This window comes from Rhinatrema bivittatum, chromosome 19, assembly GCF_901001135.1.
Source record: "Rhinatrema bivittatum chromosome 19, aRhiBiv1.1, whole genome shotgun sequence".
In the NCBI taxonomy this organism is placed as follows: Eukaryota; Metazoa; Chordata; class Amphibia; order Gymnophiona; family Rhinatrematidae; genus Rhinatrema; species Rhinatrema bivittatum.
The window spans coordinates 15,154,731-15,226,819 of NC_042633.1; the positions used below are offsets into that span (position 1 = coordinate 15,154,731).

The 72,089-nt window shown below is 44.2% G+C and overlaps 1 protein-coding gene across 1 annotated transcript; it reads left to right on the top strand.

Annotated features, from left to right (window-relative positions):
- Window positions 1-22,161: 22,161 nt before the first annotated feature.
- Window positions 22,162-42,803, top strand: LOC115080261 (extracellular calcium-sensing receptor-like). Its single transcript, XM_029584416.1, has 5 exons — window positions 22,162-22,419; window positions 22,759-23,598; window positions 25,102-25,329; window positions 30,764-30,887; window positions 41,603-42,803. The coding sequence occupies exons 1-5, from the start codon at window positions 22,162-22,164 to the stop codon at window positions 42,523-42,525; spliced, it is 2,373 nt and encodes a 790-aa protein (XP_029440276.1). The 3' UTR covers window positions 42,526-42,803.
- The last annotated feature ends 29,286 nt before the right edge of the window (window positions 42,804-72,089 follow it).

Here is a 72,089-nt window from a genome sequence, read left to right on the forward strand (position 1 = left end):
ATCACTCTTTCAGATAATTCAAGGACTAGGGGGCACTCCATTAAGTTAGCTCATTTAAAGCAAATCAATGCATGATTAAGCTCTGGAATTCATTGCCGGAGGATGTGGTTACGGCAGTTAGTGTACCTGGGTTTAAAAAAGCTTTGAATAAGTTCCTAGAGCAGAAGTCCATAAACTGCTATTAATCATTAAGAATTAATACCTTGGGGTCTATTCATTTAAAGCTTGGGTACTTGCCAGGTAATTGTGACTTAAGCCTGGATTCATCATTCTTCGCAGAATGATGAATCCTGTGAAAATGGAGGACGGGGGGCGAAGGGGGGGCTGGCCTGCGAAAGCCCGCAGCCTTCGCACCACGGCGTTGCGCCGGCTGCTGGCTTTCGCACCGAATAGTGCCACCGTGAAAGGTGGTGCTATTCGGCGTGCTACTGCCGATGATAATGTTAGTAACATTTTTGCCTGCAGCGAAGCCACTGCTGACTCTGCCCCCTCCCCACCTCCGACTCCTCCCCTCCCCCTAATTTGCATTATATCGCATGCGAAAAGGCCCTTTTCGCATGCAATATGGCCTTATTGCATGCGTTAGGGCCCTAACGCACACGATAAAGCTTTAGAAAATAACCCCCTTAGTTGGCCACTGTTGGACACAGGATGCTGGGCTTGATGGACCCTTGATCTGACCCAGTATGACATATCTTATGTTCTTATGTTCACTATGTCTAGCGATCTCCCTCGATGCACCTCTCTGGTCACCCAGTCAAAGAAATTGATCAGATTCATCTGACGAGATTTACCTCTGGTAAAACCCTGCTGCCTTTGATCTTGCAATCCATTGGTTTCCAAAAAGTGCACTCTCCTCTGTTTTAGCAGCAGTTCCATTAGTTTGCTCACCACAGAGGTCAGACTAACTGGCCTGTAGTTCCCAACCTGCTCCTTAGTTCCACTTTTATAAATAAGTACCACATTCACTCTTTTCCAGTCCTAAGGAACTATTCCAGACTCTAAAGAAGCATTGAGAAGTCAGTCAGTGGAGCTGCCAGGACATCTCTACGTTCCCTTAGTACCCTCGGACGTATCCCATCCGGCCCCATCACCTTACGTTTAGTTAGCTCCGCATGAACAAACTGTTCTGAAAATCGATTGAGGTTTTTATGTGATCCTGCTCCAGGCCCTTCCATGGTGAACACGGAACAGAAATATTTGTTAAGCAATTTTGCTTTTCCCTCATCAGCCTCTACATATTCCTCCCCTTCACCTTGGAGTCTCACAATCCCATTTTTGTACTTCCTTCTATCTCTAACATATCTAAAAATGTCTTGTCCTGCTTTGCAGATTAACCCACACTGCCTCCTCCTTATCGCTCAAGCCCAGCATCGCTGTTGCTTTAATTCTGTTCCACTCTATGGAAGGGTCAAGTCTCCTTTCTGCAGTGAACATGCTGACACCTGCATGAGGAGAAGGCAGGTCTCCCGTTTACCATCCGTCCTATTTGTAGAGTCATAAAAAGTCATTTTCATTCAATCTACTCATTCCTTTAACTGTCACATCTTCTCCCCATGGCTTTGTGAAAATCACAAAACAATTAGTAATTATTCCATCATGCAAATTGCTCCTTGCGATAGGGGAGTAAGTGAAAAGTTATAAGCATCAGACCCCCGCATGTGAGCTCCAGCTTCACTTTTGAAGGATGACAGATGGAAGTGCGATGCTTTTAAAATGAGGAAATGTTTGTGTTCCTGTCACTAAGCTGAAAGGTAACAGAGACCAGAAAACTGTATATCAAGTTCACCAGTTAATTTATCTGCCCAACTCGACTCCTCCCCAATCTGCCCATTCCTTGCCCCTGTCGTAGCCAGTTAAGCCACTTATCTGGCTAAGTGGTGCCTGCCCAATGACCATAGCTGAATATTCAGCAACGCAACTTAGCCAGTTAAGTGTCATTTTGAATTTCGAGCTTCTGGGTTTTGTTTACAAAAACATTTTTCTATGCCCTTACAGAAGCAACAAGAACCAGGGAGCAGAAGCAGCACAAAGCAAACTCAGGTGCAGGCAGGAATTTTTTATTTTTTTTTGCCCAAAAACAAATCTGGTCATCAGGCCTGGCGCCACCAGGTGTGCAAACCGTGCAATTGCACAGGGCAGCACACCCAAGAGGGCAGCGTCGGGAGCAGGAAGAGGCGCGTTCTGCCGCTGGTGGATCTGATCCTACCGGCAGTGGAAGAAGCAGGAGGCCTATGCGACCGCCGGTGGACTCCATCCCACTGGTGGCAGAAGAAGCAGGAGGCCAGAGAAGAAGATGAAGCCCATCCTGCAGCTCATCCTTATGTGCTGGCCCCACGGTAGTGCAACTCTCACTGTGCTAGCACTTCCTGTATTGTAATCTCACAATGTAGGAGATAAAAAAAACAGGAAGTGCTAGCACCGCGAGTGTTGAATTACTGCAAGGCCTGTATGCAGAAGGACCTGTAGAATGGCTGCTTTCCCAAAGAAGAAGGTACAGGCTGGGTGCAGCAGCAGTGGAGGAGGTATGACTCATGGACTCCCTACTGCCTGGTCTGCATGTATGTGTGAGTTAATGGGAGGCTGCCTCTGATGGTGTGTGTGTGTGTGTGTGTGTGTGTGAGAGAGTGTGTGTGTGTGTGTGTGTGTGTGTGTGTGTGTGTGTATGGAAAGCTGCCTGTAATGGGGGGTTGTGTGTGTGAATGTGTGTGTGTGTGTGTATGTGTGTGTGTGTGAGTGTGTGTGTGTGTGTGTGTGTATGGAAAGCTGCCTGTAATGGGGGGTTGTGTGTGTGTGTGTGTGTTTGTGTGTGTGTGTGTGTATGTGTGTTTGTGAATGGGAGCCTGCCTGGGACGTGTGGGTGTGAATGGGAGCTTCTATGGGTTGTTTGTGTGTGAGAGAAAATAGGATCCTGCCTGGGTTGTGTGTGTGTGAGAGAGAGACAGAGAAAGAGAAGGGGAGCTGTCTAGGTTGGGTGTGTGTCTGAGAGAGAGAGAGAGAGAGAGGATGGGGCTGCAGGTGGATCCCAACCTGCCAGCAGCTGAAATGAAGAGGAGGACCCAGGGCTGCTGGCAGATCCCAATCTGAGAAGAGCTGGAGATGCCTGGGGGTTTATCTCAGAGGGAGCATATATGTGTATGAGCTTGTATGCATGCATGCATGTGTGTGTGTGTGTGTATATATATATATTTTTTTTTATTTGAATGTTTTATATACCATTTTATATACCCTTGCGGAGAAGCCGTCACTGCTCAGCTTCAGGTTAGAAAGCTGATTCTTTTGTAAGGGCTGAGATTTCTCTGCAAGCCACTGGTTATGGCCACTTGGAAGTTCACTTGAACATCCCTCCACAAGGCACCTGTTTCCAACCTTTTGGCAATCCCTTTGACCGTGTCTTCTGGGCCTCTGTCCCTCCCGAAACACGGCCCATGTCGTGGGACCGAAACTATTGCTTTTATCCTCCATACCGCTCTCTCTCTCACCAGTGCTGCCAGACTGGATTTGGCTACTATCTCTGCTGGTCTCATCAATGTACCTCGGTCTGCCTCAGCTCCTCCAGATCTGCCACTCTAGCCTCCAGAGATCAGACTTATTCTCTGAGAGCCAGGAGCTCTTTGCCCTGGATGCACACATAGAATCTCTTACTGGCAGATAAAAACTCATACATGTGACACTCAATGCAAAAGACTGGAAAGCCCTTACTCCCTTGTTGCTGAACTGCTGTCTTCATCTTAATTTTGTTGAGTTCTTAGTTAAGTTTAGGTTGCTAAGGGAGTTTGAATTAGAGTCCTTAAATTTAAAGGTGTATTCACTAATTAATTTGGTAGTGACCTACACAAAAGTTCCATTACCCCGCCAGGATGCCATGTTCTTGTGCCAAGACAGTTTATAAAGCAACACTTACGCATTTTTCCTATTGCACGAGTCAACTCCGTTGAGCACTTCTTAAAGGATGGGGTCTGAGTGCCTGATTTTTTCTGGTTGTGCTGTAATCATATCATTTTGATCTGGTAGATACAAGTTTAATTTTGATTTTTATATTTCTCCTTGCCTGTTAAACGAAAGGTAACACTGTAGCATGGTTGAATAACATTTGGCCTTTTCATATTTGGTTATGATGGATCGGTGAAAATTGTCTTTCATTTCTTTGTCTATCCTTTGTGTGGCTTTGTCTCTAATATTTTCTGTGGGGGAATTCAAATGTTTGAGTTTTTGTCTCAGGACCAAGTATATTTTTTAAGTGTACCTCATTGCCAAGAAGACCCATAATAAGAGGGAAGGACTTAACTTTTCCACCTTTTAATAGAGTTAAATATTGTTTTTGGATTAGTAATATTATTTTAATCATTCTTAATATCTGCTTTTACAAAGAGTGATGTGTTATGTTTACATTTTTAACTTTTAATCTTTTAACAGCTAACATATGATTTCTGTACTTTTATCTTTTTTAATTTTTAGCTGTTAATTTCTTTATTATATTAATGTATTTTCTCTTTTAATTGATTGTAAACCGTTGTGAAGGCCCCGCCGATGTGGCAATATAGAAAAATAATAAACCATAAACCATAAGCCAAACTCAAGAAGGAACCGATAAACCCACCCGACTACCTCACCCTCACGTATCTGATGTTGTGACAAAGGTATGTTGCCTTTCAGAGTGTTAAGAGTGATTTCTGCAATGGCAGTGACTAAATCATCCAAAGCCTTGGTTAGAATGGCTTTTCTTTGTCACGGTGAGGCCCGAACTAAAAATTTCAAAAGGGACAAATTTCTCTTCAGGCAGTTAGACATGCTGTCTGCAATATACCGGTCTGCATGTATGTGTAATGGTTGAGGCGAAAGGTCACTTCTTTTTATAGGGGCTCTGTGCTTTATCACGGTTCACAATGGGCCAGACGGGGAGAAGTTATCTGGCCTCAATCTACAAGTCTTGCGTCAAGGTATTTAAATCCATTAGGAGGTAACCATATGGTTTTCTAGTGGCAGCCTTGAAGGCGATGAGTAAAAATCATGACTTACCAGGCTACATCTGTTATTTGTAGTTTCTCTCTAGGATGCTTAAAAATCACCAGTATTTATTGTACTTGTGTATTGTCTATGTTTATATTGTTATTTATGATTTTATGAATGCTTTTTGTCAGACCACTTAGAAATGTAGATTTGAGGAATACAAGTTTTTTAATTAAATAAATCAATCCATTTTTTCGTTGATCACAATTATTCCCTGTAGCCCAAGTTGCTTTAAACGACATCTAGAGCACCCAAGTCATCTCTGAGGTTGCCCATCACTATATAAGGAAGAGTGCCCAACTGAGCCCCTATCTCGCTGCTATGCCAGTGTGAATTAGCATCCATGAAAATATTTGCCGTTTTCTGCAGCACAGTTATTAGAAATATTAAAAATACGTTCCAGGGTCATACTTTCTCTTAATAGGGAGACCCGTTCACTCGCTCGCTTTCATGCGCGGATTATCGGCACGGGTTCTGAGCATGGCTGCAGCCGCTTATTGAATAGGCCCTTACCACGCACACATTTTTCCGTACGTGTGTGGATTCCTGTGCGCAAATCATTTGAATAATTTATTTTTTTTACAACCCGCGGAAGTGGCAGCTTCAGCTGGGCACGGTGATCAAAACCCACGCTCATAACTAGCGCCTGTTTTGCTGTGGGTCTCATTACATCGGCCCATTTAAGAGGTTATTTTATCTATTTATTTATGTATTTATTTATTTGGCGGTTTTTATATACCTTAGTTTGGAGCAAGCCTTCACCACGGTTTACAGTGAAAACAACAGAATACATTGAACTGAGCAAATTAACTGATTACATTATAACGAGAAAAACAGATGAAATTAACTGATTACATTATAACGGGTAATAACAAGGAAATAAACAGAGCAATAAACAGTGTATTAAACAGCATATTAAGTGATAGCATTATGGTAATAAATTAAGGTGGGGAGATGGGGGAAAACAGCTGGTCATGGGATTAATACTGTTTGTATCGGGCAGGGAATAACTGTGTACATAGTATCAAGAAAATTGGGGAGTGCGGTGGACTTTATATTGCTTAGGGGGAGTGTATATTAATTAAGGATGTGAATCGTTTTTTGACGATTTAAAATATCGTCCGATATATTTTAAATCGTCAAAAATCGTTAGGGCCACGATACAATACCAATTCCCCCGATTTATCGTTAAAAAATCGTAAATCGGGGGAAGGGGGAGGGCAGGAAAACCGGCACACTAAAACCCCCTAAAACCCACCCCCGACCCTTTAAATTAAATCCCCCACCCTCCCGAACCCCCCCCCCAAATGCTTTAAATTACCTGGGGATCCAGCGGTGGTCCAGAACGGCGGCGGTCCGGAACGGCCCCCTCAATTGAATCCTTTTGTCTTCAGCCGGCGCCATTTTGCAAAATGGCCGCCGCAAAATGGCGGCGGCCATAGACAAAAACGATTCAACGCAGGAGGTCGTTCCGGACCCCCGCTGGACTTTTGGCAAGTCTTGTGGGGGTCAGGAGGCCCCCCCCCAAGCTGGCCAAAAGTTTCTGGGAGTCCAGCGGGGTTCAGGAAGCGATTTCTTGCCGCGAATCGTTTTCCGTACGGAAAATGGCGCCGGCAGGAGATCGACTGCAGGAGGTCGTTCAGCGGGGGTTCCGGACTCACGATTTTAACGATTTTTCACGATATTTTTAAAACCCAAACGGCAACAATACGATTCCCTCCCCCTCTCAGCCGAAATCGATCGTTAAGACGATCGAGGACACGATTCACATCTCTAATATTAATCTATACCTTCTCTATATGTTTGTTCAAAAAGCCATGTCTTTAGTTGTTTTCTGAAGAGTTTTATGTTGTTTTGTTTTCATACGTTTTCCGGCCTGGTGTTCCACAGGCGGGGTCCTGCTAGTGAAAATGCTCTTTCCCAAACTGATGTGAGTTTGGTGGAGGTGATTGTGGGTATTGATAATAGTGCTTTGTTGGTTAATCTTGTATTGCGTTGTGAAGTTTATAGGTGTATTACATCATTTAGCCACTCGATTTCTTTTCCATAAACTGACTTGTGTAGTAGAGTAAGCACTTTGAACTCAATTCGTTTTTCGATGGGGAGCCAGTGGAGGGCTTTTAGTGCTGGTGTGATGTGCTCAGTTTTTTTCTGTCTGGTTAGAATTCTTGCCGCTGCATTCTGCAGTATTTGGAGAGGATGTATGGTTGATTTGGGGAGTCCCAGGAGAAGGGAGTTGCAGTAGTCGAAACATGTGAAAATCAGTGTTTGAAGGATGGTTCTGAAGTCTTGTGGATTTAGGAAGGGTTTAAGGTGTTTTAGAGTTAGTAGTTTGTAGAAACCTTTTATTTTTGTGGAAATGTGTTTTTTAAAGTTTAGTTCTGGGTCGATCCAGATCCCGAGGTCTCTTACTGTATTACTGAGTTTGGGGGTTGAAATGTTGATGGTGTTAGAGATGGTGGTTTTGTTTGTTGAGGATTTTCATTCTAGTAGTATGTATTCCGTCTTATCCATGTTGAGGATTTTCATTCTAGTAGTATGTATTCCGTCTTATCCATGTTTAATGTTTAATGGAGTTTAGGTAGTTGGTTGATTGTTTGAGGGTATTTTCAAATGTGTCGCAGATAAGAATTAGTAGTTGTATGTCATCAGCATACATGAAGTAGGTGATGCTGAGACTAGAAAGTAGTTGACATAGAGGCAGAAGATAAATGTTGAACAGTATGGCTGGCAAGGCAGATCTTTGTTAGAGATGTGGATCAGAACCGGAATCGGTTCCGGTTTCGGATTCGTGGACCATCGGGAAATTATTTTTCCCGCGGTCCAATCGTTGTTTTTTTTTTATCGGCTGCACTGAGCCGATAACCCAAAAACACAGCCCGATCCTTTAAAATTAGTTCTTTAGTATCCCCCCCTCCCCAAAAAAAAATATTTAAGTACCTGGTGGTCCAGTGGGGGTCCCGGGAGCGTTCTTCCACTCTCGGGCCATCGGCTGCCAGTAAACAAAATGGCGCCGATGGCACTTTGCCCTTAGCATGTGACAGGGTATCTGTGCCATTGGCTGGCCCCTGTCACATGGTAGGAGCACTGGATGACCCGCACCATTTTTAAAGATGGCGCCAGCCGTCCATTGCTCCTACCATGTGACAGGGGCCGGCCAATGGCACAGATACCCTGTCACATGCTAAGGGTAAAGGGCCATCGGCGTCATTTTGTTTACTGGCAGCCGACGGCCCGAGAGCGGGAGAACGCTCTCAGGACGCCACTGGACCACCAGGTAGTTAAAAATTTGGGGGGGGGGGTTGGAGGGGTCCGGAGGGTGGGGGGATACTAAAGAACTAATTTTAAAGGGTCGGGCTGTGTTTTTGGGTTACTTTTCAGTGCCCTTTCTTCCCGCCCCTCCCCCCAATAACGATAAGAGAACCCACGAAATTAATCATGGGGTTTCCCATCGCTATCGGGGACCCCCCACTATCTGACGAGATTGAAAATATCGTCTGATATTTTCAATTGTCAGATAAACGATTCACATCCCTAATCCTTGTCGTGTTACTCGTGGAAACCTACTTTGCATATCTTCTACAGGACTTTGCTGGCTTTAACATGCATATGTAAGTGGATTTTAAAACATGCTCACACGAGGGACATTCCCAGTTTTTCCAATTAGTTTAAAAGTTTGCTCAGTCAATCTTGAGATTATCCAGAACCCTATGGTTCTTCAACCTGCACGTTCCCCTATTGACAGGGACCCCTCACCCTGTCATGGAAGCCCTAAAATGTGAGATATACAGACTTGCTCGTCATCAGGAGCAGCAGTAAAATAATGCGGCTAACAAGCCAACACGTGCTGCAGACTCCAGTTTTAAAATGCGAAATTACAGTCTACAAAACTCTGAGCACATTTTCTATTTTTACAATTTTCCTTTGACTTTCTTTGACGAAGGGAATGCATTGTCAGTCAAATTTTATAAGCCTTACGTGTGCCAAAGTCGGGAGATACTCAAGTATCTCGGGCCAGTGTGCGCCATGCGGATTTTAAGACGCACTCGAGTACACGCGTATCTCCGGGTACCCGCACAAATGGGAAAGGCAAACAAAGGGTGGGGCATGGGCGGGACATGAGCGATCTGGATATGTATCACGAAAATGAATGCGTACGTATTTATGCACACAAGCGCACGCCAGGGTCCCCACCATGTAACTTTACTTCTGCTATGGATGGCATATAAGTAATGAAACAAAAAATATTAGGCTAGTCAGCGGGGTTTTAAAGGTTAGGGCTAAAAGGGTAAAAGGGAGGCATATTAACTAGGGGGGTTAGGAAGTCCTATCCTTTACCTAGGCAAACTGGGAATGGACTGGGGAAACTGGTAATTGTGTCGGCACGCATATCTACTAAAATCTGCACCACTTACGCGGGCACATGCATGCATCCATATAAAATTGCACGCACATATACGCATGTACAGCTGACTTTATATCGTGCGCTCATATACGTGCCTATGTTATGAAATGGCCGCATTCATTCATGAGTCGACATAGGCACATATATGTAGCCCTGCGCAGCTGTATAAATCTATACCATGCCAATCTATTGTGTAGGTATAATGTGCTAATGTGAAGTGTTTTGTTATTTAAAAGCATTCAGTAATAGAAGTACACACGTGATTAAAAAGGTAACCTTGTGTATAAGTCTCAGAGGAAAAAAATAAGGCCAATGTTTATGCATCTTGCTTAAGCCACACACAAGTGAGCTTTACATAAGTGAACTTAATGTTATGGATTTAAGGCAGCCTTGCTGCAGTCTTTTAGACCAGAGGTTCTCAACCCAGTCCTCAGGAAACACTCAGCAAGTCTTCAGGATTTCCACAGTGAATATGCATGAGATAGATTTGCATGCACTGCCTCCATTGTATGAACATTTATCTCATGCTTTTTCATAGTGGATATCCTAAAACTTGACTGGTTAGGTGTATCTTGTTGACTGGGTCGAGAACTCCTGTTTTAGGAAGACATTGAAGTTCTAATGTATTGTTATGGGTCTTAAATATTTATGTGTTTGGAGACACCCCCACCCTCCTGTCAATTTTGTGTCCCATTTTAGTTTAGTAGCACAAGATATTCTGGGTGGGAGAGACTGCAGGATTCTCATTGCTCAACCTTTTATCTAAAATGTTATAAAGGTTTGAATCTGTAATACATCTGAGTGTCCACTGGATGGCGTTTGGAGTAAGGTGGATCAATGTGATATTGTAATGTTTGTCTGCATTGAAGAGTTTGGTGGGGCTGATGTCATTGGTGAAAGATGCATCCCAGGAAGGCACAAGTTACGGGGCGGAGACATCTTTCAGGGAGCACAGGATGGACGGCCAAAGGGACGGTGCTCTTCAGGGCTCCAAGGAGAGAAATGACAGCTGCCTTTCTTGTCCAACAGATAAGGGGTGCTCTCTCCTATTCCTGTGAGGATTTGCGTATTCAAAGAGGATTCTGATCCCTAGGCAAGGGAAAGGGTTTGTCCTGGTTGCATCCAATACCAGGGTATTTGTTAATTTCTATACAAGTGGTAGAAGATTATTTCTGAGTCTGGACGCTATAGAAGTGATAAATTGTAGTCGTAGCAGTAATATCTGAGGGAAAGGAAACCATTCAGGAGCCAAGAGAAGTCTAAGTGTTCCTGCTACACTTTCCTCAAGGTGCAAGGGGATTGTATATTGAGCTGGTGGACTAAAGACTGGTTTTGTATTTGCTGCATTTGGAGGAACTATTTTCTTGCACCATTTCCATTTTGTATGTTGGGACTACTTCTTTTGGATACAGTAATTTTACTTTTTGGGTTTGAAATGCAACTCCTTGTGTGACTATCTTTTTGGAGTTACTGTGTTACTGTATGTTTTAAATTATATATGGTACGGACATTTTCTAAGCTGCTTCAGTTCTCTAGGGAAAAAGTCAGAGTAAAAGCCTAAGAATAGATAGATAGATAGATAGATAGATAGATAGATAGATAGATAGATAGATAGGTCCTCTTAGGTCTTACAGGTTAGCCTGCCCCGTAGCAGAATTCATTTTCCATGAGTGCAATAAACTGAAGATTGCTCTGCATCTGGAATGTGGCCCCTTGTGATAGGAGATTTATATCTGTGGCTCAGGCCCTTAGTTAGGCCCCATGCTGCTAACTGGATTTTCTTACCATAAGTCCAGTTTTTGGTCACTTAATCTCAGTGATTGATTCTAATACTGAAGAGTGTACATAGTTCAGAGATCTCTTTAAGTAGAAATGTGAGAGAGGACATCTAGTGGGAGTGTGCCCTTGATTGAAAAACAGATGCCTTAGTCTCCGGGCCAGGTCCTGACCATCCACTCGATCATTCTGAGATTGTGAACCCAGAGAGCTGGTGCCAGGTTATTTTATGTGCCCCAGGGTGGAGTTACACATCTGTTTATTGCCCCTGCTTATCCTTTCTCTGCCCCTCTCTCTCCTCAGCAGTTCCTGTATCTCTGGTTATTATCCCTGTACATCTGTTTATTTCCCCCCCCCCTGCCTTTCTCTCTCTTCTGCAGTACCTATATCTCTGTGTATTGCCCCATTCACTCTGGGCATGATATTCAGCACCATTTAGCAGGCTAAGGGGGTCATTCGCTAAATTGTGGTAGAAGATTATTTCTGAGTCTGGACGCCATAGACGTGATAAATTGTAGTCGAAGCAGTAGCATCTGAGGGAAAGGAAACCATTCAGGAGCCAAGAGAAGTCTAAGTTTTCCTGCTACACGTTCCTCAAGGTGCAAGGGGATTGTATATTGAGCTGGTGGACTAAAGATTGTATTTTCCCTTTTTTTGTATTTGCTGCATTTGGGAGAATTATTTTCTTGCACCATTTCCATTTTGTATGTTGGGACTACTTCTTTTGGATACAGTAATTTTACTTTCTGGGTTTGGAACACAACTCCTTGTGTGACTATCTTTTTGGAGTTACTGTCTTATTGTATTTTTTAATTATAAATGGTACTGAAATTTTGTATGCTGCTTTGAATTCTCTAGGAAAAAAGGCAGGATAAAAGCCTAAGAATACATACAAGCCGATACAGTACAGTGCGCTCCGGTGGAGCGCACTGTTAACCCGCGGTTCGACAAGCACTTTCGATGCACTAACTTTACCCCTTATTCAGTAAGGGGTAATAGCGCGTCGAAAACGCGCATCCATCCCCCCAAAAACTAATAGCGCCCGCAACATGCAAATGCATGTTGATGGCCCTATTAGTTATTCCCGCGCGATTCAGACAGTAAAATGTGCAGCCAAGCCGCACATTTTACTTTCAGAAATTAGTGCCTACCCAAAGTGTTATGACCTGCTGCCCGCGGGGCCCCCCCCCCCCCCCGCAAGCAGAACTACTCACCCATGTTGCCTTCCTTCTCCCGATGCGGCAGGACACCGCTGTCGGCCCTCCCATGCAGCCGAAGCCGAGGACTCTCTTGCCCACGAGGCGCCGAGGCCGCATCCCTGGGCTCGAGTGGCGGCTGGAGCCGCCCCCGGGGCCTCCTGCAGTGGCTGGAGCCTCTGCCAACATTGGAGCCTGCGCCGAGGCTCAGTTCTCCTTCTTCAGCATCTGACGTCAGTGCAGGCTGCTGTCCGCGGTCCTGCACAGCTCTCCTGCTGCTCCTTAGGCGCCGGCGCGCGTCTCTCTACCTGATTTAAAGGGCCAGGCACAGGAAGTGTGCTGGCCCCACCTTTTAGTGGACTTCCTGCTTCAGTCCTATAAAGGGCTGCTCCGTCAGTCTGTTTGTTGCCTTGCATCGGAGTGTCATCCTTCTGGAGGCTCCTGCCTGCCAGAGCTCCATCACGCCTTCCTGTATTCTCCATGGAGTTCCTGTTGTCTTGCCATGTCAAGTCTTGTCTTTGTGCCTGAGGTCCCTGTCCAGATGTCCCGTCCAGGTATCCTGATGTTCCGGTCCTGATCTTCGCCCTGATGTCCTGCCATGATCATCTACGTCCTAATGTTTCTGCCTTCCCGGATGTTCTTCCCTGCGTCTTCGTATGTGCTCCTGGCCTTCTGACCTGCTGGGCCTTGGAGTGGCCAACAGGTGGGATACGTCCCTGCGCTCTGGAGCTTCTGTTCCTGCCAGCCGTCGGAGCTTCGGATGTCATTGGTCCCGACATCGGAGTTCCTGCTCGCCTGGATCTTCCCTGCGCATGTCCCGCTCTCCTCGTGGTCCATGACCAGCCTTCGGGCTGTGTAGGGCGCGCAGTGGGACAGGGTGGTCCGAGACTCAGTCCCACGGGTGGGCTGAGTAGGGCGCCCTGAGAGACTGTGCAATTGTCCTTCTTCCCAAGTGTCTTCTATGATGTCTTCGCACTAGCCCTCATCTGTGATGCCGTTGCATCCCCACTGGTTCCTGTACCCGAGTCTTGCTACAGTTCCTGTCTACTGTTCTAGTCTGGTTCCAGTTCTCAGTCCAGCTCCTGCCCTCAACCTCAGGCCGGGCCTGCTGCTCCATGCTGTTCGCAGCAGGTCCGAAAGTGCTCGGAATGGTCGGAGGACCATTCAACTTCCAACATCCTTGGGTGTTGGCTTTGGGAGCTTGCAGGCCTGGTAGAGGGTCAGCCCGCCAGTCACGCTGGAATATGCCGTCAACCCTTGGGTCAGCCCTGGGTGCACCTGGGGTCGGGCTGAGGCCCAAGGGCACACTAAACCCATCCCGCAACAGAATGCAAGGCCTTCGAGGTTGCAACACAAAGGTAGGCGCTAATTTCTCTCGGCGCCGGGAAAGTGTACAGAAAAGCAGTAAAAACTGCTTTTCTGTACACCCTCCGACTTAATATCATGGTGATATTAAGTCAGAGGTCCCAAAAGTAAAAAATAATAAAAAAAATTTAAAATCAGCCCACGGCTCGCAGGTTGAAAACCGGACGCTCAATTTTGCCGGCGTCTGGTTTTCGAACCCATGGCTGTCAGCGGGTCCGAGAACCGACGCCGGCAAAATTGAGCGGCGGCTGTCAAACCCGCTGACAGCCGCCGCTCCTGTCAAAAAGGAGGCGCTAGGGACGCTCTAATGTTCCTAGCACCTCCTTTTACCGCGGGCCCTAATTACATAATTTTATTTACTGTATCGCGCGCACAGGACACTGGCCTGTGTGCACGCCGGGAGAGCGGGCGCTCGCCCGCTCTCCCGCGTTTCTTTCTGTATCGGCCTGATAAATAGATAGGTCCCCTTGGATTGAACAGGTTAGCCTGTGCCTACAACAGAATTCATTTTCCACAGATGCAATGAGTTGGAGATTGCTCTGCATTTGGAATGTGGCTCCTTGTGAAAGGAGGTTTACATTTGTATTTATATTTGTATTTATTAATATTTGTCAATCGATTATGCCTAGGCCTTTTGCAATATAATTAATAACATACATAACTGATACAAAAATTCAAATTATTGACAGTCTTAGACAAAGAAATAAGATAAGTTTCAATTTAAAGTGAAAGCAACCATCACCAAGATCATAATCAAATGATCTGCAAGTTCAGAAGTGCTCTAACCATTAGGGATGTGAATCGTTTTTTGACGATTTAAAAAAATCGTCCGATATTTTTTAAATCATCAAAAATCGTTAGAGTGTGCAATACAATAGAAATTCCCCCGATTTATCATGAAAAATCGTTAATGGGTTAGTGTCCACTAACGGGAGTTATTTGGGGGGAGGGCGGGAAAACCGGCACACCAAAACAACCCCTAAACCCACCCCGACCCTTTAAAACTAAACCCTTACCTTCCCCCACCCTCCTGAACCCCCCCAAAACTTTTTACGAGTACCTGGTGATCCAGTGGAAGCCCCAGCCATCCAGTGCTCCTACAATGTGACAGGATCCGGCCAATGGCACGGATACCCTGTCACATGGTAAGGGCAAAGGGCCATCGGCGCCATTTTGATTAGTGGCAGCCGACGGCCCAAGAGCGGGAGATCGCTCCCCGCACCCCCACTGGACCACCAGGTAATTTTAAAATGGTTTTGGGGGGGTTTCGGGAGGGTGGATGAAGCAAAGGGGTCATTTTTATAGGGTCGGTGGGGTTTTTTTTTATCGGGCCATCTGCACCATTTTTATTAGTGGCAGCCAAAATGGCGCCGATGGCCCAAGAGAAGGAGATCGGGCCCGGGGCTTCCACTGGACCACCAGGTACTCGTAAAACATTTTGGGGGATCTACCCCTGTAATTAGTTTAAATCAACCATGTATCCAGGATCTTTTTGGTAGATCCATTGTATTGCCACCAGAAGGCGGGGTCGCTGGAGTTGATGCCCAGGAGCAGGGGCTAAACACCTTGACTAATGAAACATCTTTAAGCCCTGGTGCCCCATTAACACCGGATCCTCTGATGGGAAAAGAAGGAGGAGAATTTCTATTTGAGGATCCCCATAACCTGAACTTGAACATTTTTCCATCTAATGAACAAGGAGTGTCAGGAAATCTGTGTCACTTACCCATAGCCTCTGGGTTTCAAGGTTTGGAAAATCAGAGAGAGGAACTGAGTACCGAAACGATCCCTAAGGAGAAGGGGATGGAGGGGGGTCGGGGGGGGGGGGGGAATGGCTGGAATTCCTGTAATTGCCCCTAAAAAATTTTCATTGGAAGAAATTGGTTGTATGATCCTCTCTATGCAGAAATCAATTAGTGATTTAGCTAAAATGGTACAAGAAGGACTGAGCAATAATAAAATTTTACAAACAAAAATAGAGAAGATAGAAAGTTCAGTGAATACTTTAAGTATAAAATCTGAAGAGATAGAAAAAATTCAGTTAAATCTAATTAAATCAGAAAAAATTCATATAGAAAAATTGGAACAATTAGAAAATCAAATTAGGAGAAATAATTTGAGAATCCTGAACTTCCCTAAAACACATTTACTGTCTCCTCGAGAACTGTTCAGAAGTTATTTAATAAATATCTTGAAATATACTGATATAACTTTGCCAATGATATCCAGGATATATTATGTTACCCAAGTTAAAGGTAAATTTGGTTCAGGAGAACAGAATCAAGAAGTAGTGAAGGATGATATAAATTTGTCAGAACTCTTAGAGAGGTCCTCAGATACTGAAATAAAATCACGTGCTACACTAATTGTCCAACTCGCAGACATTTCACAAAGAGATCTTATTCTTAGATTATATTTCAAATATCAGGGTTTAAATTTTCACGGTTACCCAATTAGGATTTTTCCCGATGTGTCCTTAAACACTCAAGTTAGAAGAAAAGAATTTCTAGCATTAAGGGAAAAGGTCATGCAACGAAGAGCTAAGTTTATTCTACGTTTCCCTTGCAGATGTGTTGTTCTACATCAGAATAATAGATATATTTTTAATCAGGCTGACCAGCTACGTGCCTTCCTAGACTCCTAGCCCCATAATACCTCCTTAGTATAATATGGGGGATAAAAATAAATATGGATCAGACACATTCTTTATGTAATTTCTTTGAAACATTCTGCTCTAATTTCTGTCAACCAGTTGTGAATTGTGTTTCTAGATTTCACAGAATGTACAAGGATGTATAATATTGTAAGAAAGTTTCTTATATGTAGTAATTATGATACAAAGCTGTGTATATCTTTTAAAAAATTAAAAGATTAATAAAAAATAAATTAAAAAAAAAGTTTTGGGGGGGTTCGGGAGGGTGGGGGAAGGTAAGGGTTTAGTTTTAAAGGGTTGGGGTGGGTTTAGGGGTTGTTTTGGTGTGCCGGTTTTCTACCCTCCCCCCAAATAACTCCCGTTAGTGGACACTAACCCATTAACGATTTTTCACGATAAATCGGGGGAATTTCTATTGTATCGCGCACTCTAACGATTTTTGACGATTTAAAAAATATCGGATGATTTTTTTAAATCATCAAAAAACGATTCACATCCCTATCAGGTATTGTATTCCAAATGGAAGGCACAGTCAGAGAGAATGCACGGTCTCTCGTCACGTACAATCATGCTGCTGTCGCTGAGGGTACCTCGAGGAGGCCTCTTTACTGAGATCAAAGGGTTTGTGTTGGTTGGTAAATTTGTAGCGAAACATTTATCCACGGGAAGGAACTAGGACTGAGCAGTTTATGAGTTAAAAGTAGTACTTTAAAGAAACTGTATCTGAAATTGGATCGGCACCAATGAAGCTGCAACAGTGTCGATGTAACGTAATCAGTGCGTTTTTTTCCACAGTTTAGGCGGGCTGTAGAGTTCAAAAGCAACTGTAGTGGTCTCGGTGATAAGGCTGGCAATCCTACTTAAATGGCATTGCGTTAGTTTATTCTAGGTAACATGAATACCTGTACTACCAATTCAAAGTCATCAGTTTCTAGTAAATTCTTTGGGCCACGAAAGACCCAGGGCTTGAAAAAAACATTTTTTATAACCATTCTAATGTGATGATGGAAAGATATCTAGTCATACCCCAAGTCTCTTGACCTGTGATCATCCAAATTTAATGAACAAGGGGTTGAATCATTATTTGAATTTTGACTTTCCATAAATTCAGTTTTGGAAATATTCAAAGCCAATTTGTTGTAGTGATGCCATTGTTTAATGACTGACAGGCAAATTCCAATTAAGCTGACTGTTTCTGACCATGTAGGGAGTACATGGACAAAACACTGGCTGTAATCAGCAATTATTCTATAACCTTCACATAAACCTGCTAAGATCTTACAAATGGGCACAAGAGAAATGTTAAATAATAGAGAAGAAATAGCATAGCCTTGGGGTAAGCCAGTAGGGTTGGTAAACCATACAGAGCTCTTACCTCCTATTCTTATTTCTGAAGATCAATAATAGATACGATGTAAACCAGGATAATATGTGACTGGCAATATCACATTCCCTTAAATGGAAAAGCACAATGTCATGATCTAGGGTGTCAAATGTGGAAGATAATTCTAGCATTACTAGAACAAAGCTACAATGGCAATCTAAACCCCTTCTTAACTGCCAAGCAAAGAGACCATGTGAATTTCGCTACTTAGGAGTTTCCAAAAACCAAATTGGAATGGATTGAGGATGAGATATTCTTCCATGAAATCAAACAATTACTTGAGAACTACTGCTTCTAAAAGCTTAGATGTGAAAGATAGAGAAGAGACTGGCCTGTGGTTAGCAGGATTGGAGGAGTCCAACCCAGGCTTCTTCACAAGGGGTCTTATGGAAGATCTTTTTAGTGCAGTAGGAACAATTCCTTCTGAAAGTGATAAATTCACTAAATTGGTAAGAGCAGGAGTGATTAGTTGTCTATAAACTTTTAAAAAGGGCACACTACAAATATTTAGAGGACAGAATGAAGGATTCATCTTTGCAATAATGCTGGAGACCTCTCACTCACAGATGTATTATTGAAGGCTGACCATATAGGATCCATTAAGTATGAAGTATCTATGTGCAAGGAAGGCACCACATCTTTGGCTCAGACTCTTAGTTAGGTCCCATGCTGCTATCTGGATTTCCTGGAGTCCAGGAGTCTAGTTTTGGTCACTTAATGTCTACTTTTGGTTAAATGGTGAGTGATTCTAATATTGTAGAGTGTAGGAAAGTTCATAGTTCTTGATAAGTAGAAATGTGAGAGAGGACTTCTAATGGTAATGTTCCCTATATTGAACTAGGCTGTCTGTGGAAATGAGGGCCAATGCTAGACTCCTACATGTTGCCTGTTGGTACCTAGGAGGACCCATGGAAAACAATCAGTTATATGACCAACTACTGAATGGAATTGAACAGATGGTGAAGGAGAACTCCAATAGAGGTTCAGAATATTGTTGAGACTTGTTCAAAGTGTGTCCAACATACAGAAAAAGGATCTAGAGAAAAATTGGAAAATGTAAGACATGAACTTGTATTGCCTGTGCTGTTTATCCCTGCTGTTTGATGCTTATGAATCATCTTTATGGACATTTGTTATTGCTTGAACATTTACTACTAGTCTTTTCTCCATAACATGATGGGTGCAAAGGTTGAACAGCACCATTTTGGAAAATGGCCACCCCAACAGGCCATATGATTACTCAAAAATTCCAGCAAATTTATAAATTAAAATATCCATGAGCCCACTGGTCTGTACTGTCCGGTTAACTCTTTAGGTAGTACGCCAAGGAATACATACAATATATAAGTTGAAAGATATGCATAAGCTTGCCACATTTCACCTACAGGTTGACTCTTTAGGAAGGCTCAAAGGAAAGGATAAATAGATATGTTTCAATCTGATCTATGAACAAGTTAGCATACACGCTAACAACCGTGCTAAGTATGAATGGCACAGAACATAAAAATTATTCAAGGAGGACATTGTACATCAGTCATCAAGACTACGTATTTATCTTCTGAAGATCAGCCTCTAGACATCTTCAGGTAGAAACTGGACTAAATTAGTTTCAAAAAACTCATGTACCACCACCCCACTGGGTAACTCTTATGTTGATTGAAGTAAAAAGTATCACCACCATCAAAGAATCCAGCTTCTTCCAAGACCAATACAAAAAACAGAGCTCTCTTCTTTTAAAATTGAGGAAAGTCATCAACAGAAAAACATTTAAAGGGCAAAAACAATACCAATATCACAACAAGTATAATATTTTTAATTTTTTCATCCAACTTTACTGCTTCTGGCTTTCTGTACATAATGTTTGATGGATGTTTTATTTTTCAAAAGAAGTTGTAGGAATAAAATTAATTCACGTATTAGAATTTGTATTTGATTTACAATAAGTTTTAATCCATCTTTTCACATTTGGGAAATGTCTTTTATAAATCAGGCCCTCAGTAGCTGCAACCCGTCACAGTATCTATGGGGTAGATTTTCAAAGTTATCTAGCCTCCTAGTTATGGAGGTAGAAAGTTGGATTGACTCCTTTGAAAATTTACAGCCACTGAGCAGTCCTGGGGTGTGGCTGGGATGTGGAGGGAGCAACTTAATTGGCTAGCACAAATATTCAACGCCAGTTGGTGACTCATTGCTTAAATCTTGCCAACTTTACATTGAACACTTTACAGAAAACCAACCCCAGGACTAACCCTGTCCCTAGCCCTAAACCTTACCCTAACATTAAATCTAACCTTCACCCTAAGCCTAACCTTAACCCTAGCTATAACCATTTTCATTGATGTATGATAACCAGATTGCTTTTCTACTCTACTCAAGGAAAAAACTGAAAGAAAGACAAGTTCAGACTGACACAGCTCAGTTCAGAAAATGATGCTGATGGCAATCACTTATTCCATGATCTTGTCCATTCCTGTCTATAATGGCACTCAAGTCAGCTGTCAAGTGTGCGGTGTGAACGTAACAGGATACGTAAAGCAAGGGGACATCATTATAGGAGGGATTTTCCCTGTTCATAGCGCTAAAACTAACCCCCAGATTCCCTTCATGGAGGCCCCCAGCATCCGATCATGCAATACGTAAGTGGCAGGTTATTTTCCCCTTGCTATTTTTAATTTTCCTGAAGTTATACATTGTTTTCCATTATAAATTCATTGTGCAGGTCTTAAGGTTACATCTCAATAACTCTACCATTGTTATTATCTCTTTCTTCATCTGTCTATCCATCCGTCCATCTAAGTTCATTCTAAAGCATCAAGGAAGAGTGATGGTAGTGAATTCTATGTGAGTGAATGATGTGGGTGAATGATGAAGGAAATGGATTCTTAACGGAGTGATACCATAATAAATGAAGCTCCCTAATTCTCTTATTTGTCCTGTTTGTCTGTCTTGAATTGATTATAAACTCCACGGAACAGGGACTGCCTTGTTTGTGTATTTGTTCAGCGCTGCATATGTCTAGCAGTGCTATATTGGAAGGCTCGTTTCAGGCTTGACGTGCTGACATAAATTTGTTGCTCTTCCCAGAGTCTAAAAGCCAGTAGAGCCTCTGGTGGGCAACTGTGCAGTGCTGACCATGGTAAAGAACTGAATGAATTTCCACACACTGTCTGGCTGTTTCCAAAGTGCTGCCTTGTAGTATTTTGAGGTGGATGGCATTCATTTCCTGCAGAAGAGAAGTTAAATGTATGATAGAATTTTCCCAGGCAAATTGTATATAACCCCCCAACACCACCACCTTTACAGGCTCCATTGAATTTAGGGGGTCACAAAATTCCATAGGCTCCTCCTCTATAGAAACCTGATTGCAGAAAAAGACTGTGTAGCCCATCCAGTCTGCCCAACTGTCCAATTAATTTAGCATTATAATCCTCATCACTTCCTTAGAGATTCCCTGTGTTTATCCCATGCCTTATTGAATTCAGAAACTGTGTTTGTCTTCACCACTTCCACTGGGAGACTGTTCCACACATACACCACCCTCTCTGTAAAGAAATATTTCCGAATATTACTCCGGAGTCTACCCCCTTTCAACCTCATCTCATGACCCCTCGTTCCAGATTCTCCTTTCCATTGAAAAAGGCTCACCTCCAGTGCATGGAAACCTTTGAGATATTTGAATGTCTCTATTATAACACCCCTATCTCGCCTTTATTCTAGAATAAACATGTTTAGATCTTTAAGTCTATCCCCATATGTTTTAGAATGGAAGGACGGAGTGAGTAGAATTGTGCAAAGGGAAAATAACTTTCAATCCAGTGCATGGGTGGCCATTTTATGTCTGTACACAATGTCAGATGATTTAATTAAGCTGAAGAGACAGTATATACATTTATTACATTAAATTAAATATCTCCATCCATTTATGCATCTATCAGTTTATCCATATTTCTAGCATCTATTTATCTAAACATTTATCTATCCATCTCTCTGTCTTTATTTGCCAAAGTATATATCCACCAATCTCCCTATCCAGCTACCTGTCAATCATTATTATCCTATTCATCTATCTCTATATCTCTGTCTATCAACTTATTCATCTGTCCTTAACTATCTATGTATATATCCATCTAGCTATCTATTAGTCTGTTTATCCAGCTATCCATCCATCTATTTATCTAGTTCTCTGTATGTCTCTCTGTTTATCTGCCTACCTACCTATCCATATCTCTATCTTTATTTCACTAACTGTCTATCCAACTATATTTCTATATGTATATTTGTATATGTATACATTTGTTTATCTTCCACATACCTTAGACTGTTTCATTGTATTTTTAGCCTACAATTAAATTATTATCAGCATATGCAAGCAATGGTGTTTGCCATAGAAGAAATTAACAGAAACAACTTCCTACTGCCCAACATCTCCTTGGGGTTCTGGATATACGACTCCTGCGATACACAATTCAGATCTCTGCAAGGCACAATGTGGCAACTCACCGGGTACAAAGACCCCATCCCAAATTACACCTGCCGGGGAAAATCTCCTATGGCTGCGGTGATTGGAGATGACAAATCTCGAATGTCAATAACCATGGCTCAGCTCCTGAGCATCTATAAACAGGCACAGGTATGGATCAGTCAAACGAAAGCCAGGAATATCCTGCTGCTCTGATTAGTTCTAAAGGATGTTTCAATGCTTTTTATGGGGATCCTACAAAAGCCACATTGGAGATGTAATTTACTGATTTTATGGGAAGTCCTCATCATCAGCAAAGAGGATGAATGGGTGGTGGTGAAGAGGCTGTTCACCTACAGTCTAAGAGAAACTGTGAGGAATAGAAAAAATATAGGGAAAATTGAGACACACTTTATGGGAAAACAAAAAATAAAATGCATGTTATTACTCTCCTAAATATATATCAAGGGGAAGAGGAGTTAACAAATGTTGTTTATGAAATTCTTCTAGATCAGCTATGCCTCTTCTGTAGCCGCTCTTAGTGATAAGAATCGATTTCCCTCTTTCCTCCGCACTACTCCAAGTGATGAGTATCAGTCTCTGGGCATCACCCGGTTGATCACCTTCTTCGGTTGGACCTGGGTCGGAATCCTTGCTGAGGACAATGACTATGGACAGATAGGGACTCAGATGCTGAAACAAGAGCTAATCAAAAATGGGATCTGTGTAGCCTTCTATGAAACCATCCCCCTGTTTTACTCTGAAGAGAAAATCAAGCACATTGTGGGGGTAGTGAAAACAACAACCACTAGAGTCATTGTGGTCTTTTCCACAGCCAACAATCTCTATCCAGTGATGCTGGCAATTGCAAGGAGTGAGGTATCGGGGAAAGTCTGGATTGCTACAGAAGGCTGGGCTATGTCACCAATATTGAATAAAAAAGATTTCTCAAAAACTCTTACGGGAACCATTGCACTCTCTGTTCCTACAGGCAATATTCCAGGGTTCAAAGAATACCTTTATGACCTTCATCCTTTCAGAACTACAGAAGACATCTTTGTTGGGCAGTTTTGGGAAGAAGCTTTTGGCTGTAGGTGGGCAAAACCCAACACTGACCAGGCCGTTCTTCCAGATCTAGGCAGAGAAAAGAAACTCTGCACAGGAAAGGAAGACTTGAGAACTCTTGATATTCGTTTCTTTGACATGACAAAACTGGGGTTCGTCTATAATGTGTACAATGCATTGTATGTGGTGGCTCATGCCCTGCATGCCATGGATTCCTGTGAACCTGGAGCAGGACCTTTCTTCAATGGCTCATGTGGGAACATCAAGCACTTTGAGCCTTGGCAGGTATGGGCCAATATTTGTTTCAGGTATGTGACTTTAAGGAACCATAGCCCATACAGTATGTTGGATTCTACTGACACAGCTTTTACTTCTTTGCAGTGTTGAATATGCAAATGCATAGGACATTTCTAAGCTTCTGTTTTTCTTTGCAGGTTGTGCTACCCTCTGTTAGGCTAAAATAACAATTACCCAGATAAGTTCTTATGTTTCACCAGAAAGTCCAATAAAAGGCATGCCATCCTGCAGTTTTTGAAGGTCCTATGATATCAACAGGACTTTCTGCTCCTAAGTGTCTGCAGACAAGCCACAGCATAATCCATTGCTTTTCAGAGCTGTCCACATATTTCTGCTGAAACCAAGAGTATTTTAGTGGCCTATGTTATATTTCAATGAAACAAGAACAGTTATATGAGCATCCAGTGAAAAACATCTCTGCAAATCTTTTATCCCTTCCTCTTTTGGCATTATTCTCATCATGCTGGGAACATCTGAGCTAGAGTCTAAGCAACCATCTTGCACAGATTTAATTTCTAATCACCTCCTAGTCCCTAGGATGTGTTATTGTGGTCCAGGAACCAAAGGTTTGGCCAACAGCAGTTGTCTTTCTTCAAACAGTATTTTATATCATTTGGCTTAAAAGTCAGTCAGAATGAAAGCCACCCATTGGATCTAATGATAAATCACCAACTGGCTCCATGTCTAAAGTATAGTCCATACATGGACTTGTAGTTCTCATTTCCATAGGCAGAGCTGGATCACAGGTCCATGCATGCAATGGGATAAAACAACAGTGGGTCATCCTAACCAGCAGAAATGAAGCCAGTCAGTAATCCTATTTAGAAGGCCATGCTGCAGCAGAGGAAACATATCTCTTTGCTAGAAAGACCTTTTCCATCCAAGCTGGAGATTAGCACACATCTGAGAACTTAATACTCTCTCTGGACCTGTTCCAACACCCTCCCTAGACTATCAAGGAGCCTGATACACTCATTTCACTGGTTGGCTCAGAAGGGGGTTGGAGATGGGTTCAAAATGTCTTGATTTTATGAAGAAAATAACTTTTTATTTTAAAAATACACCTTTTCTCCTAAAGGTGTTCAATTCATTACATCTGCAGGAAATCTGACATTTTGAGTCAAGCAATGGCACGGACATAATATTTAAAACCACACACTAGATGTCTAGACCAGAACTTATTGGGGAATCTTGTATTTGGATAATGCATCAGTTTTCCATCTGGATATACATTGCAAACTTTGGATAATATTGTCAAATAATGGAGGGTTGAGGTACCCCCATAAATTCAGGCCAGTGCTGGAAAACCAATGCACTTATATTATTGAAACTGTATATGTATGACGTATTCTTTGTAATCTATATTCAAAAATAACATCATAAATTACAGAATGCTAGTAATTTATGATGTTATTTTTGAATATAGATAAACTAGCATTCTGTAATTTAAGAGGAAAACCAATGCAAGCATGTCTCCTTTTCTCTGCACAGCTCCTGCATTATGTATGGAAGGTGCGTTTCCAGAACACCATGGGACGGGAGATTTTCTTTGATGAAAGGGGCAATCCACCAGCTTCTTTCAACATTCTGAACTGGCACCTATCTTCAGATGGTTCTTTCTCTTATATAAACATCGGCCACTATGACTCTGGAGCTTCTAGACATCGAGACATCAAAATCAACACCAGCACTATCATGTGGAGTGAAGGCTATACACAGGTTAGATGACCCCTGTTTCTTCATTGAAAATTCTCATACATATTAACATAGTAACTGAGTATGTGATGGCACATAAAGCTCCCTCTCAAGTATCCAGTCTGCCCAAATGAATTTTATCCACTTTGAGTAGAGGCATATATAAACTGCCCTATGCAAGTTACGCCAATGCCTGTTATGTTTGCCAGTAACCGCACCAATGCCACAGACCACCACACTCACCCTTGCCTCCGGGCTTCCCTGGACCACGCGCTTTCATGGCCTGGACATCTCCCATGCCTGCCTGCTCCTCCCATACTGCTCACCTCTGTGCAGCCTCAGTGTGCTCAGACAACATGGCCCAGTGCCTCCCCTGCTGCCACTGACATTGCTTTCCGGGAAATGCCTTAGGCGCTTACACGCCTCTTCCTGCTGTTTAGAGGCCCTACAGTGGAAAAGGGGACTGGGTGCTCTCTGATGACATCACAGTCTTGTCTGTATATAAGAGCTCTTTCCCTATGCCTCAGGGCCTTGGCAATAGGTTGACAACCTTTTGGGTAGAGTGAGTTGCCATAGCGTTGTTCCTTTGTTTCAGTCTCCTTCAGCATCAGCTTCTGTTCCTGTCTGCAGTCACTGTGTCCCTGTTTCCTGTGTGTTCATCACTGGCAGCCCGGTTTCATCTTCCCTGTGGTTAGTCTTGTCCTGTGATGTCCTCCTTGTTAGTGTCCCCCTCTTGGTCTCCCGCCTTATCTACTTCATGGTTGGACCTCCGGCTTTGAACCTGACACTGCTTGCTTTCCACCTACCTCTGGCCACTCCGTAGACATTGACACTGAGTACTGCTACCTGCCTCTGACCACAGCCTGGACATTGTCTCTGACTTCGCTGGCTGTCCCTCTCATCTAGTTTTCCCCTAGCTGAGTGCCTTCTACTCCTGTCTGGTTCCTGCCGCTCAGCTGGCTCATCTACTCCATGCTCCTATCTGGACCCTGCATCTTCCTGGAGTCCAGGATGCAACATCTACCACTTCACGACTCATCACAGAGGCCCGCACCTAAGACCAACCGGCGCCGGCACCCGAGGGCTCAATCTAAGGGGAATGTGGGCTAGTATTTGTGAAGCTCCAGTTGGGTCTCTGCCTCAGTCAACTCTGCCTGCCAATGGTGGGGACCTGCAAGGCCTCCCTGCAAGGCCTCCCTGCAAGTAGCATCAATCCCGCCTCGGCTCAAGGGTCCACTTCGCCAACAATACCATCCCTTCTATGTCTTATTACAAAGTTTTGAAATTGTAACTCATGGATGGTATAAGACCCAAAGGAACATAGAAATAAAATAGATCCTATTTTCACCAGTTTTCACAGATATCTTATTATTTCTGAGGTGCAGGGCTCCCTGTGGGGGAAAGCACAGTTTCAAGGTCCTTTCGCATTAACCAAAGTACACGGCCCTTTTCCAGTCCCTGAAAAGAGCACTATTTATTTATTTATTTCAACATTTATATACCGCCAATGAAATTCTCTTAGCAGTTTCCAAAAGTATATTCTGGCTGATAATTTCCACAATCTATAGCAGCGATAATCACACTAAGATGTAATGTGGTTTCCTACTCCTTTACTGATATTTGATAAAATTGACTCAAGATTCTTTACAGCACTTAGGTTTTAAATAAAGATGATGAACAATAATGAAGAATAAAGATTAATAAATTTGTGACCTCACGCTTCTAGTAAAGTGAATTTATGGAAGTCAATTCCTGAACAATTTATCTCCTCCTTTCAATTACTCAGATTGAAGAAAGTGAAATCCTTCTTCCAACTCCCAAATATCTCAGTCTAGAATGGTCAGAACACAAGCCCCAAATCTCATACCTTTCCTGCAGTCTTTCTTGAATATCTTAGATCTTCTTCTGGAAGTGCCAGAGTGGCATTCTCCTCTAAAATGTAGAACACTTGGATCAATAAAAACAACTTTTGAACAATAACTTCAACTGCTTCCCTCTGGCAAAGCACAGGAATCCATTCGTCTCTGATGAACTTTCCACTCTTCAGGCTCTTCCTAGTTGAAAGACACATCTTCTTCATAATGATTAGAAATGTGGTCCCTGGTACCAAAGGCAATTGGTCCCAAAAGAACAAAAGTGGACTTTGACTCAAAAAGGGGAAAAACAAACAAGAGTCATGAAGAGTGAGAACACTTTCCTGTCTCTAAATGAGAAGATAGTCACTGAGGAAAACAACTCAAAATTGAATCTTTTCTGCATGGGGGTCACTGATTGATCTGTCCACTTGACATGAGATAGAGAGCAGCAGAATCTCTCCTACCCCTTAGTCTAATCTTACACAAATCCTCTGTGAAGGGGGATCAAAGTTCACACAGGGAAGGTTTCCCAAAATGGATAAAAAAAAACACATCACATCAAAAATCAATCAGATGGTTGACCCAAGGAGGGTAATTCAGGAGAACACAGCAAAACTCCAACTGGGGGGGTCAAAACCCAAACCTCTCTTCACTAAATCTCTCTGAACCTGCCCAGGTAGATAGTACATTCCTTTTGGTAAGGGAACCATACGTTCCTTACATAATAATTCCCAGTTACTTTGTCCAGGTTACCCCACAACAGTCATACTGCTGCTATTTTGGGATGAACTGCAACTCCACGCAGGTTACCCCAATGAATTAATATCTTCATTGCCATTGGGGATCCTTTGTGCTTATCGCATGTTTTTTTTAAGAACATAAGAACATAAGAAAATGCCATACTGGGTCAGACCAAGGGTTCATCAAGCCCAGCATCCTGTTTCCAACAGTGGCCAATCCAGGCCATAACAACCTGGCAAGTGCCCAAAAACTAAGTCTATTCCATGTTAATATTGATAATGGCAGTGGCTATTCTCTAAGTGAACTTAATAGCAGGTAATGGACTTCTCCTCCAAGAACTTATTCAATCCTTTTTTAAACACAGCTATACTAACTGCACTAACCACATCCTCTGGTAACAAATTCCAGAGTCCAATCGTGCGTTGAGTAAAAAAGAACTTTCTCCGATTAGTTCCAAATGTGCCCCATGCTAACTTCATGGAGTGCCCCCCAGTCCTTCCACTATCCAAAAGAGTAAACAACCGATTCACATCTACCCGTTCTAGACCTCTCATGATTTTAAACACCTCTATCATATCCCCCCTTAGCCGTCTCTTCTCCAAGCTGAAAAGTCCTAACCTCTTTAGTCTTTCCTCATAGGGGAGCTGTTCCATTCCCCTTATCATTTTGGTAGCCCTTCTCTGTACCTTCTCCATCACAATTATATCTTTTTTGAGATGCGGCGACCAGAATTGTACACAGTATTCAAGGTGCGGTCTCACCATGGAGCGATACAGAGGCATTATGATATTTTCCATTTTATTCATCATTCCCTTTCTAATAATTCCCAACATTCTGTTTGCTTTTTTGACTGCCGCAGCACACTGAACCGACGATTTCAATGTGTTATCCACTATGATGCCTAGATCTCTTTCTTGGGTTATAGCACCTAATATGGAACCCAACATTGTGTAATTATACCATGGGTTATTTTTCCCCTATATGCATCACCTTGCACTTATCCACATTAAATTTCATCTGCCATTTGGATGCCCAATTTTCCAGTCTCAGAAGGTCTTCCTGCAATTTATCACAATCTGCTTGTGATTTAACTACTCTGAACAATTATGTGTCATCTGCAAATCTGATTATCTCACTTGTCGTATTTCTTTCCAGATCATTTATAAATATATTGAAAAGTAAGGGTCCCAATACAGATCCCTGAGGCACTCCACTGTCCATTCCCTTCCACTGAGAAAATTGTCCATTTAATCCTACTCTCTGTTTCCTGTCTTTTAGCCAGTTTGCAATCCACGAAAGGACATCGCCACCTATCCCTTGACTTTTTACTTTTCCTAGAAGCCTCTCATGAGGAACTTTGTCAAACGCCTTCTGAAAATCCAAGTATACTACATCTACCGGTTCACCTTTATCCACATGTTTATTAACCCCTTCAAAAAAGTGAAGCAGATTTGTGAGGCAAGACTTGCCTTGGGTAAAGCCATGCTGACTTTGTTCCATTAAACCATGTCTTTCTATATGTTCTGTGATTTTGATGTTTAGAACACTTTCCACTATTTTTCCTGGCACTGAAGTCAGGCTTACTATTTTTATCTCCGCCATCTCTCTCAGAGTCCATTCCAAGCATCCAGCACCTTTTCTATGATTAAATATTTTCAGATGTTGCTCCTGAATCTACCCTCTTGAGACTCATACAGTGACCTACTTTTCTAGCACATTCTTTCCCCTGGAAAAGATTTGCTTCTTGTGCCTTATACCTTTTAAGTATTTCGCTTCCCCCTGAATAGAACGAATATGGCCACATCCGTTGCGGATTGCCAATACGTAGGGACCGAATGCACACCCCTAGGAATGATGGTGATTTGCAGGGCCAAGAGGAGGCAGTCCCCTCTGCAATATGGAGTGGAGGAGTAGCCTAGTGGTTAGACCATCGGGGCTATGACCCAGGAAAACCAGGGTTTAAATCCCCCTGTTGCTTCTTGTGACCTTATGCAAGTCACTTTACCTTCCTTTCCTCAGGTGCAAAATTAGATTATAAGACCTGCGAGGATAGGAACATTTCTCTAGTATCTGATTGCAATCTGCTTTGAAGTGCTGATAAGTGAAATATAAAAAAAAAATCACATGCAGTCAGGATGAGGCTGCTTTGAAATAAGTGAATCAGAGAAGGAAGAAGAGGAGGTCTGTTCCCACCCTGAGCTCAACTGCACTCACACCTTGTCCTATCCATCAAACCAAAAGGACATTTTCTTTCCAGGGTTCTGCCTACTGCCCATCACCCACCAAAACTGCTCACAAACTGTTCTCAGCACACTTCAACTATCTGACTATGATCAGGGCCTGGGATCTGGGAAGGCAGCAGCCAATCGTAGCCATTGCTGCATTGGGTCTGGCTGTCATCACCAGGTGAATTTGGCTGGACAAGCTGCAGAAAGGTGGAACGCTGGGGCTGGAAAAGGAGATGTCACTGAGAAAAGGCACGGGTTGGCAGGGATCAATGTCCGTTCAGAAATGGAAAGCAGCTTGATCCTGGTACTCCATCCCTAGACACACGTCTACTCTACCTCATTGGAAATCCAGCCCTGGGGATTTCAATCAAGCAGATCCCTCAGAAATCTTTTTAAAATGTTTGCAATAACAGTTAGTGGCTTTGTCTTATTTAAAATAATTGTATTTACCCAAGGGAAGTCCTCTACATCCAGAGTATTAATCACGAACTTCGCCCCTCACCTGAATGTGAGTCTCAGCTCAGGGTCACAAGTCTATGCTCAAAGAGTTCAAGCTATACCACTTGTCTAAACCATAGTTAATTATTCACAGATAAATGTACTGAGTCTCCCTTCACACTTCTCTCCATGAAGGCTCCCGTCTCTGTCTGCAGCGAGAGCTGTGGTCCTGGGTTCCGGAAGGCCATTCTGGAAGGGCAACCTGCCTGCTGCTTTGACTGCGTCCCATGCTCTGAAGAAGAGTTTAGTAACCAAACAGGTGAGTGCCATGAATTTCACTGTAATGGGCATGGGGGTATATTTATGTTAAAAGGCAAGGTCTAACGGGTTCTGTCTAAATTAGTTCACCTGGCAAGAACATTACAGGCACTGCTGTTTAAATCGGAGCCGATGTGTATAAAGTGACTTCTTCCAATGAACGTATTACCATCTTAGTGTGGCAGGATCCCCTAAAAATGGGTGTCCCCCATCTCCATGAGCTTACCTGGTTCTAAGCTAAGCAATGGAATCAGGGACATCAGGTTGGCAGGGCATTGTCTTCTTGTTCCACTAAAAGCAGAAAGCTGTCAGAGAGGGGCTGTCTCAGCTGAAACCCTGGAAATTGACTTCTGCTGGAGAAAGGCTGTGTTTCCAAATGTCTCCAGCACCTGCAGAGTTAACAAGTTGAAAATACTCACACAGTGCAGAGGGAGAGAGAAACTGAATGCAGGAGCCAATGAGCAAAGCCAAAACACCCAGGAAGGCTGAGCTGAGCTTCCTGCTCTGGGGTTTGAGCCATTAGTTTTTCTTCAGAAAGTGAGAGACTGGAAAAAAATCCAAGCCCTGCTGAGAACAGGAGGAGAGCACAACTCAAGCAGCAGTTGTGAGAGCCAAGAAAGAGGAGACAGACAGACAGAGAGCCAAAGAAGAGAGAAAGAACGTCCTCTGCTCCTGAAGCACAGGAGGAACAGAGCGGGATCTGCCAGCACCAGTCAAGGAGCTGTGGTTCACTGGGGGAAGACATCCTGAGATTTCCCGACCAGAAGCTGCGGTGGCCGAATTCCCTATTGAGAAATGACTAAGATAAGTAAACAAAGAAAACTGGGAGATAAATACAAAGACTTTCAGAAAAACAGTTAAGAAATAGAGAGGAGAGGGTTGTTTTCTTTACCTGCCTTAGCAATTACTGCAGGAGTTCTGTTGCATCCGTTGGTCGCAGAAGGCTGCGACCGCTCTGCCTCACCTCTTTTTTGCCTTTCTCCACCTCCATGGGCAAGATGGATGCCTCCAGTGCCGAGGGCCGAAGCCCTTGGCGTCTCCAACTCAGCATGGGCGTCCCCGTCCAAAATGCTCCTTCCCGTGGCCTCCTAGGGCGCACAAGCGCATGCTGCCTACGCTTATCTAGACGTCGTGGCGGGAACCTCGGGGGTGTCCCCACGCATGACGTCAATACCTCCGGGTATTTAAGCCTCCGCTCTACTCAGAACAAATGAGTTAGCAAGGACTTCGGTTTAGCTACTCTGTCCGCTTCTAAGCTGTACGCTTAGACTCCTCGCTACCCTCCAGGGTATTCGCTCCTGAAGAAGCTCTGGGCACCCGCTCCTTGGGGGCCTCTCGCTTCCATCTAACCGTTCGGGGTTTTCTACTACTACTAAGACAACCTTTCCTCGGGGGTCTTTCCTCTTTTATAGGATCATCTGTGCTTCCTGGTACTTGCTCCTCAAGGGCCTATCCAGCTCAGAGGTATCCTGCATCACGGACCGCTGGTCCCAACTTTCCAACTACCAGGGGGATTCCTGCACTACTCTTCAGTGAGTACCTCTATGATCCAGCTCTCCATTTCCACCCACCAGGTTCTGGTTATCCCGCTCTGCGGAACACTACCAACCTTGTACATCTGGGTGAGACTTTCCATCTGAGGCTGTCTGAACGTATTGGCACCTTGCTGATCTTCAGTGCCATCTCTTCCTGCATTATTTCCATCTACCAATAGCAGTACAATAAAACTTTCCATCTCCAGTGTCTGCTCTCTGAGTCTAGCCTATCGCTGTGGTTCCCCACGGTGCCTCTCCCCGTGGGAGGAGTCATCTCCACAGCGACTAAGAGTCCACACTATGCCTCACCCCAACAGATTGCTAACTCCATGGACTCGGCTCAGCTCGCAGCTTTGCAGGCCATTCCTGACCTAGCCCAGCGGATCACTGAGCAACAAAGGTTTCTGGAAAGCCTAACTGCTTCCTTTAATTTGTAACAGGAACAACTGAATGCTTCAGTGATTCCAGTAAAGGAGTCGCTGTCTCCAGTGGTGACCATCAAGACCACTGTTCCTTTATACACACCTACCCGCTTCACGGGCGAAGCTAAGATGTGTAGAGGGTTTGTTAATCAATGCAGTATGCATTTTTCTTTACAGCCTACCCTCTTTCCCACAGAAGCATCCTAAACCACTTACATCCTAACCTTTCTAGAAGGATGAGCCTTGGCTGGGCTTCACCGTTACGGGAACGTGAAGATCCTATCCTGAATGACCTACCAGGATTTCTAAAACTTTTCAAGTCTGTTTTTGATGACCCAGCTCGCCAGATCATCTCTGAATCTGCCTTGCTTAACCTCCAGCAAGGTAATAAGCCGCTCACAGATTATGTGATCGAATTCAAGATAGCATCCGAATTACATTGTGACACTGGATGCCTACGTGCTTTCCTCAACTCTCGCTTAAAGGACGAATTGGTGGCTCTTGATTTGCCTGATACCCTTGAGTCTCTGATGGAACTGGCTGGGAGGATTGACCGCCGTATTCGAGACTGAACTCAGGAGGCAAAGAGTCCACAAAAACCCACTGCAGGGACTAACCATCCTAAACCTGTGCCTATTGCCTCAAGCATACCATCAGTTCCTTTAGAAGAGGAAGAGCCTATGCAACTAGGCTGAAGCCATCTAACTTCCAAGGAGAGACATTTTCACAAATGCATGGGGTTATGCATGTACTGTGGCCAATCGGGCCATGCCGTCCAAACCTGTCCCATCTGTCCGGGAAACTGACAGGCCTAGGATCTGCAGGAGGACTTCTCCTAGGCCTCACCTCTCCTACTCCTCCATTATCACTTCCAGTCTCTCTGCTCTGCGAAGGTCTTGAATTTCAGGTTCTCACTCTCATTGACTCCGGAGCCGGAGGTAACTTTATCTTGAAACGCTAAGTAGAACATCTATGGATCCCTACCACACCTATAGCAAAGCCATTGCTGTTATCCTCTATCCATGGGGAACCACTTCCTGGAGAAGTCTCATTAAGTAACCAGGCCATTGGCCTGCGCACCGGAGCTCTACACTCTGAATCTATCTAATTTCTCATATTGGAAAAGGCCATGCACCCGGTGGTACTTGCACTGCCTTGGCTACAAGATCATATGCCACAATTTAATTTGGCCACATTGGAATTGTCCTGGTGGGGGCATGACTGTCATGATCGATGCCTCGCAGAAGTTTCACCGCTCATCTGCATGCCCACAACACCATCGTTACCTGGCCTACCTCCTCAATACACCTCTTTCCAGGATGTTTTCTCAAAACAAGCAGCAGATATACTTCCACCGCACAGGGTTTTTGACTGCACCATAAACCTGAAACCCAATTCGGAACCTCTCAAAGGAAGAGTTTACCCTCTTTCTGTAGCTGAGACTAAGGCCATGTCCACCTACATTTATTTATTTATTTATTTATTTATTTAGTATTTTTATATACCGACATTCTCGATACAAATATCAAATCAGGTCGGTTTCCATAGAACAAAACTGTCGCGGTTAAGGTGTTACATTAAACAGAGTTTCAGAACATAAGAACATAAATATTAAATATTTAAATATTAAATAAATAGACTACAATAACTCTTCAAAGTAACGAGAATAAATGTAGGGCGTAGCTAAAAAAAGAGGGTAGGCTAAATAGGGATATACAGGTAACAGAGAACAGTGTTGATGTTACATACAAGAGAACATTCAGAAGGGATTCATCAGACCTTCCAAATCCCCTGCTAGTGCAGGCTTCTTCTTTGTAGGGAAGAAAGATGGCACCTTACGCCCCTGCATCGACTACAGGGGTCTGAATGAGATTACCATCAAGAACCAGTATCTCCTGCCCTTAGTTTCTGAACTGTTTGACAGGCTCCAAGGAGCCAAGATATTCTCCAAACTGGACCTGAAAGGAGCTTACAACTTGGTGCGTATTCGCGAAGGAGACGAATGGAAGACTACTTTTAACACTCACGATGGACACTTCAAATATCTCGTCATGCCCTTCGGTTTGAGTAACACACCTGCAGTTTTTCAAAATATGATGAACGACATCTTACGGGACTTACTATATCAATGTGTAGTAGTATATCTCGATGATATACTGATCTTTTCTCAAGATCTGCAAACTCATCAAGAGAATGTCAAGAAAGTCTTAAGACGTCTGCGTGAATACCACCTATACGCAAAGCTTGAAAGTGCGAATTTCACAAGGAGTCTGAACCTTTCCTGGGCTACATTGTTTCTAAGAACGGGTTTCAGATGGACCCCAAGAAATTAGAAAGTATCCGGGATTGGCCCCAACCTACAGGCCTGAAAGCACTGCAACGCTTCTTGGGCTTCACCAATTACTATCGTTCTTTTATTTAAAAAAAACTACTCTTCATTGACAGTCCCTCTAACTGCTATGACCAAAAAGGGAGCCAATCCGCCATCTGGTCTCCAGAAGCCATATCAGCCTTTCTGATGCTCAAAGAAGCTTTTCAAAAGAAGCCGTGTCTCCATCATCCTGATCCGCATCGCCCATTCATCGTCGAGGTCGACGTATCAGATGTTGGCGTGGGAGCGGTTTTAAGCCAGTATAGCGAATCTAATGTGCTCCATCCTTGCTCCTTCTTTTCAAGGCAGTTCTCACCTGCCGAAAGAAATTATGGAATCGGAGACAAAGAGTTACTCACAATCAAGCTGGCCTTTGAGGACTGGCATCCTTGGCTAGAAGGCGCACAACACCAAATAGTTGTGTACACTGATCACAAGAATATGGAGTACCTCAGATATGCTCAAAGACTCAATCACCGTCAAGCCAGATGGTCTCAGTTCTTTAACAGATTTGACTTCCTTTTAAAGTATTGTCCGGGAGAGAAGAACACTCGGGATGATGCCTTGTCATGATCCTTCTCCCCTCAGGATGTGCCAGACGAATGCCATTACATCTTGCAGCCACTCATGTGGTGCCCGCTGGGAAGACGGTTGTGGCCAGAAATCAAAGGAAGAAGCTGTTGAAGTGGGTGCATGATTCCCGTCTGGCCAGCCATCCGGGATAGAGTCATACTTTGGCTATGCTACAGCGGTACTATGGGTGGCCAACCATGAAAAAAGACGTACAGGCTTATGTGGGTTCCTGTGCTGTTTGCGCCAAGCAAAAACCACCAGCCGGACATCCTTGGGGTCTGTTACAACCTCTACCAGCACCAGATGAACCCTGGACACATATAGCAACCGACTTTGTGGTAGACTTTCCACCATCCAATGGAAACAACACCATTTGGCTCACAGTTGACCGCTTCTCCAAAATGGCACATTTTGTAGCATTTCCGGGATTACCCTCCGCTGTGGAGTTAGCGAAACTCTTTATCAGACACATCTTCCACTTTCATGGAATGCCTAAGCACATTCTATCCGACAGAGGAGTACAATTTACTGCTAAATTTTGGAGAGCTTTATGTCAAAACTTTGACATCGCATTAGACTTAACCTCTGCCTACCATCCTCAATATAATGGTCAGACTGAGAGAATGAATAGAACGCTGAACTGGGCTGAACTGTTGCCATGGGCTGAATTTGCTATAAACTCTCATCCTGCTACTTCCACGGGGTCATCCCCCTTCCAGCTCATCTATGGATGACAACCGCTTCCTCCTCTGCCAATTCTACTATCAGTGGCCTCGCCTGCCATCCAGGCTACTGCAGCAGAGTTATCCCAACTTTGGAGGCAAACGAATGAGTTACTCCTTAAAGCAGGACAGAAAGCAAAGAAGATCTACGATGCTCACCATCGAGAGGCACCACAATTTCAGCCTGGAGACAAAGTCTGGTTGAGTACCAATTATCTCCATCTTAAACTACCATCAGCATGTTTTGCACCTCGTTATGTAGGACCCTTTGCTATCCTTCGGCAATTGGGAAATCTGACGTACAGTTTGAAACTACCTTCATCAATGAAGATGCACAACGTCTTCCATGTCTCTCTGTTAAAACCCTTGATGCTCTCCGAGTTCTCTAAAAAGACACCAGAACCAACTAATCTGGATACTGAGGACAATATCGAATATGCCGTGGATGACATCCTGGATATGAGTAACAGAGGCAAGACAAGGGGAGTACCTCATCTCCTGGGAAGGCTATGGACCAGAAGAAAACTTGTGGGAGCCTCTGGACAACATCATGGATAAGGACATGGTACGTCAATTCCACCTTGCTCGTCCACAAAAACCTAGACCACCAGGAAGAGCTCCTGGAGGGGGGCCTTTGAAGGGGGGTACTGCTGCATCCATCAGTCACAGACAGCTGCAACCGCTCTGCCTCACCTCTTTTTTGACTTTCTCCACCTCCATGGGCAAGATGGCTGCCTCCAATGCCGAGGGCCAAAGCCCTCGGCATTCCCAATTCAGCATAGGCGTCCCCGTCCACCATGCTCCTTCCCGTGGCCTCCTAGGGCGCACACGCGCACGCTGCCTACTCTTATCTACACATCATGGCGGGAACGTCGGGGGCATCCCCACCGCATAACGTCAATACCTCCAGGTATTTAAGCCTCCGCTCTACTCAGAACAAACGAGTTAGCAAGGACTTCGGTTTAGCTACTCTGACCGCTTCTAAGCTGCACACTTAGACTCCTCACTACCCTCCGGGGTATTCGCTCCTGAAGAAGCTCTGGGCACCCGCTCCTCGGGGGCCTCTCGCTTCCATCTAACCCTTTGGGGTCTTCTACTACTACTAAGACAACCGCTCCTCGGTAGTCTTTCCTCTTTTATAGGATCATCTGTGCTTCCTGGTACTCGCTCCTTGAGGGTTATCCAGCTCAGAAGTATCCTGCATCACGGACCGCTGGTCCAATCTTTACCAACTACCAGGAGGATTCCTGCACTACTCTTCAGTGAGTACCTCTATGATCCAGCTCTCCATTTCCACCCATCAGGTTTGGGTTATCCCGCTCTGCGGAACACTACCAACCTTGTACATCTGGGTGAGACTTTCCATCTGATGCTGTCTGAACATATTGGCACCTTGCTGGACTTCAGTGCCATCTCTTCCTGCATTATTACCATCTACCTACAGCAGTACAATAAAGCTTTCCATCTCCAGTGTCTGCTCTCTGAGTCTAGCCTATTGCTGTGGTTCCCCACGGGGCCCCTCCCCATGGGAGGAGTCATCTCCATAGCGACTAAGAGTCCACATTATGTCTCAAACCCAACAAGTTCAGCTCAGAGTAAACATAGCCATTTCCACAATTGTACCCATCTGGATTTGGTAACAAACGTGTTTCCTCATCCTCAGAAGGCCCCAACTTTCGATATGATATATATATATATATATATATATACACACAAAACTACCCCCAAAAAGATGGAGAATGGAAAAAAGCACTTTAGTATGTCTTAATAAACACATACATCAAAACGTTTTGATAATGTATTAAAACAAATTTTATTTCAAAAATGAGTTTAATAAAAACATTTTCATTTCCAATATAACCTTATGAATATAATCCACTTAAACATACATCAAATCATGTGCAAAGCTGCATATACCACTATTCATAGCCCTTACCTCTATACTATTGCTAGACTCGATCTAACCCTCAAATATAGTATATCTCCTTTTAAACCATGCAATGTTGGTCACTGTTGATAAATATCATTTGACTGAGTAGAATTATTCATTCATCATCATATCCACATGATAACACTGTTATTAACAATCAACATTCATTGGAAAAAAATTTTTTTAAAACATAACCCCCATTTTACAATCTATAGTTTAACATGTGAATATTTAAGATGTAACACGTAGTTCAGCTCTCATCTGTGGTGTTCCTGATTACATTATATCCTTTCCCAACAAGGCCCTTGTTTCACCTTCCCGGCTTCTTCAGGGGAATATTTCAAATAGGAACGATCAACAGTGAGTAAATCACCCCAACCACTTGATTCGATAAAATACTGCTAAGGTCACCAGTATTTTGCAACGGAGCTGTAAATCAGGCATGGACAATGGATTTGAAGATGACCTCAAAGCTGGACAAGAGAAGTTCCAAATAATTGTAAAGTGCCAAGGCTTAATGTTTACAATCAACGCTCTGTTCATCAGCTACCCCGGTCACCACGACTTAATATTTCCAACTCATACTCTTTCCATAAGTGATCCCGGTTAACCGTCAGGATGCTTATTCTTTCAATATGTACCCAAGCGCCAAGCACAACGTTGTTGTGAATAAAACCTTTTGAGATCGGTAAACGCCGAAAGAATGCGCTTGGGTACATATTGAAAGAATAAGCATCCTGACGGTTAACCGGGATCACTTATGGAAAGAGTATGAGTTGGAAATATTAAGTATGAGTATGAGTTGTAAACATTAAGCCTTGGCACTTTACAATTATTTGGAACTTCTCTTGTCCAGCTTTGAGGTCATCTTCAAATCTACTGTCCATGCATGATTTACAGCTCCGTTGCAAAATACTGGTGACCTTAGCAGTATTTTATCGAATCAAGTGGTTGGGGTGATTTACTCACTGTTGATCGTTCCTTTTTGAAATATTCCACTGAAGAAGCCGGGAAGGTGAAACAAGGGCCTTGTTGGGAAAGGATATAATGTAATCAGGAACACCACAGATGAGAGCTGAACTACGTGTTACATCTTAAATATTCACATGTTAAACTATAGATTGTAAAATGGGGGTTATAATGTTTTTAAAAAAAATTTTCCAATGAATGTTGATTGTTAACAGTGTTATCATGTGGATATGATGATGAATGAATAATTCTACTAGTCAAATGATATTTATCAACAGTGACCAACATTGCATGGTTTAAAAGGAGATATACTATATTTGAGGGTTAGATCGAGTCTAGCAATAGTATAGCGGTAAGGGCTATGAATAGTGGTATATGCAGCTTTGCACATGATTTGATGTATGTTTAAGTGTTTTACTTAAAAGAATAGGTGGATTATATTCATAAGGTTATATTGGAAATGAAAATGTTTTTATTAAACTCATATTTGAAATAAAAATTGTTTTAATACATAATCAAAAAGTTTTGATGTATGGTGTTTATTAAGACATACTAAAGTGCTTTTTTCCATTCTCCATCTTTTTGGGGGTAGTTTTGTGTAATACAATAAGCACGAGATAGGTAGATATATCCTGGGTGCCCAGGGGTAAACCATTCTGGCGTATTTGGGGGGGGAGGTTGCTTGCATACTTAATATTTACATTAAATCTTCAGCCCATATAGGGAGGGACCTTAGCAGCAGCTTTAACCATCAGTATTTCTGTGTTGTTCCAACTCTATTTGTGTTAATTACAAACTGCCAGAATTTGCCTTCTAATAGCAGCGTCTAACTGTTGTCTTGTAGCTATAAACACAATTGTATTTTCATTGCCAAATATGCATGGGTTTCCTTACAGTTTGCTAGTCAAATTATCAACTGGTTTTCCTTGGTGAGTTAATTGCCTATGGTAAATGGTGCAACCAATAAGGAGTGACCTGAAAATGCCTCTGGGTATGGTATCAGGGTTTGGGGACACTGGCTTGACCCCCCACTCTGTGAACCTGAAGGCATATCTGTCTGTTTCTTGTAGGGTGATAGTCCCCTTCCCCTGGACTAGGGGAAAATGCAAACCTCAGAAGGAGAATGACATTGGCAAATGCATTCCCCAATAGTGTTTGTATGCTCCAGTAGAAGCATAACTATATTTCCAGTGATGGAAGAAATATTGTAATCCATATGTAAGTGAGGTAATATTGGGAAGTGCCTCACATTTACATCAGAATATATCCATTTAGATAGACGTTCATGTGGCTGGACATGAGGTTCATATTCAGAAGCATTTCACCAGCTAACTCAGAAGCTAGCCAGCTAAGGGCCAGGTTCATTAAGGCTTCTCCCATTTTGTGTCTATGGGAAAAATCCTTAGTGAATCAGGTACTAAGAGGTGTGCTGGGGGGGGTGGGTAGAACTGGGAGGAATTGAGTTAGCTACTTGGTCAGGGCAAATAGCTGTCCTAATGTTGGCTGGCTATATTCAATATTCTGGCTTCACTACAGAATGCACCTTGAAAGTTAAGCTGTGCAATATGGCTTTATTGCTCTTTCCACAAACGAGAGAGAGAAAGAGAGTATTTATAAGGCCCTTATAGTAGTTAGGTATTTATACCTCTATAGAGGCACAACTAGGCATTCAAGGTGAGGTTTAGGTAGTAGGGTAGGGGTTAGGGGCCACTTTGACATTCAGAGTGAGACGTACAAAAAGAACAGTACACTCTTGTGAAGATTTGATTCCTTCAGAGTGATTTGTACAATGTTGGACTCTCAACCTGGGTAATATCAAGCTATGTTGAGAGAACATTGTACAAATCTCATCTTTGTGTGACTTTCCTCACGGCAAAGAACATCAAATCTTCACAAGAATGTACTGTTCTGTTCGTACGTCTCACTCTGAATGTCAAAGTAGCCCCTAACCCTATTAGGTGGGCCTCCTATAGAGGTATAAATACCTAACTACTATAAGGGCCTTATAAATACGTTCTCTCTCTCTCTCCTCTCCCCCCAGTGGTTGCAGGATAGGAGGTATCCTTAATTTTGCCATCAAAGTTATTCTTTCATTCAACAACAAAAAACAGGCATATCAAAGTATCTAGATAATTTCTTAAATGTAATGATTTTCCCTAGTTAAAGCCACATATAAAATCACTTCTTCCTACAGATACCACTGAGTGCATGAAGTGCCCTGATGACCAATGGCCCACCATGAGACAAGATGGATGCCGGAAGAAGTCCATTGAATTTCTGTCCTATCAAGAACCCTTGGGTATGGTTTTGGCTGCTTTCTCTGTGCTTGGTGCCCTAATGCCAGCTGCTATCCTTGATGTCTTCATCCAGAACTGCCACACCCCAGTTGTGAAAGCAAACAACCGTGAACTCAGCTACCTCCTGTTATTAGCCATCATCCTGTGCTTCGGGTGCTCATTGGTGTTCATAGGCCACCCCACAACATTGACCTGCATGGTGCGTCAGATGGCATTTGGTACTGTATTCACCATCTGCATTTCTTGCCTGCTGGCTAAAACCATCATGGTGGTCATAGCCTTCAAGGCCACCAAGCCAAACAGCAACCTGAGGTCATGGATGAGACCAGGATTTCCCAACGCCCTGGTGCTCTCCTGTAGCCTGGTCCAAGTCCTCATCTGTATCACTTGGCTGATTGTGGCTCCCCCATTTTCCCAAATGAACATGAAATCCCAGATGGGGAAGATAATCATTGAATGCAATGAAGGGTCTGTGACTGCATTCTGGTGCATGCTGGGATACATGGGGATTTTGGCTTCTATCAGCTTCATTGTAGCCTTTTTAGCTAGAAAGTTGCCCGACAGCTTTAATGAGGCTAAATTCATCACCTTCAGCATGCTTATATTCATTGCTGTCTGGATCTCTTTCATTCCTGCGTATCTAAGCACAACAGGGAAATATACGGTAGCTGTGGAAATATTTGCAATTTTGTCCTCCAGTGCTGGGTTGCTGGGTTGTATATTCTTCCCCAAATGTTATATCATCCTAATCAGACCAGACATGAACACCAAGGAATTCCTAATGGGGAAAACCACAGGGAGCCTCAAAAAGGCAAGGTAATTTCATTGTAACTTATTGATCAATACGTATCTGAGTTTGTGTGATGTAATCTTGATTTCTGCAAATACTTTTCTTCCAGCAGCAGGCCTAGTAAATAAAAAAAAACTGAATCTGATTGGCAGATAAACAAAAAAATGAACCCCCTGAGAATGTGAACATTAGATCTTGGAAGTAACATGACTTACTGACCAAAGTCTGATAGATCTAGATTACATCCTAATGTTCACTTCATCCATCCTCACAGCCAGGATTTCCCAAAGCTGTTCTGGTGACTCCACAGCCTGTTGGGTTTCCAGGATATTTATTTATTTATTTATGTATTTATTTATTGTTTTTGTTATACCGAGTTTCATGACATGCATCACATCAACCCGGTTTACAATTAACAGAGTGTGTAAAGCATAACGTAACGTAAACAATGTTCTCAATAAACGTAAACAATGTTCTCAATAAGAACCTTGAACTTTAGATATAGTGGATCAGATAGAGGATGTGAGAAAGTTACAATAAAATAGGGAAATTAACTTGGAGCTGGAAGAGGGGAGAGATAGAACCGAGCAATATTTACATGCATGAGACAAGCAAAGAGTGGAAGGGGAGAGGCAGAATAAATGAAAAATGGGCCTGAGTTTGTTTCACTATGGATATGCATGCGCCTACTACCTGGAATGATGGCAGGCTGAAAAGGGGAGACAAGGAACTCAACGCGCACAGAACGGTCTTACGGCTGCGTCAAGCACCCAGGGAATGGTAACAAGGTCAACCCGCATGCTTCCAGGTATAACTAGGGGGAGATGACAGGCTGCCTACCATGGGCGAAGGGATGATTGGTTCACTTCCCAGCAAGCAGAAAAACTCAAGGAATTGTAACCTCCTTTGGGCAGTTAAGTTTCTAGAGCTGAAAACTCAGATAACTCCTTTAATCAGAAGGCAGTAGTAGAACCTAGGAAGAGGTGATGACTAAAGCAAAAGTAGAATAGTCAGAGGAGCACTGTCTGAGTTTTACTGTAAATTTTATTTTTGTTTGAATTTTGTGTGTTATGTTTATTGCTTAGTAATGTATTCCATAATATGCGGGATATAAATATTTTTAATAAATAAATAAAAATATAATGTGTGAGAGTGATATCAGTGTCTTACTTTCAAACATAATTGCTCCAAGAATGCAGCAGAATCGGTATATAAAAAGTAATAATGATAATAATAGAACTGCCATGTGCAGTGGAAAATTACTATGGCATACTCTCCAGAACAGCATCTAGAGTTTGCATCCATGCCTTGGGGAATTAGGGGGGACATTTTCCAACACTTTGTTTTTTATGTCCTGCTTTTTGGCACTTCAAAGGGGATTACATTCAGTTAGTATAGGTATTTCTTTATGCTCACAGGGTTTATAATCTAACTTTGTACCTGAGGCAATGGAGGGTAAAGTGACTTGCCCAAAGTCACAAGGAGTATCAGTGGGATTCAAACGTTGGTTTTCCAGAGTCATAGCCCACTGCTCTAACCACTAGGCTACTCCTCCACATCACTAGGGGCCTCTACACTGAACATAAGATACATAAATTGACTTCAAAGACTGCAGGTGCTATGCAGCTACATCTTGTTAACCGTTACCTTAGTTTATAAACTTTATGGCGATCAGTCAAGTCAAATAAATAATAATAGCAACAACATAACTTTATCCATTACAAAAGAAAACGAAAACTTTTGGAGTCTGCCAACAAAAATGAAAGTAAAACACTCCCATACTGTTGCGCCCGTCGGTCGCAGGCGGCTGCGACCTTTGCTGCTCACCTCATTCTACCCAGTAGTTCCAATTCTGGCTAAGATGGCCGCCTCTGCCTCTGCATGCCGACCTCCCTGGCATTCCCGGGACGGCGAGGGCGATCCCAGTCTCCATCTTGTTTCTGGTGTGTCCTAGGGCACGCACGTGCGCGCACGCCTGCCTCCTTCTTGTGCGCGTCATGGCGGGAACCTTGAGGGTGTCCCTTCTGCATGACGTCACTGCCTACGTGTATTTAAACCTACCAGACTTTCCTACCTACGAGTTAGCAAGGATTCCTTCTTGCTTAATTCCTTTACTCTGAGACACTTTGCATCACTGTTCCTGTGTTCCAGGCTGAGTGACTCAGGTACCCGCTCCTCGGGGGCCTTGCTGCACTCAGGGCTATCCACTCCTCGGAGAGCCTCTTCTGCCTGTCTCACCTTCACCAGCTAAGTGAGTTCTCCTGCATCGGATCTCCGCTGCTGCAACTACGAATTCTCTACTGCCTTGTGAGTACAAGACCTACTCTACATTACCACATCTGTCTTGCTGTGTGGATCTTCGGGTTACTCCTCTCTCCGGACCACTACCAGATCCACACTGTCCTGTGCAAAGTGTCAACACCTACCTCCGGGATACCCCATACTGCGGACCAGTACCAGAGCTACAATGCACAAGGTCTACCAGAAGCAAGTACTTTCCGTGTTACCCCGCTCTGCGGACCACTACCGGATTCACGCTGTCTTGTACCAGTTACCTTTATCTGTCTCCGGCCTACCCCGCACTGCGGACCACTACCGGAGAATCCATCCCAGGTCCTCTAATTCCAGGGCTGAGTTTACAAACCCGCTCCTCGGGTTCCTCTTTGCTGTATAATAAACATTCTCTAACTCCTGTGTCCATCACTGCTGAGACCCCGTCTGTCATGGAGAGTCCCCACAGGGCTCCTCCCTGTGGGTGGAGTCAGCTCTCTCCACGACCCAAGGGCCCACAAACCAAGTTAAAACATAACACATACCCTCCCCTGTTCCTTTCCCTCACCCCTGGATCCTCTTAATCTCTTGTTGATAATTTCTTCTTCAGAAAGGAGTAATCCCCAGTGGGTCCTTTTTTTTCTTATTCCACATTTCGGCACTTCAATGTGGATTACATTCAGGTACTGAAGGTGCTGATATCAGTAATGGCACCAGCAGACTAAGACAGACACCGTTGTTAATTTTCGTTATACAAAATGGCCTCAGCCAAGCTCAGGTCCAGGCCAGCTCAACTGCTGTCCAACTGGCCATGTTCTGTAGGAGCTGCAGATGTGTGGTATGTAGCTTTTCTCTGGGTATTCCAGATGTGCAATATGCAGCTTTTCTGCCACCTTCTACCTCCTGAGAAGGGAAAAGAAAACATATTTGGTTAAGAAGAGCAATCAACAGCACTCACCTCCCAACTAAACAGGAAAGCAAATTACTCAAGCACGCACATAGGATTCAAATTTTCAAAACAAAAGGGAGCGCTAAGCTCAACACAAATTATCCTTCCCTGGGCACAGTGAAGTTAGATCAAAATATAATTACTCAAATTAAAGATGAGAATGGGGTTGAGTATGATAATCAAAAGGAAATTTCGGGCAACTTCACCAATTACTATTGAAGTTTTATGCCCAGGAATAGTTGAAGATCCCTATAAAGCTGTGTTAAAATGAGAAGGCCTCTCTGGATCCTTCTATTTCTAAGGAGAAATTTGGGGCTGCATTGCAACATTTTAGTAGGTACGGCAGTTGGCCCAGATGGGTCGCGAGAGGAAGCAATTCTAGATCTCATTCTCAGTGGAACAAAGGATTTGGTGAGAGAGGTAACAGTGGTGGGACCGTTTGGCAATAGTGATCATAATATGATCACATTTGAATGAATGACTGGAAGGGGGATGGTAAGGAAATCCATGGCTCTAGCACTAAACTTTCAAAAGGGACATTTTGATAAAATGAGAAAAATAGTTTTAAAAAACAGAAAGGAGCAGCTATAAAGAATAAGAGTGTGCAACAGGCATGGACATTGTTAAAAATTACAATCTTAGAAGCACAGTCCAGTTGTATTCCACGCATTAAGAAAGGTGGAAGGAAGGTCAAATGATTACCGGCATGGCTAAAACGTGAGGTGAAAGAGGCTATTTTATCCAAAAGATCTTCATTCAAAAATTGGAAGAAGGATCCATCAGAAGAAAATAGGATAAAGCATAAGCATTAGCAAGTTAAATGTAAGACATTGATAAGACAGGCTAAGAGAGAGTTTGAAAAGAAGCCTGCCATAGAGGCAAAAACTAATAATAAAAACTTTTTTAAATATAGCTGAAGCAGAAAGCCTGTGAGGGAATTGACTGAAACATTAGATGATCCAGGGGTTAAAGGGGCACTTAGGGAAGATAAGGCCATCGAGGAACGACTAAACAAATTCTTTGCTTTGGTGCTTACTGAAAAGGATGTTGGGGAAATACCCATTCCGGAGATGGTTTTCAAGGGTGATGATTCAGATGAATTGAACCAAATCACAGTAAACCTGGAAGATGTGATAGGCCAGATTGACCAACTGAAGAGTAGTAAATCACCTGGTCTGGATGGTAAACACCCCAGGGTTCTGAAAGAAATAAAAAATACAATTTCAGACCTATTTCAGTTTTATAACCTATCATTAAAATAATCCATTGTACCTGAAGACTGGAAGGTAGCCAAACTTTGCTCCTGAGTCTGCTGGCGGGGTGACAGGTGCTGGTCCAGCTCCCTCCCTCCTTCAACACCGGTCTCCTACAGCCTCTGCCAGTGTCTTCAGGGAAGTATCCCTTTCTATGCTTTACTCTCCGTTTTCCTTTCTCTGGGGCTCTTGATAAAGTTTAAAAAAAAAGAAACGATGTGGAGGCATTTGTTTTCTGCAAGGCTGTGCAGCAGAAAGATTTTTTCTGAGACTAGTGCCCGGGAGCTGTTTTACAGCAAGGTGGGCCGTTTTCTTTTACCCTTCTGGGCTTTCCTCCCTCCTCCCATGGCTGCCGGCGCCTGTCCCATGTTTGCTCTGTGGTACCATGCTGCACACGAGTCGGTGCTCACGCTGCGGCAATCGGCTTTCCAGCTGTGCTTTGTCTGATTGTTGCACCTGTTGCTTCCCCAGAGGGAGGGCTCTCCTGGCACGCCCACGGTGACAGGTTTGCAGCAGTGCAGCGCCAGGAGGCTGCTCGCTGCTCCGGAGCCCCCCTACTGACCCATTCCCACAGCACGAGAATGGTGACCATTTTGGGTGCTTTTCGCACTGCGGAGAAAAGAGCTTTGGGGGGAGGGGATCTTCCTCCAGCCCTCTCCCCTGCTATTTCCAGCCCAGTAACGGCTCGAGGGGCCATGGGTGAGCCCCCTGATGTGGACCCTGACCCCTTGGAGGGTACATCCGTGGGTCCTGTGCTCTTTTCTCCGGAGTGTACTGCTGATGCACCAGGCTTTCCTAGCCAGCAGTTCTAGCAAGAGGGGGGCTTCTGGCCTTCAGGGGTCTTCAGGCCCACAGGGTAAGACACCCAGAAAAATGGAGACACTGGCAGCTATTTGGATTTAGCGAGTTCAAGCCTCTGTGGTACAGGGGACCGCCCGGGAGATCTCTTCGGATGATTTGGACTCAGGGGAGGGGCCAGTGGACCCCAGTCTGCCCCCGGACATCATGGACCTCGGCGCCATGCCTGATCACATTCCCCCGGTGGAGGGAGATGACCCTAAGGTGGTCTGCTTATTCTAGAGGGATGAACTAGTGCCTTTGATTCCTCATGTCCTTGCGGAGCTGGGCATTGCGGAGTCCCTCTCAGAGCCAAGTCCAGACACGGTGGATCCAGTCCTCGCGGGCTTGCGCAGCCTGCTAGGACTTTTCCCCTGCATGCCATGCTGAAACAGATGATGCTCTCGAGGTGGGACTCCCTGAAGACAGGCCTCAAGGTCAGCAGGGCAATGGATAAGTTGTATCCATTGCCTAGGACGTGTTGGAGCTGCTGAGGCTTCCTAAGATGGATGCGTCTGTCTCCGCGATTACCAAGCGGATGACCATTCCTGTGGTATCCGCTTGGCATCGCAAATTGGAAGGTTATCTTAAAAAGATTTTTGAAGTTTCTGCCCTGGGCATTTGTGCTGCGGTTTGTAGCAGTTATTTGCTCAGAGCGAGCCTGCACCCACCTGGACATCAGAGACATTATCTCCATTGGTGAGCACTAAATCGAGTATTGTTCCCTCCTTCATGGGTTCTATTACCATTTGTTTGAACAGAGCCCCTTGCAGGGTATCCACTATGTCTCTACTCTTGTTAGATTCCACTGAAGGGATTCTCCAGTCTCTATCCAGCAGATTAAAATCTCCAACAATCACCACTTCTCCCACTTAGAGAAGATAAGGCCATCGCGGAAAGATTAAATGATTTCTTTGCTTCGGTGTTTACTGAAGAGGATATTGGGGAGGTACCCGTAATGGAGAAGGTTTTCATGGGTAATGATTCAAATGGACTGAACCAAATCACGGTGAACGTAGAAGATGTGATAGACCTGATTGACAAACTGAAGAGTAGTAAATCACCTGGACCGGATGGTATACACCCCAGAGTTCTGAAGGAACTAAAAAATGAAATTTCAGACCTATTAGTAAAAATTTGTAACTTATCATTAAAATCATCCATTGTACCTGAAGACTGGAGGATAGCAAATGTAACCCCAATATTTAAAAAGGGATCCAGGGGCAATCCGGGAAACTACAGACCGGTTAGCCTGACTTCAGTGCCAGGAAAAATAGTGGAAAGTATTCTAAACATCAAAATCACAGAACATATAGAAAGACATGGTTTAAAGGAACAAAGTCAGCATGGCTTTACCCAGGGCAAGTCTTGCCTCACAAATCTGCTTCACTTTTTTGAAGGAGTTAATAAACATGTGGATAAAGGTGAACTGGTAGATATAGTATACTTGGATTTTCAGAAGGCATTTGACAAAGTTCCTCATGAGAGGCTTCTAGGAAAAGTAAAAAGTCATGGGATAGGTGGCGATGTCCTTTCGTGGATTGCAAACTGGCTAAAAGACAGGAAACAGAGAGTAGGATTGAATGGGCAATTTTCTCAGTGGAAGGGAGTGGACAGTGGAGTGCCTCAGGGATCTGTATTGGGACCCTTACTGTTCAATATATTTATAAATGATCTGGAAAGAAATACGACGAGTGAGATAATCAAATTTGCAGATGACACAAAATTGTTCAGAGTAGTTAAATCACAAGCAGATTGTGATAAATTGCAGGAAGACCTTGTGAGACTGGAAAATTGGGCATCCAAATGGCAGATGAAATTTAATGTGGATAAGTGCAAGGTGATGCATATAGGGAAAAATAACCCATGCTATAATTACACAATGTTGGGTTCCATATTAGGTGCTACAAACCAAGAAAGAGATCTAGGTGTCATAGTGGATAACACATTGAAATCGTCGGTGCAGTGTGCTGCGGCAGTCAAAAAAGCAAACAGAATGTTGGGAATTATTAGAAAAGGAATGATGAATAAAACAGAAAATGTCATAATGCCTCTGTATCGCTCCATGGTGAGACCCCACCTTGAATACTGTGTACAATTCTGGTCGCCGCATCTCAAAAAAGATATAATTGCGATGGAGAAGGTACAGAGAAGGGCTACCAAAATGATAAGGGGAATGGAACAACTCCCCTATGAGGAAAGACTAAAGAGGTTAGGACTTTTTAGCTTGGAGAAGAGACGACTGAGGGGGGATATGATAGAGGTGTTTAAAATCATGAGAGGTCTAGAACAGGTAGATGTGAATCGGTTATTTACTCTTTCGGATAGTAGAAAGACTAGGGGGCACTCCATGAAGTAGGCATGGGGCACATTTAAAACTAATCGGAGAAAGTTCTTTTTTACTCAACGCACAATTAAACTCTGGAATTTGTTGCCAGAGAATGTGGTTCGTGCAGTTAGTATAGCTGTGTTTAAAAAAGGATTGGATAAGTTCTTGGAGGAGAAGTCCATTACCTGCTATTAAGTTCACTTAGAGAATAGCCACTGCCATTAGCAATGGTTACATGGAATAGACTTAGTTTTTGGGTACTTGCCAGGTTCTTATGGCCTGGATTGGCCACTGTTGGAAACAGGAAGCTGGGCTTGATGGACCCTTGGTCTGACCCAGTATGGCATTTTCTTATGTTCTTATGTTCTTTCCCATCTTTTGGATGTCTTCAACCAGATCTCTGTCAAGCTCTTCCATATGATTTGGAGGCCTGTAAACTACTCCAATAAAAATGGATGCCCCATCATCTTTTTTTAGGACGACCCATAGTGCTTCTTCTTTGCCCCATCTTCCTTGCAGCTCAGATGCTTGGATATTGTTTCTGACATAAAGAGCCACTCCTCCCCCTTTCCTGTCCTCTCTGTCCTTTCTTAACAAGTTATAGCCTGGTATTGCTGTATCCCAATCATGAGATTCCGTGAACTATGTCTCCGTGACAGCAACAACGTTCCGCCTCTACCATTAGGGCTTGCAGCTCTGGGATTTTATTGACTAAACTACGAGCATTTGTGCTCATAGCTTTCCAGCTTTTCTCATTCAGGTTACAGCTTTTCTTGGACTCCTTTTATGTCTTATTTAGTTGAATTTTGTTATCCACTTCACCCTTTTCCTTTGCATTTGTATTTGTATTTGGGGGGTGACATTTCTGTATGCATTGGGATTCTTCTCTCTTTTCGGATATCACTTCAATTTCTTTCGCAAGAGCTTCTTCAATAAATAATACAGAGAAGGCTGTATTAGTTATTGAAGCCTTTTGTGGATTGCAAGCTAGTTAAAAGATTGGAAACAGAGAGTAGGATTAAATGGTCTGTTTTCACAGTGGAAAAAGGTAAACAGTGGAGTGCCTCAGGGATCTGTACTTGGACCCGTACTTTTTAATATATTTATAAATGATCTGGAAAGGTGTACAATGAGTTAGGTGATCAAATTTGTGGATGACACAAAATTATGCAGAGTAGTTAAATCTCAAGCGGATTGTGATTGTTACGATTCTGGCTGCTGTGCTATCTCCTCACTACCAGAGGCCCCCCCATGAGTACTCGCTCTTGGCTGGTCCGGCCTTCCTTGCCTATCTGCTACATATCCAGAACTCACTAATTAACCCCACCTAGCCCATGCCTTGGTGCTTCGGCATCAAGTTCCTTTGGACTCCCTGCTTTAGTCAGCTGTTCCTTGCCTTGCACGTATCCTGCTTTCCTTGCTCTGTGGACTATTTGCTGATCTTTCTCTGTGATCTACTGGCATTCTAGTTCTTGCTTGCCTTCTTGTCCCCTCTCTCCCTGAATCCCTTTGTAGCTGGGCTATTACTCTTCGGCTTCCCCCTGCTTCCCTCGGACTTCTTTGCCTTACTGCCTTCGGGCATTCTGTTTTTCATGTTTGATGTGGTCCTTGTCCTGGTTTGTCCAATCCTGTCATTGTCTGTCTTCCTTGCTCTAGCTCATGCTTACCTACATCCAGCATGATGCTTACCTGCACACTGTTCCTGTATTCTGCTTTCACCCAGTTCCAGTGTAACAATTCATGCTTACCTGTATTCACATCCACACATACCCACATACTGTTCCAGTGTTTCCGGAAGTTGACCCTTACCACCACGCACCCAGCCCCAGACTCCTCAGCCTGCACCCAGATCCAGAGACCCTGTCAGCCAGAGACTCTTATCAGCCTGCACCCGGTCCCAGAGACTCTACCCAGCCTCACCAGATCACCTGCAATTGCTCCCATCCTCCTGTCCTGTGTCACTTCTGAAGGTGCTGTTCACTACACCAGGCTACAGCCCAAAACCGTAACAGTGATAGATTGCAGGAGGACCTTGTGAAACTGGAAGATTGTGTTTCAATTGGCAGATGAAATGTAATGTGGACAAGGGCAAGGTGAGGCATAGAGGGAAAAATAACCCTTGCTGTAGTTACACAATGTTAGGTTCTATCTTGGGAGTTACCACCCAGGAAAGAGATGTAGGCATCATAGTGGATAATATATTGAAATCGTCGGCTCAGTGTGCTGCAGCAGTCAAAAAAACAAACAGAGTGTTAGTGAAGGGGTTCAATTTCGTGACCCCCCTGAAGTACGAACGAACAACTGAACATCCTCCGACTAATCATGCCAGCAGTGAACCGCACAGCCATCTTGAACGTACTAATATTTGCAACGCAAATGATACGTAATGCGTAGTGACGCAGTGGCGCACTAACTTTTAGCGTAACGTAACGTAACTCCATTTTGGAATAATACTTTGTATTGTATTAATACGAATGCCGATGTAAAATGTCTAACACGTCAATTAAATGACGAAACAATAGTCTGATCATAAGCTACACCTACTAGAGGACCACGCTAGCTAATGCTTGTTCAGCAATTTGTGAAATGTTTGTTCAGCAAAAACCAGAACGCATGTGTGAAAGATAAGAGTTGTAAAGTGCATAAAAGTTTGCTCCGAAGGGGGCGTGGCATGCAGTTGTACTGAGCCTTTGTCTTAGCTGCATCTTGCTGGCAATAAAAGTCTATCTTTACGGATCAGTTGTCTGGACCTCCTTACTGACTAAAAAGAGACGGTTACATTTGGCGAGCCAGCCAGGAGGTACCGGGGACGCTATTTTAGCCCCCCAGTTGGTCCGGTAGTTTGGTGGCGGAGCAATCCCCCAGACGTACCTGGTGAGTGGCCACCGCTGAGTTCAGCGATCAGGTTTCTGAGGGGACCGTTCCACAGAAATTCTTCTGAGACCTCTGGGCTGGTGATCCGGGAAGAAGGCTTTCGTGACGATCGGAAGAACCCTGCAGGCGAGTATTATGGGGAACAGTGAAATAAGTGAAGAATAGATAAAAGAGTAGCAAATAACCGGTCCCTCCCAGGCGGACCGAGGGGGCTTTGATCACACCCCAAGCGGTGGTTTGGTAGGAATTGCATTCCGAAAGCCACGCGCATAAAAGGAAAGGAAAAAATATAAGTAACGCATAGAATAGCGGGAATAGGTTTCTCGTTGTGTGAAAGAGAGTGAATGGCCTCGCAGTTCTAGACCGGGCGACCGCATTCTAGTCGGGGCAAGTGTGACCCTTTGTGTCTGGCAGATACGGACCCCTTACCTATCCGTCTTCCCTTCCCTCCTTTGTCTGTGATTCTATCCTAATGGGAGGGGGCTATTCAACTCCACTAAAAGTTATGACGGAACCCTATAGTGAAGTGTTCGATAAACGTAAATGTACGAAGCCCGGAATGATTCAGCGATGCACCCATAGGTGGCCCGGTTTGTGTGTAAATTGGCCTCCGGAAGGAACTTTCAATTTCCAAACGGCCACAAGGGTCCTGAAAATAGTTGAGAAAGAAGAGAATCCGGGTTGCCCTGAGGATAAGCCATACATAACTGCTTGGATTGCAGTTATTGAGAATCCTCCGAAGTGGGCAAAGAAGTTAGTGGAGGGAGCCGCCCTCGTAATGGTGGCGCAAGTGAACAAAATGGGAGACCGGAAGTCCCCAAACCGGAAAAGAAAGGGAAGGGCGGGCATCTTGGGAATAAAAGACCATGCGTCATCTGCGGCGGCCATGTTTGTAGTGCAAGGGAATTCACGGACTCAAGAAAAAAAAGTTAAACCCCTGCCGCCTGCAGTACTGCCTGACGCAGAAGATCTTCTGCCGCCACCCTATGCCCCTAGCTACCCTCAATCGTATAATGCGCCACCAGATCCCCCAGCTCCTGCCGATGCCCAAGTTGATCATGAAATAATGCCGGTTCCCGAAGTACGGCTTGAAGCGGAAGCGGCGGCGGCAAAAGTTGAAGACGGCGGCGAGTCGTCCGTGTCAGGCGGCACTCGCAGTAAAACCCAAGCCGCAAGTTTGCAACTACCAATTAGAGAAACAACCACCGTAGTTCCCGTGGTCCCTACTGAAGAAAACGAGTATAATACTACGCAAACTATAAAGTTGTTTACTTACATACCTTTCACTTCCAGTGATCTTTTTAACTGGAAACAGCTTGGCCCCTCTTACGCTGATAATCCAGATCAGATGCTAGATTTTTTACGAGGAATTTTTGCAGCCCATAACCCTAACTGGGCTGACATTCGGCATCTCGCCTCCATCCTTTTTACCACTGAAGAACGCCAACAAATACAATGGAAGAAGCAGCTCGGCTGGGAGCCGGGTCAGACGGTAATCCAGATGAAGTAGTGAGAGAGCATGCCCCCGTCGCCGATCCCAACTGGGATTTCCAGACGGCTGCAGGGCGAGCCCGCATTGCTGCATATCAAGTCGCCTTTCTCGGAGCTTTAAAGAAAGGAAAGCAGAAAGTCATGAATATGGGGAAGATCCACGACGTGGTGCAAGGGAGAGACGAGACTCCCGGAATCTTTTTGGAGAGATTGATGGATGCATATCGGCAATACAGTCCATTCGACCCAGAGGACCCCAAGAGTCAGTCCGTCATAGTGATGAGCTTTGTCGGACAATCCTGTCCCGATATCCGCCGGAAGTTACAGAAATCAGAAGGATTTGAGGGAATGACTATTAGCCAGTTAAAAGCCATGGCTGACAGAGTTTATGTAAACCGAGAGCCGGACGGAGACAAGAAGGAAAAGAAAGAAAGTAGAAAGTTAAGAGAAAGTGTTAGTCTGTTAGCCGCAGCGCTGGAAGAAACTAATTTCGGAAGCTCGTCCAGGCACTATCAGGGATATCCTGGGCCGAGAGGAAGGGGCAGGTCGCCCTCCAGGGGACCGCCCAGAGGACGAGTAAGAAGAGGAGGATCGTTTAGGGGAGGGAGGATGCCGTTGGGAGCCAATCAATGTGCATACTGCAGACAAGAAGGACACTGGAAGTCTGAGTGCCCAGAGTCCCTGCAAATGAAGCAGGAAGGATATACTCCGTCCAAACCAAAGGAAGCTGAATGGCAGATGGCTGTAGGAGAAACCTCTGGCGAAGACAGTAGTGAAGCATGACTAGAGAAGGGAATTCTTCCATTCGATCCCTTAGTAGAAATCAAAGTAGGGACTGAGACATTTAAGGGATTGTTAGATACCGGGGCACAAAGATCAGTCATGACTACCGCTATTACCACGCCCACGTCGAAAAACATTTCTATTGTAGGGGCCTCTGGAAAGCCACTTATCGCTCCCTTTCTCCAGAAACGACAGGTTCGAGTGGGAGGACAATTAGTATCCCATCAGTTTCTCTACGTCCCGGGATGCCCAGTTCCCCTCATAGGGAGAGACCTTCTTTGTAAATTAAGAGCCAACTTACAATTCGAATCGACTGGAGAAATCAGAGCATTCTTCGCTGACAACCCAGTCTCTCTCATTTGTCCACTCCAAGAAGAATGGAGATTACATCTCCCCATAGTCGAACATATCACTACGCACCGATATGGAGAAAACACCGTCCTCAACGAAAAGCGCAGACAGCTAATGGACAGTATACCTAAAGTATGGGCTGAACAAAACCCAGGAGGAATAGCCATCAACGCTACCCCTATTTGGATCGAGATGAAACAGAATGCACAGGTGATAAATCAATCTCAATACCCCATTCTGTATATGGCCAGACAAGGAATCCAGATACACCTGCAAAGACTGTATGATTTGGGCATTCTCCGGCGAATCCGATCTGCTTGGCACACCCCTTTGTTGCCAGTAAAGAAGCCTGGATCTAATGACTATCGACCAGTACAAGACTTAAGAAAAGTGAATAGTCAAGTAGCAGATCTAGTAGCCCTCGTCCCAAATCCGTACTCAATCCTGGCTCAAGTCTCTCCTGCATCAAAGTGGTACAGTGTCATTGATCTCAAAGATGCCTTCTTCTCCGTCCCGGTGGCGGAGGAATGTCAAAAGATTTTTGCTTTCACATGGGAAGATGCACATACTGGAGTAAAGCAGCAGTACACATGGACTCGGTTGCCTCAAGGGTTTAGGCACTCACCTACGCTGTTCGGTGAGCAACTGGCAAAAGACTTAAAGATGTATCAAGTAAAGTATGGGCCAGTCATACAATACGTGGATGACCTTCTGTTGTTTCGAGAGACGTACCTCGAATGTGCGGTATCCACTCTTCAGCTGCTAAAGACGTTGTACTCAAAAGGGTATCGTGCAAGTAAAAAGAAAGCGCAAATCTGTGAATTGGAAGTAGAGTATTTAGGCTTCCAAATACGTGGAGGAACCCGTTGTCTGGGAGTTTCTCGCACCAGTTCTATAAGAGATCAACCTGTACCCACTTGCAAGAAAGAGCTCCGAGCGTTCCTTGGAGCTGCAGGATACTGTAGGCTGTGGATTGCTAACTATGCAGTTATTGCCCAACCCCTGTACGACAAGCTGCGGGGTAAAGAGGCAGAATCTCAACCCTTCCAATGGGAAGGAAACGAACTGGCAAGCTTACGTCAACTAAAAGAAGCCTTAATTGAACCACCTGCCTTAGGATTGCCAGATGTGATGAAACCATTCCATCTATTCGTCGACGAGAAAAAAGGCATGGCCATAGGGGTATTGACTCAAACCTTAGGCTCATGGGAACGACCTGTTGCATATCTGTCAAAAGGAATGGACAATGTGTCAAAAGGATGGCCGGGATGCCTCCGAAGCATTGCTGCTGCATGTCTACTGATACCCGAAGCTGTTAAGCTAACATTTGGACAAACTTTACAAGTAACAACTCCTCATACTATCCAAGGACTACTAGAAACTCATGGGCCAAAATGGATGACAAATTCACGTCTTGTAAAGTACCAAGCCTTATTATGTGAAACTCCAGAAATTCAAATACAGGACAGTAAAAATCTGAATCCTGCAACTTTACTCCCAACCCCCACTTCAGTTACTCATAAATGTGGGGAAATTATGGCAACAGTACATTCCAGCCGACCCGACTTACGCGACCAACCCTGGCAAGGAGCTTGGACTTTATTCACTGATGGAAGCAGCCAGGTTATAAATGGAATCAGGGTCGCTGGGTATGCTGTAGTCTCTGAGGACGACATTGTTGAAGCCGAACCCCTACCCCCAGGGACATCAGCGCAAAAAGCTGAACTAATTGCGCTCACAAGGGCTCTGCAGTTGGCAGAAGGAAAAACTGTAAATATTTATACTGATTCAAAGTACGCTTTCCTTACGATCCAAGTGCATGGAGCTTTATACAAGGAACGAGGATTCCTAACTGCAGAAGGGAAACAAATAGCTAATGCATCGGAGATACATCAATTGCTAGACTCTGTATGGGCACCAAAGAAGGTAGCTGTCATGCATTGTAAAGCCCATACAGGGAGAACTGATCCCATTGCCAAAGGAAACCAATGGGCAGATAAGACTGCGAAAGAATCAGCACGTGTGCAATCACCACATACTTCAACTCCCACTTGCCCACTTCTACAGTTCACGAATGAAACCCCCATTTATTCAGCGGAAGAAAATGATTGGGCACAAACTGAACAATTTCATCAGCAGGATGGGTGGTGGATTGTACAAGAAGATAGGGTGTGGATACCCGACGCACTGGCATGGACTGTTGTCAGAGAAGCCCATAATAAAACCCATCTCGGTCGAGATGCATTAGCAACACTGTTGGCAAAAACTTACTACATTAATAGACTCTTTCAGCTAACTAAATATGCTGTCAATCAATGTGTTACCTGTGCAAGAAACAATCCCAGAAATGGACCTGGTCCAGCTCCTGGACATATACTACGAGCAACAACTCCGTTTCAAGTTTGTCAAATCGACTTCACCCACATGACTGCTTCAAAAAGATACAAAGCAATGCTGGTAGCTATCTGTACTTATACCGGATGGATCGAAGCCATACCCACGCGAACTGAGACTGCCAAGGAAGTAGTAACATTGCTTCTCCATAAAATTTTACCACGATACGGATTACCCCGGCAGATAAACTCAGATAATGGACCAGCTTTCACCAGTGAAGTCACGCGACGCCTGAGTCAAATTCTGGGCATCCGATGGCATCTGCACTGCGCCTGGAGACCTCAAAGTAGCGGAGCAGTTGAACGAGCTAACAGGACACTAAAAAATCAGCTCGCTAAATTGTGTCAGGAAACAAAGACTAAATGGCCAGACATCCTGCCATTAGCTCTACTACATGTCCGATGCACTCCACGGAAGTCGGGTTTAACACCTTATGAAATGATGTACGCAAGGCCTCCACCTCTTCCATCTTTTCCTGAATCGCTGCAAATACAAGGGGAAATGTCTCTCAGTAACCAACTCAAAGGACTATATAACACAGTTATTGCGATTCAAAATTACACCTGCGACACTGAACCATTAGTCCTGCTAACCCCGATTCATCCATACCAGATCGGGAATTCGGTGTGGATAAAAGACTGGGATGAGTCTGATTTCCTCCAGCCCCGATGGAAAGGGCCGTACACTGTATTACTAACTACTCCAACAGCTGTCAAAGTTTTTGGATGTCCTTCATGGATTCATTGGACACGTCTCAAACCAGCTTCAGCCAACTGGCAGGTCTCCAGGATTGGAGACCACAAATTAAGATTCACCCAAGGCAGGCCCAATGCTAGTCCTGAGTAAAAAGATATCAGTAACTGCAGCTAAATATTAATGTGTCCATTTCTCTCCTTCCTTTCAGAATCCATTACTTATGAATGCAACCATCTACGTCATAAAGCAATGTCACAGATTCCGACTTCCAAGATCTACGTTGCATCCATCTTCTACATTCACTTACTACTCTTCTGTACACCGACTACTTCTGTTTTCCTGTCCTTGAGCAAGAATTGCACCGAATGTATCAAGCTAATTCGTACTACCACTCAAACTGGATTTCAAGTTGTCTCAACAATCATCCACCAATCTCAACCACCAACTTCCTGTGCCACACTACCTGCTTGTGCCCTGAATACTACTCAAGGCTATCAATCCTTCCATCGATGTTTAGAAACTGGCAAAGTCATCTGTCATACCCCAACAACTCCTAAGTACTACAATATCACCCTCACTGCAGGTCTACCAAAGAGCTACACATCAAGTATTGTCCCAGAAGGAAAGGGCATCTTGTACTACATCAACTCCACTAAGGTTCTTATGGGAAGTGAAACGATTGTCACAATAACGTTCGATGCCTGTGAAGCCATTGATAAACACCCAAATGCACTCCACTGTGGGTCTCAAGCCTGGAAAAATTCCTATGTCTACAATCACAAATACCTCTGCCCATACAACCGTGCAGCTAATCCATCCAGTTGGCTACCATGCGGAGGGGACCTGACACTGTCAGGATGGGCTCTAGTTTGTGATTACACCGGAGGAGGATACCATGGCTGCCACGGAATAGGACGGTTAACTGCAGTAAATGGTAATACAGTATCTATACAATGGCCTCTAAGAAGTGAAGGATTCCCTTGGCAAGATACTTGGGGATTTGGTATCGACGGAACTGGAAAAGACCCTATGACCTACATTACCATCACTCAGCGGAGAGACAAACCTCGTCCAATTATTCACCAGACTACTGTGGTGGGTTATCAATCCTTCTTCGATGAAATATCTCATGCCACTGAGGAACTAAAGAGACATACAATTTCTCAGCAAGTAAAAAACCTGTTTGTCAATTTGGCAGAAAACATAGCTCTCTCTCTCGAAGTCAAGAACTGTTTTGTATGTGGAGGAACAGATACAGGAGAGCAATGGCCATGGGAAGCCAAGGAAACATTCCAATCTGATCTTAACACCTTGAATACCACTGTAACCTACAACCGTAAATCTCATCCATATGAGTGGGCGCTACAGACTGATGTTATTGGCAGACTATGTATCTCTCGACAACATTCACGCATCTATACCGTGCCTGTTGGAAATTCTCCATGCACAGGAGTTCTTACTGCCAACCTTACCACCCAGACATGGTGGCAGACTGAAAATTCTACCATGCCTACTCCCATCTGGACTGAATCGACTTTGAACAAGACATGGACAGCTGCGGGCGTTGCTACTACCATTTTCAATGCTCCAGATGGTTATTATTATGTATGTGGACGAAGAGCCTATGAACAATTACCAACAAGCTGGTATGGAACTTGCTTCTTGGCTACAATTCGGCCAAGTTTCTTCCTACTTCCCATCACTGCTGGGGAAACCTTAGGTGTTCCAGTATACAGTCCCATGAGACCCAACAAACGCCGAAGCACTCCTAAAGTATCCATAGGAGATTGGAAAGATCAAGAGTGGCCTCCTGAACGAATTGTACAATACTATGGTCCAGCCACCTGGGCTGAGGATGGTTCTTATGGATATAGAACACCTATCTATATGCTCAATCGAATTATAAGACTCCAAGCAGTACTGGAACTCCTGACAAATGATTCTGCCTTGGCTCTCAACATCTTAGCCAAGCAAAACACTAAAATTATAACAGCTGTCTACCAAAATCGATTGGCTTTGGACTACCTCCTAGCCCAGGAAGGTGGTGTATGTGGCAAATTTAATCTTTCTAACTGTTGTTTACAGGTAGATGACAAGAGTAAAGTCATTGAGGAGATTACTGATCGAATGATTCGCCTGGCACATGTACCAGTGCAGACGTGGACTGGAATCCTTGACTGGACAGGTTCCTTACCCAACTGGCTCACTTCCATTCCAGGCCTTAAAGAACTCCTCTTTCCTCTGATACTTCTTGTTTTGACATGCATTCTATTTCCTATTTGTCTCCCTCTTATTTTTAGACATCTCCGATCCATGATTGAAAATATTGCTGATCGGCGAGCAGCTGCTCACGTCATGATGATTAATAAATATGTGTCTGTCTCCACATTCCCTTCATCTGATTCTTCTGACTACGACACTAACAATGATTCGGATACTGATTCTGATAAAGAGTACCTAACTACTAACTTATAATTCTAATAAACTCTAACCTCTAAGCATTACCATAATGGAGTCACCGTGTTGTTGGGGTAAGTCGGGCTACAAAGGGGGGTGACACCAATAGGGTCCACCCGTCTCAAACCCGTGAAGCAACCAACGACCTAACAACATATTAGGGCTCACATTCAATGTCACTGGTACTAATTCTTATTTGTCGTTTCAGTTACTTTCCAGATATAAAGTGATACTTCTGCCTTCTCTTCAAAGTTGAAGTATCAAAGGGGGGAATGAAGGGGTTCAATTTCGTGACCCCCCTGAAGTACGAACGAACAACTGAACATCCTCCGACTAATCATGCCAGCAGTGAACCGCACAGCCATCTTGAACGTACTAATATTTGCAACGCAAATGATACGTAATGCGTAGTGACGCAGTGGCGCACTAACTTTTAGCGTAACGTAACGTAACTCCATTTTGGAATAATACTTTGTATTGTATTAATACGAATGCCGATGTAAAATGTCTAACACGTCAATTAAATGACGAAACAATAGTCTGATCATAAGCTACACCTACTAGAGGACCACGCTAGCTAATGCTTGTTCAGCAATTTGTGAAATGTTTGTTCAGCAAAAACCAGAACGCATGTGTGAAAGATAAGAGTTGTAAAGTGCATAAAAGTTTGCTCCGAAGGGGGCGTGGCATGCAGTTGTACTGAGCCTTTGTCTTAGCTGCATCTTGCTGGCAATAAAAGTCTATCTTTACGGATCAGTTGTCTGGACCTCCTTACTGACTAAAAAGAGACGGTTACATTAGGAATTATTAAGAAGGGAATGGTAAATAAAACGATGGATGTCATAATGTCTTTGTTTCACTCAGTGGTGAGACCACTGAGGGTCTTTTTGGTGACCACTGAGGGTCACCAAAATGACAAAGGGGATGGAACAGCTCTCCTATGAAGAAGGGCTAAAGAGGTTAGGGCTGTTCAGCTTGGAAAAGAGACGGCTGAGGTGGGATATGATAGAGGTTTACAAAATCATGAAAGGACTTGAACGGGTAAATATGAATTGGTCATTTACTCTTTCACATAATACAAAGACTAGGGGGCACTCCATGAAGTTAGCTCATTTAAAGCAAATCAATGCATGGTTAAGCTCTGGAATTCATTGCAGAGGATGTGGTTACAGCACTTAGTGTAGCTGGGTTTAAAAAAGCTTTGGATATTAAGTTCCTAGAGCAGAAGTCCATAAACTGCTATTAATCATTAAGGATTAATACCTTGCAATCTATTCATTTAAAGTTTGGGTACTTGCCAGGTACTTGTGACTTGGATTGGCCACTATTGGAAACAGGATACAGGGCTTGATGGATCCTTGGTCTGACCCAGTATGACATATCTTATGTTCTTATGTTCACTAGGCCGGATTTTATAAAATTGCGCGAGTGCGTACTTTTGTTCGCTCACCAGGCGCGAACAAAAGTATGCTGGATTTTATAAAATACGCGTGTAGCCGCGTGTATCTTATAAAATCCGGGGTCGGCGCGAGCAAGGGGGTGCACATTTGTGCAACCTGCGCGTGCTGAGCCCAGCGCGCGCTGCCTGTTCCCTCCAAGGCCGCTCTGATTTCGGAGCGGCCTCGGAGGGAACTTTCCTTCGCCCTCCCCGCACCTTCCCCTCCCTTCCCCTACCTAACCCACCCCCCTGCCCTATCTAAACCCCCCCTTACCTTTGTTGGCAGATTTACGCCTGCTGAAAGCAGACGTAAATCTGCACGCGCCAGCGGGCTGCTGGCGCGCCATCACCCGACCCGGGGGCTGGTCCGGAGGCCTCGACCACGCCCCCGAAACGCCGCATCACGCCCCCGAAACGCCGCTTCATTTAGGGAATGCCCCGACACGCCCCTTTTACGAAGCCCCGGGACTTACGCGCGTCCCGGGGCTCTGCGTGCGCCGGCGGTCTATGCAAAATAGGCGCGCCGGCGCGCGAGGGCCCTGCGCGCGTAAATCCGGCCGGATTTACGCGTGCAGGGCATTTAAAATCCGGCCCACTATGTCTAGCGCTCTCCCTCGATGCACCTCTCTGGTCACCCAGTCAAAAAAATTGATTAGATTCATCTGACAAGATTTACCTCTGGTAAAACCCTGCTGCCTTTGATCTTGCAATCCATTGGATTCCAAAAAGTGCACTCGCCTCTGTTTCAGCAGCAGTTCTATTAGTTTGTTCACCACAGAGGTCAGACTAACTGTCCTGTAGTTCTCAACCACTTTTATAAATAAGTACCGCATTCACTCTTTTCCAGTCCTAAGGAACTATTCCAGACTCTAAAGAAGCATTGAGAAGTCAGTCAGTGGAGCTGCCAGGACATCTCTAAGTTCCCTTTCTACCCTCGGACGTATCCCATCCGGCCCCATCACCTTACGTTTAGTTAGCTCCTCATGAACAAACTGTTCAGAAAATCGATTGAGGTTTTTGTGATCCTGCTCCAGGCCCTTCCATAGTGAACACGGAACAGAAATATTTGTTAAGCAATTTTGCTTTTCCCTCATCAGCCTCTACATATTCCTCCCCTTCACCTTTGCGTCTCACAATCCCATTTTTGTACTTCCTTCTATCTCTAATATATCTAAAAATGTCTTGTCCTGCTTTGCAGATTAACCCACAGTGCCTCCTCCTTATCGCTCAAGCCCAGCATCGCTGTTGCTTTCATTCTGTTCCACACTATGGAAGGGTCAAGTCTCCTTTCTGCAGTGAACATGCTGACACCTGCATGAGGAGAAGGCAGGTCTCCCGTTTACCATCTGTCCTATTTGTAGAGTCATAAAAAGTCATTTTCATTTAGTCTACTCATTCCTTTGTTTAACTGTCACATCTTCTCCCCGTGGCTTTGTGAAAATCACAAAACAATTAGTAATTATTCCATCATGCAAATTGGTCCTTGCGAGAGGGGAGTAAGTGAAACGTTATAAGTATCAGACCCCGCATGTGAGCTCCAGCTTCACTTTTGAAGGATGACAAATGGAAGTGCGATGCTTTTAAAATGAGGAAATGTTTGTGTTCCTGTCACTAAGCTGAAAGGTAACAGAGACCAGAAAACTGCCCGATCTGATTTACAGTATCAGGAAGAAACAAACGGCAATAGCTGTAAACTTGCAGGCCCATGATAAGCCATACCACTATCTTAGCCAATTCTGTATAATCAGCAAAGCTTAGGACAGCCCTTTGGACTGACCAGACTTGATCTGGATAAATCAGCCGGCTAACTCTGAATATCAAGTTCGCCAGTTAATTTATCTGCCCAACTCAACTCCTCCCCAATCTGCCCATTCCTTGCCCCTGTCGTAGCCAGTTAAGCCACTTATCTGGCTAAGTGGTGCCTGCCCACTGACCATAGCTGAATATTCAGCAACACAACTTAGCCAGTTAAGTGCCATTTTGAATATCAAGCTTCTGGGTTTTGTTTACAAAAACATTTTTCTATGCCCTTACAGAAACAACAAGGACCAGGGAGCAGAAGCAGCACAAAGCAAACTCAGGTGCAGGCAGGAATTTATTTTTTTTTTTTTGCCCAAAAACAAATCTGGTCATCAGGCCTGGCGCCACCAGGTGTGCAAACCGTGCAATTACACAGGGCAGCACACCCAAGAGGGCAGCGTCGGGAGCAGGAAGAGGCGCGTTCTGCCGCTGGTGGATCTGCTCCTACCGGCAGTGGAAGAAGCAGGAGGCCTATGCGACCGCCGGTGGACTCCATCCCACTGGTGGCGGAAGAAGCAGGAGGCCAGAGAAGAAGATGAAGCCCATCCTGCAGCTCATCCTTATGTGCTGGCCCCACGGTAGTGCAACTCTCACTGTGCTAGCACTTCCTGTATTGTAATCTCACAATGTAGGAGATAAAAAAAACAGGAAGTGCTAGCACCGCGAGTGTTGAATTACTGCAAGGCCTGTATGCAGAAGGACCTGTAGAATGGCTGCTTTCCCAAAGAAGAAGATACAGGCTGGGTGCAGCAGCAGTGGAGGAGGTATGACTCATGGACTCCCTACTGCCTGGTCTGCATGTATGTGTGAGGTAATGGGAGGCTGCCTCTGATGGTGTGTGTGTGTGTGTGTGTGTGTGTGTGTGTGTGTGTGTGTGTGAGTGTGAGTGTGTGTGTGTGTGTGTGTGTGTGTATGGAAAGCTGCCTGTAATGGGGGGTTGTGTGTGTGTATGTGTGTGAGTGTGTGTGAGTGTGTGTGTGTGTGTGTGTGTGTGTGTGTGTGTGTATGGAAAGCTGCCTGTAATGGGGGGTTGTGTGTGTGTGTATGGAAGGCTGCCTGTGACTGTGTGTGTGTGAGTGTGAATGTGTGTATGTATATGAATGGAAAGCTGTCTGTAATGGGGGGTTGTGTGTGTGTGAATGGGAGGCTCCCTGGGATAGGTGTGTGTTTGGGAATGGGAGCATGTCTGGGTCGTGTGGGTGTGAATGGGAGCTTCTATGGGTTGTTTGTGTGTGAGAGAAAATAGGATCCTGCCTGGGTTGTGTGTGTGTGAGAGAGAGACAGAGAAAGAGAAGGGGAGCTGTCTAGGTTGGGTGCGTGTGTGAGAGAGAGAGAGGATGGGGCTGCAGATGGATCCCAACCTGCCAGCAGCTGAAATGAAGAGGAGGACCCAGGGCTGCTGGCAGATCCCAATCTGAGAAGAGCTGGAGATGCCTGGGGGTTTATCTCAGAGGGAGCATATGTGTGTATGAGCTTGTGTGTGTGTGTGTGTGTGTGTGTGTGTGTATATATTTTTATTTGAATGTTTTATATACCATTTTATATATCCTTGCAGAGAAGCCGTCACTGCTCAGCTTCAGGTTAGAAAGCTGATTCTTTTGTAAGGGCTGAGATTTCTCTGCAAGCCACTGGTTATGGCCACTTGGAAATTCACTTGAACATCCCTCCACAAGGCACCTGTTTCCAACCTTTTGGCAATCCCTTTGACCGTGTCTTCTGGGCCTCTGTCCCTCCCGAAACACGGCCCGTGTCGTGGGAGCAAAACTATTGCTTTTATCCTCCATACCGCTCTCTCTCTCACCAGTGCCCCCAGACTGGATTTGGCTACTATCTCGGTCTGCCTCAGCTCCTCCAGATCTGCCACTCTAGCCTCCAGAGATCAGACTTGTTCTCTGACAGCCAGGAGCTCTTTGCCCTGGATGCACACATAGAATCTCTTACTGGCAGATAAAAACTCATACATGTGACACTCGATACAAAAGACTGGAAAGCCCTTACTCCCTTGTTGCTGAACTGCTGTCTTTATCTTAATTTTGTTGAGTTCTTAGTTAAGTTTAGGTTGCTAAGGGAGTTTGAATTAGAGTCCTTAAATTTAAAGGTGTATTCACTAATTAATTTGGTAGTGACCTACACAAAAGTTCCATTACCCCGCCAGGATGCCATGTTCTTGTGCCAAGACAGTTTATAAAGCAACACTTACGCATTTTTCCTATTGCACGAGCCAACTCCGTTGAGCACTTCTTAAAGGATGGGGTCTGAGTGCCTGATTTTTTCTGGTTGTGCTGTAATCATATCATTTTGATCTGGTAAATACAAGTTTAATTTTGATTTTTATATTTCTCCTTGCCTGTTAAACGAAAGGTAACACTGTAGCATGGTGGAATAACATTTGGCTTTTTCATATCTGGTTATGATGGATCCGTGAAAATTGTCTTTCATTTCTTTGTCTATCCTTTGTGTGGCTTTGTCTCTAATATTTTCTGTGGGGGAATTCAAATGTTTGAGTTGTTGTCTCAGGACCAAGTATATTTTTTAAGTGTACCTCATTGCCAAGAAGACCCATAATAAGAGGGAAGGACTTAACTTTTCCACCTTTTAATAGAGTTAAATATTGTTTTTGGATTAGTAATATTATTTTAATTATTCTTAATATCTGCTTTTACAAAGAGTGATGTGTTATGTTTACATTTTTAACTTTTAATCTTTTAACAGCTAACATATGATTTCTGTACTTTTATCTTTTTAATTTTTAGCTGTTAATTTCTTTATTATATTAATGTATTTTCTCTTTTAATTGATTGTAAACCGTTGTGAAAGCCCCGCCGATGTGGCAATATAGAAAAATAATAAACCATAAACCATAAGCCAAACTCAAGAAGGAACCGATAAACCCACGCGACTACCTCACCCTCACGTATCTGATGTTGTGACAAAGGTATGTTGCCTTTCAGAGTGTTAAGAGCGATTTCTGCAATGGCAGTGACTAAATCATCCAAAGCCTTGGTTAGAATGGCTTTTCTTTGTCACGGTGAGGCAACACACCAGTCTGCATGTATGTGTAATGGTTGAGGCGAACGGTCTCTTCTTTTTATAGGGGCTCTGTGCTTTATCACGGTTCACAATGGGCCAGGCAGGGGGAAGTTATCTGTCCTCAATCTACACGTCTTGCGGCAAGGTATTTCAATCCATTAGGAGGTAACCATATGGTTTTCTAGTGGCATCCTTGAAGGTGATGAGTAAAAATCATGACTTACCAGGCTACATCTGTTATTTGTAGTTTCTCTCTAGGATGCTTAAAAATCACCAGTATTTATTTTACTTGTGTATTGTCTATGTTTATATTGTTATTTATGATTTTATGAATGCTTTTTGTCAGACCACTTAGAAATGTAGATTTGAGGAATACAAGTTTTTTAATTAAATAAATCAATCCATTTTTTCGTTGATCACAATTATTCCCTGTTGCCCAAGTTGCTTTAAACGACATCTAGAGCACCCACGTCATCTCTGAGGTTGCCCATCACTATATAAGGAAGAGTGCCCAACTGAGCCCCTATCTCGCTGCTATGCCAGTATGAATTAGCCTCCATGAAAATATTTGCCATTTTCTGCAGCACAGTTATTACAAATATTAAAAATACATTCCAGGGTCATACTTTCTCTTAATAGGGAGACCCGTTCACTCGCTCGCTTTCATGCACGGATTATCGGCACGGGTTCTGAGCATGGCTGCAGCCGCTTAGGGGTAGATTTTCAGAGCCCTGCTCGCCTAAATCCGCCCAAAACCGGGCGGATTTAGGCGAGCAGGGCCCTGCGCGCCGGTAAGCCTATTTTACATAGGCCTACCGGCGCGCGCAGACCCCGGGACTCGCGTACGTCCCGGGGTTTTCGGAGGGGGGCGAGTCGGGGGCATGTCGGGGGGCGGGCCCGGTCGTCGCGGCGTTTCGGGGGCGTGTCGGCAGCGTTTTGGGGGCGGGTACGGGGCGTGGCTACGGCCCGGGGGCGTGGCCGCGCCCTCCGTACCCGCCCCCAGGTCGCGGCCCGGCGCGCAGCAGGCCCGCTGGCGCGCGGGGATTTACGTCTCCCTCCGGGAGGCGTAAATCCCCCGACAAAGGTAAGGGGGGGGTGTAGACAGGGCCGGGTGGGTGGGTTAGGTAGGGGAAGGGAGGGTAAGGTGAGGGGAGGGCAAAGGAAAGTTCCCTCCGAGGCCGCTCCGATTTCGGAGCGGCCTTGGAGGGAACGGGGGGAGGCAGCGCGGCTCGGCGCGCGCAGGCTATACAAAATCGATAGCCTTGCGCGCGCCGATCCAGGATTTTAGTGGATACGCGCGGCTCCGCGCGTATCTACTAAAATCCAGCGTACTTTTGCTTGAGTCTGATGCGCAAGCAAAAGTAGGCTGATCGCGCTTCTTTTAAAATCTACCCCTTATTGAATAGGCCCTTACCACGCACACATTTTTCCGTACGTGTGTGGATTCCTGTGCGCAAATCATTTGAATAATTTATTTTTTTTACATCCCGCGGAAGTGGCAGCTTCAGCCGCGCACGGTGATCAAAACCCACGATCATAACTAGCGCCTGTTTTGCTGTGGGTCTCATTACATCGGCCCATTTAAGAGGTTATTTTATTTATTTATTTAGTTAGTTAGTTAGTTAGTTGGCGGTTTTTATATACCTTAGTTTGGAGCAAGCCTTCAACGGTTTACAGTGAAAACAACAGAATACATTGAACTGAGCAAATTAACTGATTACATTATAACGAGAATAACAGATCAAATTAACTGATTACATTATAACGGGTAATAACAAGGAAATAAACAGAGCAATAAACAGTGTATTAAACAGCATATTAAGTGATAGCATTATGGTAATAAATTAAGGTGGGGAGATGTGGGGAGAAAGCAACTGGTCATGGGATTAATACTGTTTGTGTCGGGCATGGAATAACTGTGTACATAGTATGAAGAAAATTGGGGAGTGCGGTGGACTTTATATTGCTTAGGGGGAGTGTATATTAATCTATACCTTCTCTATATGTTTGTTCAAAAAACCATGTCTTTATTTGTTTTCTGAAGAGTTTTATGTTGTTTTGTTTTCGTAAGTTTTCTGGCCTGGTGTTCCACAGGCTGGGTCCTGCTAATGAAAATGCTCTTTCCCAAACTGATGTGAGTTTGGCGGAGGTGATTGTGGGTATTGATAGTAGTGCTTTGTTGGTTAATCTTGTATTGCGTTGTGAGGTTTATAGGTGTATTACATCATTTAGCCACTCGATTTCTTTTCCATAAACTGACTTGTGTAGTAGAGTAAGCACTTTGAACTCAATTCGTTTTTCGATGGGGAGCCAGTGGAGGGCTTTTAGTGCTGGTGTGATGTGCTCAGTTTTTTTCTGTCTAGTTAGAATTCTTGCCGCTGCATTCTGCAGTATTTGGAGTGGATGTATGGTTGATTTGGGGAGTCCCAGGAAAAGGGAGTTGCAGTAGTCGAAACATGTGAAAATCAGTGTTTGAAAGATTGTTCTGAAGTCTTGTGGGTTTAGGAGGGATTTAAGGTGTTTTAGAGTTAGTAGTTTGTAGAAACCTTTTATTTTCGTGGAAATGTGTTTTTTAAAGTTTAGTTCTGGGTCGATCCAGATCCCGAGGTCTCTTACTGTATTACTGAGTTTGGGGGTTGAAATGTTGATGGTGTTAGAGATGGTGGTTTTGTTTGTTGAGGATTTTCATTCTAGTAGTATGTATTCCGTCTTATCCATGTTTAATGTTTAATGGAGTTTAGGTAGTTGGTTGATTGTTTGAGGGTATTTTCAAATGTGTCGGAGATAGGAATTAGTAGTTGTATGTCATCAGCATACATGAAGTAGGTGATGCTGAGACTAGAAAGTAGTTGACATAGAGGCAGAAGATAAATGTTGAACAGAATGGCTGGCAAGATCCTTGTTAGAGATGTGAATCGGAACCGGAATCGGTTCCGGTTTCGGATTCGTGGACCATCGGGAAATTATTTTTCCCGCGGTCCAATCGTTGTTTTTTTTTTTATCTGCTGCACTGAGCCGATAACCCAAAAACACAGCCCGACCTTTTAAAATTAGTTCTTTAGTATGCCCCCACCCTTCAGACCCCTCCAACCCCCCCCCCCCCCCCAAATTTTAAGTATTTGGTGGTCCAGTGTAGGTCCCGGGAGCGTTCTTCCACTCTCAGGCCATCGGCTGCCAGTAAACAAAATGGCGCCGATGGCACTTTGCCCTTAGCATGTGACAGGGTATCCGTGCCATTGGCCGGCCCCTGTCACATGGTAGGAGCACTGGATGGCCCGCATCATTTTTAAAGATGGCGCCGGCCATCCATTGCTCCTACCATGTGACAGGGGCCGGCCAATGGCACAGATACCCTGTCACATGCTAAGGGTAAAGGGCCATCGGCGCCATTTTGTTTACTGGCAGCCGACGGCCCGAGAGCGGGAGAACGCTCCCGGGACCACCACTGGACCACCAGGTACTTAAAAATTTTGGGGGGGGTTGGAGGGGTCCGGAGGGTGGGGGGATACTAAAGAACTAATTTTAAAGGGTCGGGCTGTGTTTTTGGGTTACTTTTAAGTGCCCTTTCTTCCCGCCCCCCCCCCCCCCCCCAAATAACGATACGAGAACCCACGAAATTAATCGTGGGGTTTCCTATCGCTATCGGGGACCCCCCAATATCTGACGAGATTGAAAATATCGTCTGATATTTTCAATTGTCAGATAAACGATTCACATCCCTAATCCTTGTCGTGTTACTCGTGGAAACCTACTTTGCATATCTTCTACAGGACTTTGCTGGCTTTAACATGCCTATGTAAGTGGATTTTAAAACATGCTCACACGAGGGACATTCCCAGTTTTTCCAATTAGTTTAAAAGTTTGCTCAGTCAATCTTGAGATTATCCAGAATCCAATGGTTCTTCATCCTGCACATCCCCGAATTGATCCAGACCCCTCACTCTGTCATGGAAGCCCTAAAATGTGAGATATACAGACTTGCTCGTCATCAGGAGCAGCAGTAAAATAATGCGGCTAACAAGCCAACACGTGCTGCAGACTCCAGTTTTAAAATGCGAAATTACAGTCTACAAAACTCTGAGCACATTTTCTATTTTTACAATTTTCCTTTGACTTTCTTTGACGAAGGGAATGCATTGTCAGTCAAATTTTATAAGCCTTACGTGTGCCAAAGTTGGGAGATACTCAAGTATCTCGGGCCAGTGTGCGCCATGCGGATTTTAAGACGCACTCGAGTACACGCGTATCTCCGGGTATCTGCACAAATGGGAAAGGCAAACAAAGGGTGGGGCATGGGCGGGACATGAGCGATCTGGATATGTATCACGAAAATGAATGCGTACGTATTTATGCGCACAAGCGCACGCCAGGGTCCCCACTATGTAACTTTACTTCTGCTATGGATGGCGTATAAGTAATGAAACAAAAAATATTAGGCTAGTCAGCGGGGTTTTAAAGGTTAGGGCTAAAAGGGTAAAAGGGAGGCATATTAACTAGGGGGGTTAGGAAGTCCTATCCTTTACCTAGGCAAACTGGGAATGGACTGGGGAAACTGGTAATTGTGTCGGCACGCATATCTACTAAAATCTGCACCACTTACGTGGGCACATGCATGCATCCATATAAAATTGCACGCACATA

Excerpts from the sequence above, each read along its gene's own strand:
- LOC115080261 (XM_029584416.1), top strand. The coding sequence starts at position 22,162 with ATGGTGTTTGCCATAGAAGAAATTAACAGAAACAACTTCCTACTGCCC. Across the intron at positions 22,420-22,758 it reads GCATCTATAAACAGGCACAG|ATCAGCTATGCCTCTTCTGT; the intron begins GTATGGATCAGT and ends AAATTCTTCTAG. Across the intron at positions 30,888-41,602 it reads AGAGTTTAGTAACCAAACAG|ATACCACTGAGTGCATGAAG; the intron begins GTGAGTGCCATG and ends TTCTTCCTACAG.